Below are 72,089 nucleotides of genomic sequence, written 5' to 3'. Positions count from 1 at the left end.
AATATTGTGCATTCATAATGAAATTTACTCAACTCAACTCAATGTATTCTGAAAAAAACAAGAAAATGTTATCTGGACTAGTTTTGCAGTCTTATGAATGCAAAAGAAAAATATATTCACCTTGCAGTAAAATTTGACAATGAAATTCAATATTGATAACAGCATCATTCAAAACTCAACGCCTTAATACATCGCCTAGGTTTTTTATTTTAAATTCAACATTTCCCTCAAAGTGTTTTCTTGCCATAAAAGTCTGCACGGTTTTCTATTTAAATTCTTGGGTCAAGATTATATTTATTTGACTCTCTAACTTTGTGGTTGTTGTCACCTCCTGACAACCGCTTAAAATAATATAGAAGTCATGAATGGAACTTGAGTTAGTTGAATAAAAATAAAAAGCAAACACTTTGAATGGCTTTCAGTTAGAGTCCTTTCTAGATAACCCACCTACTTCTCAGCCCCCCTTCCGCCACATGCCACCAACATCTTCTACTACTTCTCGATTCATTCATTCGTCTATCTTTTCAGCATCTTTTCAAAATTGAATCAACAGAAATTTTCCTTTTTTGCTCAGAGACGTCTGCATAATAACTACACAGAAGTAAATGACCAAAAGGAAGACTTTCTCAAAGTTTTTTGTGATGCGTGGTAGGTGGAGAGTGTAGGCGGTAGGAGGTGAGGCACTTGGGGGCACTTGACAAGCCACTTAATTACAAAATAATAAAGATTTTTGTGTGTTTTCAGACACCAGTCATCTGTCGACTGACGTCGTCGACACAATTTCGACCTGTGACCGCAAAAAAAAAAAAAATAAGAGAAACTTTTACTAATTTCGAAATCGTCCTCGTTCCCATACCCTCTGTCCATAATGACCTGGTTACTTTTGTTCCCAGGACATCAACCCCCATGCCCTCTTTCTCACAATGTTTCTTCCTTACTGCCACAATGTTAATTTCAATTTTGGAAAGTCGAGGGCTTGTGGGAGTTGGTTTTAGTTCGTGGCCTGTTTGCTGATTTGATTATTAATTGAAATTATGTTTGCCGCAGCAACGCGCATTGAATTTCTGACAGGCTTTTGTGTCAGGCTAACACTCCTTGATACCGCTCCCCATGCGATCCCCTTCCATTCAGCCAATTTACCGTGCCAATTAATTTCGACCTATCAAAGGGATACGCAACTACAAATAATGAAAGCCTGGCCAACTCAATTTTTTTTTTTTTGGGACTAATCCTAATGCAATGTATCACAAATATGTAACATTGCTTTTTTTTGGAGGTATAACTGAATGGCTTGGTAGTTATCAGTATTCCTAATGATCCATCCATTCAGGTTAGCCTTTTACAAATAATTCTATAACCTTTTAGAGCTAAATCTCCAAAGTATGATCTGGGTAATGTTTGTGGTATTTTAAAACCACTTGTTTCTGTTTGCAGTCCTGTATTATTGTTATTCCTGGTTATATCGATTGTACTAAGCTTGTAAGTTATCGAAAAAGAATACTCTGTAACTCTGAATATTGTCTTCCGTCCATTTCCGCCTTTGAAAGCGTATGGACACTAAACAAAGATAAAATTTCAATTTAACGCAATCTAATCTTTCTAACTAATAACTAATACCTTTGAAGGATGGTCTTCAAAAAAAAGTTAAGAAGAACTTTGCACTTTTTATTTTTAGATTGTTAAATAGTTTGTTTGCACTTTTAAACTAATTAAATTCACCAGAACTAGAAAATTAATCTTTATTAATAGAATTTTTTTGAAGTTAAAGATGAGCTTACTTAATGGCTTAGGATTTCTTCTTCTCTATATATGTATTCGAAAGTAACTCAGCTTACAAGATTTGGGTATCTGAATGCGAATAAGAACAGGTTTCATTCAATAAGAATAAGTTAAAGTCAGTTATCCAGTTTCAGGAAATGGCATTGAAATTGCAATGGACTTCTGTAAGTTATCGATAATTAAAACACAAGAACTTTGACAATTGGGCTAATACTTTTCGAATATTTTTTATTAGTTGACTTAGATTTCCAAGTGACTCTTAAATCTTACAACTATGTAGTTGAGTTTAGTATTATTATTTAAAGCCATTGCAAGCAACTCTTTAGCAATAAATTTTTAACAATTTTCTGGCATAAATAAAGACAATTTAAATTTAAATCTTTTACTCCTGTCTTTAATATTTCCAATGCTTAACAAAAACCTTTCTTTGTGTTACTTCCTTCACCCGTTCCACAAGGTCCCTTTCGATAATCGAAAGCTATTATGCCTACATTAGTCTGTCTCTGAAGAAGTCGAGATTCTTTTTTTGCTGTTGTTCGGTTGGTTTCTTGGTGGTTGTCGCCTTTTATGCAAATATTTACATATGCTCAAAAAAGAAGAATACGTTGACAGGGGAGCGTGAAAGTGGAACGGGATGGAAAGGACGAAGGATGGCTACAAGGGCAGCGACATTGGCGGCACACTTTTGCGTGTCCTTGCCCCAAAGGCTCACACATTTATTTTTCGATTGTTTGCAAAAGCTCCTGCCAGCTTCTGCCATATCCTGTCTGTCTGACTTTCTGCCTTGTCTCGTATTTTATTGTTATTTTTTGCTATTAAATTGCGTCGGCTTATCGCACGTTTAAAATAGCAACAATAACATCGAGCACATGCCACGCCTCTGCACCAACACCAAACGCCCCCTCATCTGTGTCCCATTTGAATTGTAACTTTTAACTCCATTTATTGTAAATTGTTGTCGCTCGTAGGCGTGGCATCTATCATTACAGATAAGGAAACAGAAATTGTGCGCGTGTTTTACGCTTGTCTTGAACAATATTTTCTTCTTTCCTTTCTATCTCCACCTCACCCTTCCTATTGCCCGTTCTTGAATGCGCAGAGGATTCCCCCGTATTCGATTTTCCATAAAAGAAAATTTGCTGGCGGCACGTTCTATATGCCTCTGACAAGCGTATGCGATTAATGTTGAATATGCTGGAATTTAAGAATTTCCGTTTAAAAATATTTAAATGTTCTCAAGTTAATTTTTTCTTTTGTCAAAACTTACAAATTTATCTTAAATGCATTTCAAATTACCATTTCTAGCATATTTTTGCGACAATTTTCCAAGCCAATTCCACAGGAAAAACAATTGCATACTTCTGGGCATTGCTAAAAAAAAACTATGTGAACGATATGAACAAAAATTCCCTTGTATGCTTGCCTAACAACAGAGTTATGCGTTTCGAGGAGTGGGTGGTAAGCGTGGCATCTGAAAGTTTTTGTGCCGAACATGCTTGCCATACTTTTTATCTGGCCAAGCATCCAACCAATTCTTTGGACCAAATGAAAAGAGTTTATTAAGAAGGAAGCAAAGTACAAAAGAACTTAGGGATATACACAGTTTCTAGGGAAGGGGTTAGGGGGTAAACACCCGTTCCATGCAAAAGTTATAAGTGCATTTCGCATAAATGGAAAATTGTTCAATTTATTGAAAGAACGTGGCTAGCTACAGCAGAACTTTATGAAATTGAAAAGATAAATATTTCTCAAAATATTGGTCAATTTGGTTAACCTTTCACTCCTTCTCCCTCGCCAGTTCTCCATACCCAAACATCCATTGTAATGGCCATAAATGAGGCGAATCAAATTTGATTTGAAAACCACAATCATAACAATAAGAACAATCCAAGGACAACATTTAAAGACGATAAAAATATCAACCAACCATCCAACAATAAAACATTCAGAGGCAGCCAAGTGAGCGCCACTCGAAGCATTGTCCAAATGACATCAATAAAATATTTAAAGGAACTCAAGAGGAGAAAGAAGGCGACAGTGAGAAGGAAGTTGAAGGAAGAGGGTGCTAGTCTCCCCCTTGACTGGCGTCGTGGCCAACATGCTTAACGGGATAAACCAGGACGCGTTCAGATGTTGAATGAGAACTCACTCGAGGTGGAAGATGAAGCTCCGCAATTCCGACTTCTCGTGCTTATACTCGTTCTCGTCTCGTTTTCATCTTGACTTTGAAGTGGAAATGCTGGAATTTGAATTCAATCGCAATTGCAATCGTTATCATCTTCCTCCATCCTCCTTTTCACTGCTAACCCAGCTATAACTGGCTTTTTACTGCGGCTTCGGCATTTCCTTGGCTATTCCGCCTCGACTTATTTGTTGTGGGAAGCGGCTTAGACTCTTGTTAGCAACGTCTTTCAGCTGTTTACGGGTCTTAGACTATAGGGAGAAGGCGTAAACAAACGAAATAGATAAAGGGGGCGTGGCGGACATAAGTTTGTTTTGCGATTGAGTTGATCCGCTCTAGAAATCGCGGACGGACAATCAGAGGAAAGGACACTTTTACTCCTAGATGGGTTGCTGATGATAGCACAACCAATTGAGATGGCCAAATTGGGGGCAATTGGAATGGGGAGGCACTGAAAGGGTATGCCGACTGTTGTTGTTGTTGTTGCCTTTGGGGTTTGGTCTATCACTTTTGATTTCTCATAATTTCTACTCTGCATTTCTCTCAATGAGTTTTTTTTCATCTTGTTCCGATGAGATTTACATATTTTAATCAGAGTTCGAAATCGACGATTTCCCCAAGGCAATCAATTTGCCGGGCTGATTCTTTCTTGCTCCTGGAGTAGTTGAAGCCAACAATTTTTTGGTCTTGTTTGATCTAATTTTTCGACGGGCTTTAAAAAAGAAAATTTCCATCTACAGCCTATGTCAACTCGCAGTTTAGTCTACAGTTTGTTATCGCCTGAGGAGGATTTTCCGCCTGCCAAGTCGACGCCATCGTCGAGACTGAGGCTTAGTCCTGGCCGCAGGACAATGATAAATGACCCTCTTGTGTCGTCATGTTGGTGTTTAATTTTCAAACATTTAATTTTAAAGTGCTTTTATTGCTGCCACCTGCAAACAGGGTCAATAAAATATCGAATTACATTTTAATATTGCTTAATGAGCTACTTCCTCTCCCATCGACTCAGTCGTTAAGTGTTTTACAGCAGTTTGCGGGTCATGAATTTTAATGTGAATTTAATATAATTAGTCGAACAATCTTTATGGATGCTGACTTTAAAGATGAGAAGAGACAAACACAAAAAGAAAACGCAACCAATAATCTGGCTCTGAAAAACTTTCTTGTTCTGTGCGTTGAATGGATAGAATGGAAAAGGGAGTGAGGAGAAGAAGGACCCAGAATGCAATTGGGACATAAATTTCCATTTTCGGTTTTATGCCCTCGAGAGTTTGTAGTAATTTAACGCTAAGTTTTTCGCTTCTCTTCTGGCTGAATTGTCGGTCGGTGGCGACTCGCGACGGAGGTGGCAGCAGCAGCAACAATAAAATAGTAAACATGAAGGAAAATAAGAGGAAAATAAGTCGGGCAAAAAATGAGAAAAGGAAATTTTACTAAGTGTCCCACAGTCTGGGGTCTACAGCGTGCTGACCGACGTAGAAAAACTTTTACCCCCTTTAAATACTCTAGCAGGGAGGGTATATTAATTTTGAATATAGAAGCGACAGTCTCTTTGGCTTTTCCTTATCTCTCACTTGAAATTTACAGATTTTACAGATTTACAAATTCATCTTTCAAATAACTTAAATGCGAAAGCTTCTATGCGTAGTTGTGTTTTTATTAAACATTAATAAGTAATTAAAAGAATCCCAAAAGCTAAAATCAATTCTCTATTTAGAGCATTTTCTGATTTTTCAGTAAAAGCTTTAGGAAAGCATAAAAAGTTGTAATTTTTTTGAGGCCAACTTATCTTAAACTCTGTAAGAGGATAGAAAATTCCACCAGACAAAAGTAGTCCGACACTTTGTGCCCATTTTTATGGGCTGTAGTGGGGGGGATCTTCAATTTACTCGACTCTGAGTGGTTTTTGTTTTTGTTATTTATCTTGGCCTGGTTACGGACCAGTTTTTCCTTCATTTTCCTTTTTGTTTAGTTTTTTGTTGAACTTTTTCTTCTTTTAACCGAGTATTTACTTGTGTTTTTTTTCGGCGGCAATTTAATGTCATCATAAATACAAATTCAACTTGCTGAAAGCCTTTCACACTGTCCGCTTGCTAGTTTGAGCTTGAACTTCATGCTGGTCTGGTTCATTGTGGTAGACAGAGTTACTTTAATTCCTTTTTCAATTCTATTAAGCCACAAGCAACCAACTCAATTGCCTATAAATTTTCGCTGTTATCAAGTCAACCAGTCAGCCAGTCGGTCTCCCCTCCCCCTCACCACAACCGTTCGGTCTACCAGGCATTCGGTCCACTTATTCATACAACACGTGCGAGAAGGATGCATCTGCTTGTTGCCATACACTCTGGCACATTATTTAGCCTTTTTTTGTTACCAACAGCAAAACTATTAACCAATTGGACTAAGCCGACATAGTAAGTCTCTTTCCAAAACTAAAATTTACTCTTAATATTTGCTTGGAAACATACATTTAAAATTTTGTTAAATTAAATGACTAAACAAAGGTTGCAAGAAAAGTTAGTTTTATTGTTGGACTAAAATGTATGCAATTAATTTACAGATAGATTGAGAATTAGAAAATGTTCAAATATGATTGTTTAATTTACTTGGAATCTTTGATTATAGTTTATGGATAGCAATTAAATTGTATTCTTCAAAAGACCTTTTTTCTTTTTAATCTAAATCGAATTGTAAGTCTACTTAGAGTTATATTTAATGATGAGGATTATTGATATGTATGGACAGTTTTTGTCAACGTGGTTACATTTTTGTTGATATTTGGTTTATATTAGACGGTATGAATTTAAGAGGTTTATTTCAATATTTAGTTGTATTTGGGATATTCTGTGATCATGTGGAGGGCTGGTATGGAGGGTATGAATGTTATAATACTAAAATAATTGAAAATAAAAAAAATATATAAACAAGGACTATAATTTTTATTGAAAGTTTGAAATGTATATTACACGTATTGTAAATTTTGATAACGATTAACACTTTTAATGATGTAAAGCATCAAGAAAACGATTTCGAACAAATACCTTCCTTTAGATCTTAAATTTATTGAATAGTTGCAAGTTTAATTAATAATGGGGAGAACTCGAGTAAAATGTGGGCAAAGCTAATTCGTCTCATTAAGTCGCATAATAATGCGGCTTTATTAGGATTATATCCCATTTAATCTTTTATTTGAAATCAAAAAGAAACTTGGACTATAAAAGAAAAGGAGTATAACAATTCGCTAAATAAAACTCATATTTGAAATCAGTGCTTAAATTTTTTCTAAACCTCAACCGTTTTTCTTTTAAATTTTACAATGATTTTTCTTATTTACTTATAGACAAACTCTCTGTAGGGTATCTTTGACAAAGGAGAGTCGCGTTTTCCTGTGCATCATGTCCTTGCACTTGAGCAACACGGGCAAACAAATATATATATATATTATATAGAAAAATCCTCTACACACACACACTCGCTTAAATTCTATGAGAATAACAAAAAAGAAACCACCGGGACCGGGACATGTTTTCCAGCGGGAAACCATCCAACACTCCAGCCCTCTGAGAACTAGAAGAATGAGAGGAGCCACAAGTGCCGACTTTGCTCGGCATTTGTTTTACCGTTGACTGCAAATTATTTATGCCACATAAGGGTGAGTAGGGGGCGGGGCAACTCCCTTGTGGGTTCCTCACCTGGCAATGCAATCAAACCAAAGCGTCGAGAGGCAAACAACACAGAAGCCACATTGCCATTTTCCACTTTCACTTGAGTGCAATTTTGCTGTTGCTGCAGTATACCAACTTTCTTCTTCCTCCTCCTCCAACGCCTACCGGAAGTTGAAGTCTTTTGTTTTCATTTCCGTTATTTAATGCAAGTGCCATTGTTGTTGCAGTTGCTCTAGGTGCCAGCTGCCTTGACTAACATAATATATGGGATGGCCCCCTCAAACAAAAAAAAAAAAAAGAAAATAAAAAAATAACCAAACCCAAAGAGAAGGTAAACTTTCAACGCTGCTAACTTGTTGGCACCTAACTATACTCCACTCCATTTTGGTCCTGGTTCTTCTTGCTTTCCGGCTTGCTCTCTCAACACTTGGCAATATTTTTTTTTTCTTCTCGAAAGCAGCGAAATTTGCATTCGCGTGTGTTTATTTGTTGGCTTTTTGACTACAATTTGAAAAATGTTTGCATTTTACCTGCAAGTTTCTCCGTCTAAACGAAGTTAACCAGATTTTCATGTGCAGATAATGATTTTCGCTTTATTTGCATGGCGATTTTTATTCCCTCCACTTTTTACTTTTACAATTTTTGTGTGTGCTATTTCTAGTTGGTTTTGGCTTAGTTGGTAGTTGCCGACAGAGTTACTGGAGGGGGAAGCAAGTTTTGTTTAGTTACCGTCTGAAATTTATGAGTACATTTTCTGGGTACTGCGTAAGTAGATTGCGAGATTTCTTTTCGCAAAAGTTCGACGTGCACACGTATGTGTGTATATATATAGGTATACATATATATATTTCGGTGACTATAGTCAGCTATAGCTAAGACCGATTATTCCCGTTTGGAGACTGTTGAGCTTGTGGCCCTTGCCTGTTTGCTGCTGGCTGACCGCCTTGCCGTGCTTCACCTTCTCCTTCAGCTTCAGATGCTCCAGAGTTATTCATGGCCATTTGAATACTTCGGGCTCGCATAGCTTGAAGTCGTGAATAAAGCCGAAGTCTATCAGCAATACTATATGTTCGTCGAATGGCCGGTGGAATATGATAAGTCGGCCGAGCTGGGTAGAGACTCTCAACAGGAACAAATTGCAAGAGTATTTTGATAGAGCGGGGATGAACAATCGTTCGTACAAACATTATGCCGCCACGCCTACGTGAAGGTCCATTAGCAAGATTTTGTCCCATTTGAGAAGATCCAGGAATGTGAGTCGTATTTGCAGTCGAATTGGTCTCCAAGTTAACTGCCTGATCTTGTGGCGTGGCCTCAGATTCTTCAGTCTCGACACGAAGCGAATTCACAGGGTTTTGTGAGCTTGCCATTTCGTTTGGTTACTTGCTTTATAGATTCCTTAAAAATTAGCAACAAAATATATTACTAACTTAATTTCTAATATATTAATTTAATTCCTTACCTTACAACAAGGTATGTAGCGTTAGGAAAATCTCTCGGAATACAATGATTTTAGTTGTTTTCTTCTAAAGCCTTACAATTTTCAATTGACAGTTGCTAAGCAATGACGACTAGATTTCGCAAAAAGTTTCTTTGACCCAGAAAGAGTTGTTAATTTTTTCTATCGAAAATAAATTTTATGTTTATCGAAATGTTGTCACATTTTTGTTTTGTCTGGCAACTCGCATGCATTACAGCATTCGATTCCGATTGATTTTGTCAAATCGGCTTTGAATTTTAAAGAGAAATATTTGTAGTTAGTGAGATTCGTGTAACTTTGATGAAGAAACATCTGCCATGTCTGCCTTGATATACCTTAATTTAAAAACTATTGGAATGCAACTTGGTATTTCATTATTTGTTTATGTTCCCATGTTGGCCCAAACGGACCACTACTTTTGGAATATATATTCTTATAGCTGCTATAAAAAGAGTCGTTCGAAACGGTAGCTTTCAAGAGGAAAACTTTTTTTTTATAAAAGATGGACCTTAAACACAAGTTAGGCAGATAATCTACATACATAGGTACATAATTGTCATTTAGATTTATATAGATCAATTCAGATATTATTAATCATATTCCAAGCTTAAATTAGCTCTCATAAAAATATTAATTATACACTTGTCAATAATTGCAGGGCATTAGGGTTTTTGAAAATTTTAAGCATCCGAATATGTATATTTTGTTTCTTCACGATCTCCATGTACATGCCATACCAATATTATATTATTCTAAGTGTGTCCAAAATAAGAAAAAGGGTCTTTCATATCTTAGCTAAGCTCAGGAGTTGTTTGATATTACTTTCGTCCTTATCCCCAAAAAAGTTACGTTATAAATAAGTAAATTTATCTGAGCTTTCTGCAGGACTTTCCGTAGTCTGATAATATTAGTCGATGTTAATCAAAAGGGACTAGAATTTGGTTAAAGAACAACCAGAACATAGAAGTATCCTGTTCTGTGTGATACATATTTAGATATAAATGTATGCATGTAAATACATTAAAATACGTATGTATTTGTAACGATTAAACTTCTTAAAGTTAATAGAATTTGTTTTAATCTCTTAAACTTTTCTCCACAATAGTTAAGCCTATTCAACGCAACATTTTGGAATTAATGATGTATTCATAAATAACTATTAACTGGAAAAAAATTATCGGGGTGCTCAATTGAAGTTTAATAGAGATTATTAACGGCTTAGGTGATATTTGTAAAACCAAGTTAGTGAGTATCCTCAACGAACGGTTTAGACTTTATTGTTTTGCTATTCCTTTTTGAAAAATTTTGGCCTAAGGCTCAATAATGGACATTAACAAAGCCGAGCTGTTGACTTAGCCCTTTTTTAGACCATCATCCTATCAAATCAAAGTTTTGCCAACTTTTTGGCTCAACTGCATTTGCGTTTACGCTCCATCTGCCTGGCACATACATATACACACATACACATACACACCAATCTACACCCACAAGCACAGATTGTACTCAACTGACGGCCACAAATTGCTTTTTAATAACTCAACTAAGCCAACTAAAACAAGAACAACAACAAAAGCCAACAAGAAACAACAAAAATTTGACCAACTAGAAGTTAAATGAAGGCATCAACATTCCCAACAACAAACTAAGCTAATCGACAAAACCATCCGGCTTCCCCCCAAACCCATTGCCCTTCGCTTATCTCCTCATTCCGCCTATATATACGAGGCAAATCTCTGTTTTTGAATAGTTACTTCTTCTGTTACCCTTTGATCCTTTCCAAGCCATTTCTCCAATCTGCACACTGCCAAAAACTTGAAAACTTCAACAATTTGTGAATTTAGTGGCAAAAGTTTGCTTAAAATTTTTGTTCTTCCCCCACTTTTTCATTATCGTTTCGAGTTGTTGTCATTTCTCATTCAGTGTGGTGCTTATTGAGATACTTTTGCGGAAGTTGAAAACCAAAATGATATACTGCATACAATTAGAAAAATATTTGCCATCATTTGTCCGAGCATTGCATTTCATTATGATGATGTTTTGTTTTTCTAAAAGTTGATCGAATTGTACTTGTTAAACTCATAAAAGTATTAGAAGACAAGGCAATGAATTACATGGTTAATTTAACAGCAGTGTGAAACAAGTGCACAATGTAAGTGTATTATATAGTTCCCGATGTTGCAATTAGTGAGTTGGCGTTATGTCATAATACACTTAACTGTTAAGTATATTATTCAAACTGGTATTATATAGTTCAGTATATGTAGAATGTCAAAGGATAAAATGTTTCTTCTTTTTAACATACACAATTTTCTAAATTTAAAGCCAATATCATTCATAAAAATATAAAGTTTTTCAGTAAGAATGTAAACAATTTTTTAATTTCAATTTCGTATATGTATGTATATTCAATTTTCTGGCTGCACTAAAACCATAGAAAAACGGGATCTAAATATTTTTAACTGACACATCTTCGTTGAGTGATCGTCGCAAACGAATGGGGATATTACTTAAGTCCATGTTTTAGTTTAATTTTTAACATAACTGCTATCTTTTACTAACAATACAAACCATTTATTGTTAGTGGACAATACTTTTGTCCATGGCTGTAAATCTAAATGCTATATGGATTTTGGATATTAAGCTTCGGTATTTAAAGGGATTCCAATGAAAAGGTTTAAATAAATGGAACTTTATTAAGTGTTCTTCAAAAAACGAAACCCTTGGGTTTATTATTATTATTGTTATTTATTATCATTTAATTGTAAGAAAGTATTAATTCCAAGTTACAATGAGTTGTGAGGGTAGAGAGACAAAGGCTTCAGGCTTCTTAGGGTTTATATTAAAAAACTTTAGCGCTGTAGGAATTATTATTTCTAAAAATGTTGACTCTCAAGAAACTTAAGAACTGATCTAGAGGAAGACTAGGGAATTTCCCCGAAATATCGACTTATCTCAATTAAGTCTTCGAAATGGTGATGTATTTTGTATCGTGTTTATGTCGTAGATGATTGGCGCACATTCTGCTATTGGTTTATGCTTCGTTTTTTATCTATACATTTTCTATTTAGCTACTTTCCAACATTTTTTATAAATATTTAACATTTTTAATATATATTTGCACCCCTTGCATTACCCCCTGCAGAGGGTGTTATAAAATTGGTCAGATGTTTGTAACGCACAGAAGGAGACGTTTCCCCATAAAGTATATATATTCTTGATCAGCATGAGAAGCTGAGTTGATATAGCCATGTCCGTCTGTCCGTCTGTCCGTCCGTCTATCCGTCCGTCCGTTCGTCTGTGCGAATGCGTTTTACTCAGCCGTCTTAAGAGCTATCGGGCTGAAATTTTTTTTCGGGGTTTTTTATTACTTATTATAGCTCTAGAAGAACTAGAAGAAACATTTTCATAAAAATTCATAAATTACAATTACATACATCAAACACATTTCAGTGAACAAATGTTGAAACTTTGCAATGGCAATACGATTATGTATACCGAATTTATTGATTGGCATTTAAGTCCCCATTTATTCATATTATTTGTGCACGAATACAAAAGAATAATAAATCGTTAATTAGTTATTTCATGTTTTCTGTTTTTTTAAATTTGGACTTTACTATCCGATGAAATTTTAGGGTATGAACGATAATCTTTCTTTTAATCGATACTTTTGTTATCGATGTTAGACAAACTTACTCACCTCCAAAAAAAAGTAGCATTATCGTCTCCAACAGGGCATAGCAGGCTCTGCTTTTTACGGGTATAAAAGCAGGCCGACTCGACGATTTTCTTATTCATTTGTTGAGCTCTCTCAAGGCAACAACTGTTTCCTTTTTTTTTTTTTTTGATTTCAAATCGCTTTAAAACGTTTCCAAACTAAAGCGGCGAGACCCACTTTAAATCCTTTAATGGGTTATATTTTCCTTTATATTATAATTCAAACTTAAAGTGATGAAAACTCAATAGGCAAGCTCGGTCGTGATGAATTGTTTTCATACTTCAATATTTTCCTTAATACTAGCATCCAAAATTAAAGTATTAACTCAATAGACATGCTCCATCAGGACACATAATTTAAATTTCTTGATATATTCCTTAATACCAAAATCCAAAATTAAAGTATTAACTCAATATGCAAGTTCCATGCATTTGTCCTTAATCCCATTAACTGACGCATTATGAACGTCGTCTTTGTATTCATACAGGTTAGGCTTTTTTTGAACACACAATATAAATAAACTTATAAAATTTTTTTTTATAAAAAACTTAGAATTTTCCTTTAAATTTATATCTTTTTATACCCTTGCAGAGGGTATTATAAAATTGGTCAGATGTTTGTAACGCACAGAAGGAGACGTTTCCGACCCCATAAAGTAGAAGCTGAGTTAATATAGCCATGTCCGTCTATCCGTCTGTCTGTGCGTAATGGTTCTCTCAACTAGATAAACAATTATGGCTAATAGTTTCCACATTTGCAAATTACCATGTCCTTGACAGTAACACTCACAGAGCCACGCGAATATGCAACTTTCCCTGAAATTGCATACATGTTATCGACATCTCTTCCTGTGGCATTTTGTTTTCCCTGAACACATGGCAACATAAACCAACATTTAAATAGTTATGACTGCTAAAAGAGAACACATACAAACATAAAATTAAACTGTCTAGAATGCAGACAATATAAAAGAAACTATCAAGAGAAAGAGTAGACAGAGACAGAGAATGAGAGAGCGAGAAAGAAATAACTGAAGAGACAATGTTAGAAAGGGACAGAGAGAGAAATGTTCCATATGCTAGGCAAAACATTTTCTGGTTTATTTTTCTCCTGTTTCTGTAATAAAAACTAATTAAATCTCCACGAGAAAGCATGAGTGTTGAAAGAAGTGAGACTAAGAGGGAGAGGGAAGAGAATTCTCTTCTTCGTGTTTGTTGTGGCATAACATGTTTCAACACTTTGCGTCTAGCCAAAACATAGGCTGAATGGGGGCAAGGCAAGTGAAGTGGTGTGGGAGAAGAATGGAGGAGTTTGGCAGAGAGCAATTCAAATCCACATTGAAAATTTAATAACCAAAAGTTTTTTCCCCTAGTTGCCAAATTGCAAAAGTGCGCTGACTATCTTTATCCTTCTATCCCGCTCTCATTCTGCCGCTCTCTCTTTCACTCTCTTTTGCTAATTGTTGTTGTTATTCATTTATGTTTTATGCGGCATTTCCCGCTGACGTTGAACATTTTTTTGTTTGGTTTTTTCTCTTGGCACCGGAAAAGTTTTCGCTGGCAGACGGAGAGGAGTTGCAGTTAGTGTCGAGCTGTGATTGTTGTTGGTTTTGTAATTATTATTGTTTGGCACTTTCAGAAGCTGCTAGTCGCACTCCTTTCTCCGCTTGCTTCTTGTACTGCTCTTCATCCAGATTTCGGGAGTGCCTAAGTAAAAAGCAACCGCAGCAGCCAGAAGTGTCGACAAAACGAAAACGTAATAAAATTGTTGGCAAACTTCCCAGCAGCCGAGACGAGGCACATGCCACACCTACAGTCACACACACACACACCTACACATCTAATGGCATTGTAAAGCTCGTAAGCAGGTGTAATTGAATAGCCCAGTCTACACCTTCTCCTACTTCTGGCTCCTCTGCATAGAGCCAACTTATTCACCTGTCTTCTTTCGCTGTTGGCACCAGAGAATTTCAAGTGAGCAATGCCGAGACAAACCCCAAAAGTTATGCTATATTTGAGTGTCTCGCTCTGTGGATGTGTATGTGTTGGATTTCCACCGAGTGAAGAGGAAAATTTCATATGCATTGTGTAGGGATATTAAATGTGATAATTGCATTAATTGCCCGACAGTTTGCCACAAAAGCATAACAGCATAAAGAGGCAGATAAATCTGAGAGAACACAACTATGAAGAGCCAATGAAATTTAATAGTTTTGTAATTGTATTCTTCACAGTCCTCCCAAAAATAGACTATATAATTTGGAAGAGAATTCACTTCATACCTTCTAATAAAGAAAAGGCAGTAATTAATTAAAATTTGATGGTCTGTTACATGAATGGCTAAATGTTTTATTACTTTCATTGCCACTACAGATTGTAGCCGTAGGGTAACTCAAATTACTCTTCCGTCACTTCAAAGGGACACTAGATACACGCCCATTAAGGGCGTTAAGTCATTATTCGAGTGGCCCATGGCCATACAGACGATAATTTGATATTTTATTGAAATGACTTTTGGCTATAAATACCAGCAGACACTTTAAAATTAAATGCAAATTTGTCATTCGGCAATAAAAGCAACAGGAATCATTTATCATTTTCCCCGAGATTTAACTAAGCCTCAGTCTCGTCATCAAAGACTGCTAAGCGGGGCCTTTAAATGTAAATTTATTTTTTAAAGCTCCCCAAAAACACTACTAAAAAACCGTTAGATAGAATAGTCTAGAAGAGAAATAAAAAATCAGCTCAGCAAATTGATTGCCTTGGGGAAATCGTCGATTTCGAATTCTGATTAAAATATGTAAATCTCATCGGAACAGGATGAAAAAAACTCATCGAGAAATTGAGAAATGCAGAGTAGAAATTATGAGAAATCAAAAGTGATAGACCAAACCCCAAAGGCAACAACAACAACAACAGTCGGCATACCCTTTAAGTGCCTCTCCCCATTCCAATTGCCCCCAATTTGGCCATCTCAATTGGTTGTGCTATCATCAGCAACCCATCTAGGAGTAAAAGTGTCCTTTCCTCTGATTGTCCGCCCGCGATTTCTAGAGCGGATCAACTCAATGGCAAAACAAACTTATGTCCGTCACGCCCCCTTTATCTATTTCGTTTGTGTACGCCTTCTCCCTATAGTCTAAGACCCGTAAACAGCTGAAAGACGTTGCTAACAAGAGTCTAAGCCGCTTCCCACAACAAATAGCCAAGGAGATGCCGAAGCCTCAGTAAAAAGCCAGTTATAGCTGGGTTAGCAGTGAAAAGGAGGATGGAGGAAGATGATAACGATTGCAATTGCGATTGAATTCAAATTCCAGCATTTCCACTTCAAAGTCAAGATGAAAACGAGACGAGAACGAGTATAAGCACGAGAAGTCGGAATTGCGGAGCTTCATCTTCCACCTCGAGTGAGTTCTCATTCAACATCTGAACGCGTCCTGGTTTATCCCGTTAAGCATGTTGGCCACGACGCCAGTCAAGGGAGAGACGAACACACTCTTCCTTCAACTTCCTTCTCACTGTCGCCTTCTTTCTCCTCTTGAGTTCTTTTAAATATTTTATTGATGTCATTTGGACAATGCTTCGAGTGGCGCTCACTTGGCTGCCTCTGAATGTTTTATTGTTGGATGGTTGGTTGATATTTTTATCGTCTTTAAATGTTGTCCTTGGATTGTTCTTATTGTTATGATTGTGGTTTTCAAATCAAATTTGATTCGCCTCATTTATGGCCATTACAATGGAAGTGTGGGGATGGAGAACTGGGGAGGGAGAAGGAGTAAAAGGTTAACCAAATTGACCAATATTTTGAGAAATATTTATCTTTTCGATTTCAATAAAGTTATTCCTTAGCTAGCCACGTTCTTTCAATAAATTGAACAATTTTCCATTTATGCGAAATGCACTTATAACTTTTTCATGGAACGGGTGTTTACCCCCTAACCCCTTCCCTAGAAACTGTGTATATCCCTAAGTTCTTTTGTACTTTGCTTCCTTCTTAATAAACTCTTTCCCTCTGGCCCAAAGAATTGGTTGGATGCTTGGCCAGATAAAAAGTATGGCAAGCATGTTCGGCACAAAAACTTTTCTATACCCACACGCCCACACACATTCCATTTTTTATGTACCCTTTCCATTATTGGAGATGCCCCCTTGCCAGTCCACAAGTAAACGCATAACTCTGTTGTTAGGCATGCACAAAAAGAAATTTGCTCATTTTTTAGCCTAAAAGTATGCAATGCATTTCGGGGAAACTTTTTAACAATGGCGCTAGATAAGAAGGAAAAATATTTGGAGGACCTCGCGGCTTTAATGGGTTAATCAAAGAGATGTGTTTTTTCTATGCAATTTCCAAAACATTTTTTACGTTATTTTTTTTTACGTTATTTTTTCTGGCCACTTCATTTGGGTTTGTTTGTTAACTTTGACAAATTTCTTATTCATCTTTTGCATTACTTCTCTACGGAAATTGTTTCGAGTAGTTTTCCATATAGTTTTTTCGTTTTCCTTTTTTTCTATCTGCGACTCCAAACTTTGTCCAAGCAGATGCAATTGCCATTTAGGGGGGCTAAAAAATGCAAAAAAGAAAAATGAAATAAAATATAATTTCCCTTTTATGCAGATGAGTCCTTTTTCTGCGTCCCTTGGTCGTAATGAAATTGACATCTTGTGTCGCTATTTCAACCTGATTCCATTTTTCCTATTTTTTTTGTCCTTAACTTGTTTCCTCATCAGGCATCTGCAGTCGTCTTTTTCGTTTTGTTACTCTTTGGTGTCTTTCAATTCAATTTCCGCATTTTGTTTGGCTTCTGTTTCTCCTTCCTGCTTCTTGTCCACTTTTTTTTTTTAATCCGACCCAACAAAAAAATTCACTTTCATAAGTCAGTTATTAAATGAGTTTTTCTTTACAGCAATTTTTGACAATTTGAAAACTGAGAAGCGGAAATAGAATCAAAATCATCAAACATGAAACTATTACAACTACTCAATTGTTTTTATTTATTATGTGTTACGATATTTGTTTTAAGCATTTGTTTACAATACTAAAAACTAAGAAGATGTCGATAATATCGGAAACAATTATTTATTTTACATTTTTAGATTAGGATATGTTTTAAACTTGAGATTAAAATATCTCATTGGTCGTAAGATTCTCCATCAGAAAAATATTTTGTTGTATTGTGGGTCTGATTTACTGATTACCTGTCTCAGTTATATAATTATTAAAAGCTTTGATATTTTAGAATTTTATTCTCAAAAGAGCTCAGGCATTAAATGTTTAAGCCAAGCCATGGCAAAATTCAAGAGAAAAAGCATAATGCAATACGGTCTTGATGTTGGGGTTAAGAAAACTATGCAAATTTCATTATAAAATGTAAAATATTTCCATTTTGTTATTTACTGAAACTCTTTTTCTTGCACTTTAAATAACTTATTGTATATGTATGTGTGCACTTACCTTTAATACAAAATTGTAGTAAAATTATCAATAAGCTTTCGAGTTCAACCAACCACTTTTCAGTCTACTCATCAATTGGTCTCCTCCTCCCCCCTTTCACCCAATTATCATCATTAACCATGGCAACATCGTTTGCAATGTGCAATGTTGCACTTAAATTGTTGATTAAAAATCGTAATGAAATATGCATGACAAAAGTTTGTTTCAATGTGTCATTGAAATGCAACTGCCACGCCCCTTTCCATACGCAAACTAACGCATATAGCATCATTTAATTGAATATGCGAATTGTGTGTGGTATGCAAAGTGATGTCTGTGTGTGTGTGTTTTTGTATGAGTGTTTGAATTACTTGAAAAGTTGCAAATGGCATACAAAAAAAAATTAATATAATAAAATTGCAAAGCGTATATAATGCGGTCGAAGGAAAGAGGACAAATGGATCTGCATCTGCAGGATCGAAAAACTATATATGCACGTAAAAAAAAATTAATAAAAAATAATAAAAAAAACACTGCATTCAGGTTAATTGTTTATTAATGTTATTGATGTTTGTTATTGTTTTCGGAGTAAGATGAGTGAGGGAAGAGTAAACTGATGATGAAATAGGGGGAAAGGGGAACTGGCGATGTTTAATTTGGTTGCTAATTAAGCATTTAACACATAATTTTTAATGTTTGTTGTTTTTATTTCAATTTGCTCACTTTGCATTTCTCTGTTACTCATATACATATATAGATAGTTATATATGTAGTTATGTATGTATGTATATATTTGTGTATTCATATATATAATTTGGTTTCCTTTTTATTTAAATTTATGCCTCAGTTACAACTCATTTTATATGCTTAAATACATTTTACATAAGTATAGTGTATATATAATTTATTTTTTCATTTTACTTTAATATATTTTTTGTTTTGTTTTTTTATCTTATTTATATTACTCATTAGTAAGTATATTTAACATTTCTTTGTTTGCTTTGACATTTCAAAGCTACAGATAAACAATTTCCAATCTAAATGTTTAACATTTTTGCTTCAATTTTTACATCAATTTTAGGCTTAATTTAAATATTTCTTCTATTTTTGTTTTTAGCTTTAGTTGTTTGGGAAATGCGGATATGAAGTAGTTCGGAAAGCTTCCACGGTGAAGGGAAATGTTTTCTTTTTGAATTAAATATTTTGACTAAATAATTTTTATTTCAAACTCTTTCAGAACGAATATATTATGGAAATTGGGAAAGATTTTCGTTTCAAAGTTATGTTGGATTTTTTACTTACTCATTTATCATTAATTTACTGATCCAATAGCTATATATTTTTTTTAACAATCAAAACTAAAGTTCACACTAAAATGCTTCGGCTATAGAAATTTAAAATTGAATTTTTTTCACTTAAAAACATTTTTGTAATTTCTTTCCAACATTCCAGAGTTCAGAAAAATAAATTTATTTAGAACCAACCTTGGTGAGTGAGTCTGCTTTTTAAAATGTTTGTTTTTGGTAACTTAAATATATGTATTCTAATGAAATTTTTTTCAAAGAGTTATTTTGAAACTTTTATAGAACTTCAGACAATTTGAAAATATACATATATGGCACTTATTCGAATCAACATTTTATTAAAATGTTCAAATGTTAGAATGTAATTTTAGTTCGATAACCTTTAATTGTCAAAAATATAGAATACTTCATTTCGTAAACAAAATAAAGCTCAAAACAACAATCAAAAATTGCTTAATTTTTAAAAAAGAAATTGAATAGATTGCATATCAAATTAATGCTTTATTTGTATTAGACTTCTTTGAAAATTGGCTCATTAATTTTGTGGAAGTTTTTGGGATTTTGAAATGGTTTATACGTAACAATATATTATGTATGTATATATATTTCAGTTACCTGTGATTATACACTTATTTTTCTTTTTTTAGTAATAATACATACATATGAAAGCTTTCTCCCACTCGTTGGAAAATAAAACGTAAGCTTAAATTACTTTTCGCTTGTTAAACCAAATCAATTAATAACATAATTTTGGCTTTATCTACAAAATATCATTTATATCAACTATACATATTCGATATAACTACAAATGTATGTATGTATATGTATGCCTGTATTTAGTTTAAATGATTTTTATTCTCGATATGTGTGAGTGATTTTTATATGTTATAATTTGAATGTTGCATATCTTAAGGCGTCTATACTAAGCATACTTTTGCAATTGTTCTCCAAATGTCTCTGTGTGTGTGTGTTTATGTGTGTGTGTGTGTGTGTGTAGATGTGTGCCTGTCTTTCTATATATATAAATGCCTTTAGCGTTAAACGCAGAAATATATAATGTGATATTCTAATCATTATCAAATTGTTTAAACATTCACAATTATGATTTTCAAGCACAGCATTTAAAGCAAAATTATGTTTCATTTACCCTTTCCTCTTAATATGTGAGAAGCTTGTTTTGCTTGTTTTTTGATTTTTCCTATACAGATACATTTATACGTATGTGTCCAGCTAATTGTGATTATACCATAATACGTTTTGTTTGTTTTTAACTAAGCTCTCTGTAGGCCTAGATTTTTGTTTTTTTTTTTTTGTATATAAGGGGGCGGATCATATGTTTAGGGTCACTTTACTAAGGGCTATACGAGATTAGATATAACCATAGATATATATATATATTTTTATATATAAAGCCTTAATCTTAGCTAGATCTGTGTTAAATTAACATAATCTTAAGCCTAACAACAACATCTGCATGGTAAGGAGCCACGCTATGGCCACCGAACGAGTGGAACTTCCCTTGGACTCTCCATCAATTTCATTTGGATTATTGCCATTGACTCCTCCTAGGGAACTTTGTGTTTTATCTAAGAAGGATTTTTGTTCAGATAAACCGATTTCATTCAAATTCGATTGATATCGTGTATCTGTGTGATGCATTCAATGATAAAATTGATGGGGCATGAAATGAAATAAAAGTCGAGAAGGATAGATTTTCAAATATGTTTTTTAAAATATATGAATATAAGTAGGAGATAGATAGAAAGTGGGATCATGATATCATGAATCAATAGTGCCCCATGTTTATTTTCAATTGGTACTCACTTTTATCCTGTCCATAGATGGAACGAGTCGAGTCGCCCCCATTACCATTGACATAATTACTTTCACCCCAATGTGAATCGGTTGTATATATGCCCGATGAGGCTGTCGTCGGCGGATAGGAGACTGTAAACAAAAAGTTGACAATACTTTTTTAGAACTTACTAAAGGGGAAGCCACAGTTGTTATATATGTATACAAGCTTTACATTTTTATTGGTATATTCATAGTGTCTATATTATATTTATATGGTATATTCTATTATTTGGTTATTGTTCTTGCTGTTGTTCTTTTCATAAAATTTACATTTTTCAATTTGGCATTTTCATCACGTTTCATTTCATTTGGGTGTTTTTATTTATTTAACAAATTGTTTTTTCTTCCTTCATTCGGGCGGGTTTTTTTTATCCCACTGTTCTGTCATTTTTTTTTTTTTTTGTTTTCCCAGGCATGAGAGAAAAAAAAGTTCGCCTGTTGGCATTTCATACGCCTCAGTTGATTATGCAAAATGCTAATTATTTTGTATTTTCATAATAATGTGGCAATATGCACATTTTGTACTACCCACGACCATCACCATCATCATCCACTCCCTCCCATTCTCTCCCCTGAACACACAAACATGACACCCATCATTTGGATGTCATACTTATTATAATTAAAGTTCCCAATATTTTGAATTTGTTCAACAATTTTTCATTTCGGTTTACAGACTAATGGCAATTGCAATTTGTCATAGTATTTGGCAATTTTAAATATGCAAAATCGTTTGGTCATCATCTGATGGCAGTTGATTTTAAATGAAGTGTACAGATATTTGAAATTGTTTAATGGTTGTCCCAGCAAAACGTGTAAAATTAGTGACTCCTGAAATTAAAGGAGATTTATCTACACATCTCTCTGCTGTAGGAATTCCTTTTGGGTAAGGAATTCCCAAAAATATTTCTAATTTAGTATCAATTTGGTAATGGAAATACTTAAGATCAGATTGAGTTATACTATATAGACATGAAATAAAAACCAGATGATTTTTTATACCCTTGCAGAGGGTATTATAAAATTGGTCAGATTTTTGTAACGCACAGAAGGAGACGTTTCCGACCCCATAAAGTATATATATTCTTGATCAGCATGAGAAGCTGAGTTGATATATCCATGTCCGTCTGTCCGTCTGTCCGTCCGTCCGTCCGTCTGTGCGTATGCGTTTTACTCAGCCGTCTTAGGAGCTATCGGGCTGAAATTTTTTTTCGGGGTTTTATAAAGTATGAAAACCATCAGGATCGGACCACTATATCATATAGCTCTAGAAGTACTAGAAAAAAATTTTCATAAAAATTCATAAATTACAATTACATATGTACATACATCAAATACATTTCAGTGAACAAATGTTGAAACTTCGCAGTGGCAATACGATTATGTATACCGAATTTATTGATTGGCATTTAAAGCCCCATTTATTCATATTATTTGTGCACGAATACAAAAAAATAATATATCGTAAATTAGTTATACATTTAATGTTTTCTGTTTTTTTAAATTTGGACTTTACTATCCGATGAAATTTTAGGGTATGAACGATAATCTTTCATTTAATCGATACTTTTGTTATCGATGTTAGACAAAGTTACTCACCTCCAAAAAAAAGTAGCATTTTCGTCTCCAACAGGGCATAGCAGGCTCTGCTTTTTACGGGTATAAAAGCAGGCCCACTCGACGATTTTTTCATTCATTTGTTGAGCTCTCTCAAGGCAACAACTGTTTCCTTTTTTTTTTTTGATTTTAAAACGCTTTAAAACGTTTCCAAACTAAAGCGGCGAAACCCACTTTAAATACTTTAATGGGTTATATTTTCCTTTATATTATAATTCAAACTTAAAGTGATGAAAACTCAATAGGCAAGCTCGGTCGTGATGAATTGTTTTCATACTTCAATATTTTCCTTAATACTAACATCCAAAATTAAAGTATTAACTCAATAGACATTCTCCATCAGGACACATAATTTAAATTTCTTGATATATTCCTTAATACCAAAATCCAAAATTAAAGTATTAACTCAATATGCAAGTTCCATGCATTTGTCGTTAATCCCATTAACTGACGCATTATGAACGTCGTTTTTGTATTCATACAGGTTAGGCTTTTTTTGAACACACAATATAAATAAACTTATAAATTTTTTTTTTTAAAAACTTAGAATTTTTGGACTAGTATTCGAGAAACAGGAATAATCCTTTAAATTTATTTCTTTTTATACCCTCGCAGAGGGTATTATAAAATTGGTCAGATGTTTGTAACGCACAGAAGGAGATGTTTCCGACCCCATAAAGTATATATATTCTTAATCAGCATGAGAAGCTGAGTTCATATAGCCATGACCGTCTGTGCGTATGCGTTTTACTCAACCATCTTAAGAGCTATCTGGCTGAAATTTCGGGGATTTTTTTGAACCCGCGAAAAATAAAGTATGAAAACCATCAGGATCGGCTCTAGCTCTAGAAGAACTAGAAGAAACATTTTCATAAAAATATAATATTGGATATAAAACCCCAGATCCCAAAAAATTTGAATGTGATCGGATAAATATAACACAAGTTACAGTCAATATAATAATCGGCTCTGCCGGCAGCGCTGCTTGCTATCTACTACATCTTTAGTCATCAACAGGGGAGGCATACACACACAGACGCAACGCTACATAAAGTGTATGTGTATGCGTGCGTTACTTTGCTTTGGGAATAAGGGAAGAAGAACAAATTGTAAAATAGAGAGTAAAATTGTTTTGTTTGTATATTGATGAATTAAGTTGCCGAAAACAAATTTTGAACATGTAAAATTATTATTACCAAGGAATGCAAGGGTATATAAACTTCGTCATAGCCGATGTTAGCTTCTTTGATATTTTTATTTTGAAATTTGTTTATGGCAGAATCAATCTTTAAGTATACAAATCGAATTTTTTAAGCGTTTGTGGCCAAAATTTTGTTTCATTAATTTCTTTAAAATTTCTACAAATTCTAAGCTTTGCAACTCTGTGTCTTTATCTGTTTTCCTTCGATTTTTTAAATTGATGCTTTTGGCAATAGTTTGCACTCTGAGAGTTCTTTGAGAACTTTCCTTGAACATATTTCTTCTTTTAAAGTGTCTCGTTTCTTAAAGTACCTATATCTTTAATTGAATTTTTATTTTAATTCGTCTTTCCTATTTAGAGCTTTATAAACCAAAAGTTACTGCCAACTAAGTTATTGAAAGCTATCATCGTTTTATCATAAGTGTTATCATCATATTTTTTTAAAATGGTTTTTAGTTAGTCCTATTTAAAGGTTACAATTGTTATTAAACTTGAAAATGTTTTCATTTCAAAAGATAATTACTCTATTGAACTCACTTAAAGTGAAATATAGATTTGGTTCAAGTTTGAAAGAAATTATTTTCTTTAAGAATTTCGCTTTGCGCAAATCTATCACGTAATTAAACTAAAAACGTGATATTAACTTGCAACTTCAGGCATTTTCCTTTTGCCTCCTTTTTTTTTGACCAACCAAGAAGCAAGAGGAAATAAAAGTTTCACATTTTTCTTAGTTCGTTGAAATTTAAGTTTCGTCCGAGATTTTGAAGCTCATATGAGACAGAAATTTTATTTTTTGCTTGTCAGTCGAATCCTGCCCCAATCCCATTCGCAAGTCTCAGCTGTTGTCCCAGTCTGAGCCAACTCTACACCTTAACCAAAGGACGTGACTTGATTTCCTACTGGCTTGATTATGGGAGGTTTTCTTTTTCTTCTCTTTGCCCAACGAGCAAATGTCCTGCCACATTTCGTCCGAGCCGGCAAGGAGGCAATTAAGACTGTTCGGAGTATTAAATGCGGTTGAGATTTTTTTCCTTTTGTTTTTTGGCTTTCATTCACTGATTTTGCTTTCTTTGTATTCGCCTCTCGAATGTCTACCAAATGGCTAACATTTGTCAATTTGTGTTAAGGCCAATGCGGTAGTTCTTCATGGATTTCTTAATTAGTGGAGATTTTCGCTGTTAAAGTTTGATAAAGTTTACTCGATTTTCTTAGCTTTTGCATATATCTAAGAATAAGAATAAAGCAGTATTTTTTTGATATTAAAATGCTTTTTGTGGCTAACTTTTCGATGTTTTGCCACAACAATTAAAAATGCATTTGCCCTAATGGCATTTTGAGAGCTTTGCTATGTAATTGTCATTTTGTTCTAAGTATAGATGTATATGCAAATGGGTTTGAAGCTTACCATATAGTCTTATAATGCCATCCGTTTCGCCTCTTGGGTTTTTGGCCACACACTTGTAGATGCCATCATCGCCGCTCGAGACATTGATAATGGTCAGTTTCATATGAGTCTTATAAGCCGGTACACCGACGCTCGATTCAACTCTGAAATTGATTAATAATCATTAATTGGTTTTTATATAGGAGAACTCCTGTAGTCGACACGCTCTGGTTATAGGCATCCGTATACCATTTTCTTTTCTATTTATATATATTCAATATTGTTTAACTTATCTTGCAAATCGTATGAATACAATAACTACTTTATTACTACATAAGTAGATCAACTTTTATTCCTTTGCAATGTAAACTTGGAATTTTGTGATTGACTTTACGTTGCCCTTAGAAGTATGCTATACTATTTTAAAAGTATTGCAATTTGGATGTCCGAGTATAAAAACATTTAAACTGACCTAAGACTGATCTAAAACTACACAACTAATTTCTATATATAAATTAAAAGAGTGTTTACTGATGGTATAAGTTAATAAAGAAGGAATCACACAAAAAAAATTTGGCTAAGGAAAGTGAGATATGTAAATTATTTACTTCTTCCACCTACATCATGATAATAATATTCTATTATTTCAGCTTCATACCCTGAGTAAAAGTTACTTCTGACTAGTCAATAAGCATTGATGATTTGTAAACACAGTTACTTTAATCATGGGCTTAGATTGGAAGAACTAACTAGAATTTTCTGCACTTAAAATTCCATAAAATTGTCCATTTATAAGCACTAAGATTAATGCTTGCTTTTAATTTTTGAATTTGAATTTCGATTCATATTCTTTTTATGTAATTTTTACTTACTTGTACTTGTGAGAATCGTGAATGATTGGTCCCTCGCCGCGTGTCCAGTAATTTAAGGATGTGGGATGAGCCTCCGTGAAACATTCGATGGTAACATTGAAACCTTCTGGTGCACCAACCAATTGATGTGGTATGAGTAGCATGGGAGGAACTATTTGTAATAAAAAAAATGTAATAATTAGTTGCCATTTTTGGTGGAAACTCTTCCATCGTTTGGCTAATGTTTTGTTCATTTATACATCTATAGAGTGCACAAGTATCCGGTAATTAGTCCTGATATCATCAAGCATCGAAACTAACCCACTTAACACTTTGCTGCTTAACCCCTTGACAACTTAATTAAGCTGCTCATTTTATCACACTTAAGCCGTCGTCACACTTAAGCTTATTTTGATTAAAAAAGGTGGACAAGTAGGAGGCTCCATCAGCAGGGGTTGACGGCTTGATATCTACTTAACCGAAACTCTTCATAAACGTGATAAACAAAAAAATAAATTAAGCTCCGAGGCTAATTTGTGTCCAAGCTGATTAAAATTTCAATTGGTTGGGTGTTTTTTTTTCTTGTTCTTTTTTTTTTTTTTGTGAGTTCAGGGGTTTTGGGCAAACAAAAGAACAAATGACAAGGCAGAAAGGTTGGAGCAAAAAAATAAAAACAGCCAGAAGGTAAAAATGAGAAGCATGCGCTTCCATTGTATGCGATTCTCGCCTTAATGATGATGACACGCTGACAATAAACTATGTAAAAGAAAGCCCACCAAAAAAGGGTGTTCATTAGTTGACTCTCGTTCAGTGGAGAAAAATGTCATTTCCATTTAATATCTTAATTAAAAATGTGCGCTGAGTGCGCTCGAAGTGCTATGCTTTCTTTGGTTTTCATCCAAAAAACGAAATAAAAGACCAGAAATTTCTAAAGATGTTTTTCGCTTCTCACATAATTAGAAAGGTGAGTGCAGGCCAAGAAAAATACTGAATAATGCTATTCATAAGATTTTTCTTGAAAAGAAAAATAGTTTTTACCTCATCTAGCTATCTTTCTCTAACACTTACTGTCCGTCTCATTCTTTCTTGTTAGTAAAAGAACTAAGAACTTTCTCTTGGGCAAAATAAAAGACTTTGGCTTTCGTGGTGACTTGTCTTCTTGGCTCTCAATTTAAATGAAAATCAGTTGCATACGATACCAGGAAAAATGGCAAGAAAGAAAAAAAAAAAAACTATCTCAGGCTGCATTTGCATAAAACCAAAATCAGGAAAAAATATTTGTGAAATATATGCATGCATAAATTGGACTTGAAAAACTTCATCTTTGTTGGTTGTCAATATGGGCTAGAGACGAGAGGCAAGAGTCCTTGGAAAGTTACCAAATGAATTAAAGAGATTGAGTGGTCGAAAGAAGAAGGTCAGTCAGTTACAAGATTTTGGTTAAGGTGCAAAAGTTTTTGATTACAAGCTAAAAGAAAAAAAATAACAATAACTCATTTTTTTTTTTGGTATTTGGTATTCTTATACCTTTGCGAAGTGTCAGTCAGATGTTTGTATCTCTACCATATATGGACCAATAAAAAATATTCTTGAACAGCATGAGAAGCCGATTTTATATTAAATTAATCTCACTCCCTCAACATGAGAGTCACTGTGAACAAAGTTAGTAATAAATTCTTTTCATTACCATAGATAAAAAGTTTAGGGGAATTGCAGGATCAGATATAGCTGCTATAGACACGATCTGTATTAAAATTAAACACACCACTAGTGCTGCAAAATAATCGATATTTTCAAGTATCGATATTTTCGATATTTTAAGAGAACCACCATTCTAAGTGATACCACCAGTCGGATCCATCGATAGTCGACGAAAGTCTATTCAAACCCATCGATAGTGCATGATAATCCCGTCGAAAGTATACCACCTCAAGTCGTAACCTGCATCAGCTTCCAAACAATTATTTCTTATTTTTATTGCGAACAGCGTTTAATACACTGAGCTACTCGAAAGCTGAACAAAACATTGGCCAAATACATGAAATTAAATGTTTTTTAAATACTCCTTATATTACTTATTTTTATTTTTTTAAAGCAAACTATCGTAGCATTTAATATTTAAAGCTAAACTAACTTTGTACTATAGAATTTATTGCAGTCATGTTAGACATGTATTTTCAGCTTATCCCTCTCTTATCGCTTTCCCCATTAAAATAGTCAATGCTATCCAATCGGCAAGCAATCTTTAATGACCACATCTCTCAGTTTCATTGCCATTCGCACAACCAGGCAATCAGGCTCCAATAATCCTCCCCCTCATGCTCCATGAGAACTTACACTAATTCCACAAATATTGTCTCAACATTTCCCTCCAATCCTGCAATCCTGCAATCAATGCTCAACCAGTTAAACAATGCCATTCCGACTGTAATCCTTGCTACGTTCTCTCACTCCAACGTTTTCTATCCTTTTGTTCTGTTATGTATCTCCCGTAAGGACAACCGTAACGAGGCTTCATTAACGGCTAATTTTCAAGTTGTTTACACTCTCGGGCAGCACCTTTCAGAGTTTTTCCCTCCTTCTGCTTCCTTTTTGTAATGTCACTCACTGTCCAGGCAACTACTCAGGCGAAAATTCCAAACCCCGTGAAAGAGAAGAGTGGTCTATACTTGCAGAGCAACTACCCTTTTCCTTATAATTTTTCAGTCTAAATTATTGTTGACTCAAGTCCATGTTGGAGAAAAAAAGGAGACCTGACTTCGTTGGGCACTTAGCAGCTGCTCCCTGGGTTGGCTGCTGCCGTTCTACATTTTCCGCTTTCACAATATTGTCGCCACTCAATTGTAATTTAAATCAGTGCCGTAATAAGTAGGTGGGTGGAGACGACATTGCTCCTTCACTTCCTTGGACAAATGTTTGTCCGACAGCTATTGAAAGTGCCCAAGTACTTGAGGGACAGTAAAAAACTCTGATAGAGTCTCTGTCCTAGGGCTCTTGCTTTTTGCCTTTTCACTGCTTGGGAAGCAAATTCTTTGTTAAGGACTTGTGTGGGCGATTAAGAGGATCAACAGTAGTGAAAGGAATTTTCCTCTGTTGGAGATGTTAGGTATTTGTATACAGTCAGTAGAAAAAATTCATTATATAACTTAATGTCAGGATTATTTTATGTGGTATTTTGAAGCTACTGCTAGTGTTTTGTCCCTTGAATTTACACATTTTATATAACTTTTTAATTGATGTACAACTGTATAAGTTCCATCTGGATTTCTTTAACTATTTAAGTACTTAACAAGTACTTATTCAATTATTTTTACCAAAGATATCAAACCTGCAAAAGTAAAGGTTTGACATCAATTAAAAAGGTCGCCAAAACAACAAATTTACCATAGATATTAAATTCAACCTTTCTGATGTCGTTATAAATGACTTAACAAGAGTCATAATGGATATTCCCCTAATCTAATTTGTAATTGCTTTCTCTTAGCTAAGGCATGACAAAAATATGATATTATTTAATTAATTAAAAATTATCATGATTATATTAATACAAATTTTGTACAGCTTTTTGAAAAAAGGCTTATAATTCAGTGTTGCTATTCAGTATTCGATTTGGTTAATTCATGAAGCTTAGAAAAAAATATTTATAGAGAGAGAAGAACTCTGATAGAAATGAACTACTTAATAAAGAATAAATATGTTAGTTCATTCTATCAGAGTCTGAAAACTTAAGTGGAAGACAAAGGTTGTTAAATGGTTAATCATCAATACTTAATAAAAAATAAATATTTTGTTGATTCACATATTTAAGCATTTGCCAACCTTTGTCTTCTACTTAAGTTTTCAGACAAAATGATTAAATTTAAACAATTTTCATATCAAACACACAAATGATAAAAATTTTTGTAGTTAGATTTTCAGTAAATTCTTCACCGTCAGTCTTAAAGCCTTGAAAAAGTTCTTGTTTGAGTTAAAATCAGCAGAAATTATATCAATATATAAGATCTGCATTGCATACGAAATTAGCCTCAACGATTTCCTTACAAGTGGCTCAGGTTAAGGGTCGTTTGCAGCATATGTTGTCCTTTCGTATTTCTTGCTTTCTTTTTTTTCTGCTCCTTTTGGTTTCTTCTGTTGCACAAAGGCAACAAATCAGTATGCAGTCACAAAATGTAAGAAACAAACTCGTCTAGAGTTGCCCCTATATTCGTATCGTATTCTCCTCTCCTACCTTTCTCCCTCTCAGCGTCTCGGTCTATCTGCTCTTGCTGGTTAGAAAAATGAAACAGGAAACAGAAGCTGAATTTGTTGCTTCCTGTTTGTTAAGCAACGCACGCCACAAATAAACGTATATTTGTATGTATGTGCGAGTGTGTCCTGGCCAAAGGACATATGCAAGCTGTCACAGTTGTTTTAACAAATTGTTTGGGAGGTACGACCATGTGCTTTTGTATGGTTGTGTGTGTATGTGTGTCGAAATGGAAATTTGTTGCCTTGTGTGTGCGGCAGTTTTAAAAATCAGAAAGAGAATGTTATGTTTATGCTAAAGCAAAAATCGGCAGTCAAAATATTATTGAGATATTTCAGAGTTGCTAAACTAGAGACAGGGATTCAAGTTGAAGTTTTTTTTTTCTATTTTTCAGCATTTTGCTACATGTATGTATGTATATTTACACTAAGGGCAAGCTTAAAGCTTAGAAAATTGTTTACTAAAATCTTTTAAGTTTATTTTTCTTTTTATTTTCTTACTTTTTATACAGTATTTCACTTTAAATACTTCTACTACTATTTAGTTGTTTGCTTAGTCATCTCTGTTGTATGGCTTTAAATGTGTAGAGGATTAGAATGTATATTTGTAAACTTTAACCCTTGCTTTTAAACTGAATTAAGCTTAAGATATAGCTTAAATCATATGTTTCGAGTAGAATGTAAAAGTATATTGGTTGTTTCAATTCTTAAACTAAAGCTTTCTCCACCCAAATGCTGTCTCGCAAATTGAAATCATTATTAAAATTAATGAGATCACCACTTTTATTAGTATTCAATATTTTAATTGCCAAATAATATTATATTTCTACTTGGGAAAAAATTAAAAAATTCTTTTCTTGAAATTGACATATTGGAGTGTGATCAACCCATTCGTATAGGACACTCAGTGAAATACTGTTACCACTTTACCTCTCTAAAGCCAGCCAGTTAGTTCCGCAAAGTAAATTTTTGAAAAAATGTTAAAATAAGGGCATCTGAAGTTTATCTCTGCGGAACTTTTTTAATGAAACTAAGCTAACAATAAGATAGATTATTATTTTATAGGATCAAAAGTAGTTATAGGCAAGTTCAAAAATAAAATGGAACACTTATTGGTCTTATGAAAGGTGGCATAAATTTCAGTTGGCCTAGAGCCTTCACCTGTCAAAGTGCGGTCCTGTTTCGAGATTGCTCATTTTTTGTTTACTTTGTCAGCAATCAAGGTATTTCGAATTTGCGCTGTGCACACGTATAATTTGTATTGCACTTTTTGTCACCAACGGCCTCATAGGCTGAGGTTGTCTTTTGGGTGGTGGTCTGAACTGTTGTTAGTGGTTTGTTTCGGTTGCCAACAAAAATAGATTTATGCTTGCGGCATTTTTAAGTGACAGCAAACGAGCAAATTTCTGTGGTTACCACGCCCCTATACACAAATACAAACACACACACACAGTTTGGGAAAATAGGAGAAAAGCGTAGCTTTTTTGTTGAACTCCAGTATGACAAGCACATGACAACATGTGATGGGTGTCCTCTATATATATGTGTATGTGTGTCTATCTGTCTTCCTATCTGTCGCTTGTAATAAATCTTAAAAAACTGCACCACACACTGTGATTTGATTCCTTTTTATTTCAGTTGTCGCTGTTGTTTGAGGTTGAAAGCCCAGACAACTGCAGCCACAAGTGTGTGTTCAAATTGCGAAATAGCAGGTACATAGACAACCCACGGTGGGCATAGACCGGTTAAAGGTCAGTCTTTATAATCTGTTCTCCGTTGGAGCAGTAGATTTTCAGTTTATGTATTTCATGTACAATTGTCTTGGTTAAAAGAGGTGTAAGAATATCTATTCTATAGATTCAAGGTGAGGGTCGACAAGTACAACAATATTCTGATCATGTAAATGGATTTTCAATCATTTTTACTCAGCTTAAAATTAAATTAAAGAAATTTTACTTAAAGTCTAATTTTTTGAGGTCAAGTTTAAGTTGAAATAAAAATTTCCATTAGTCTTTATTCCGTCCTCTATAACCTATACTTTTGACTATATTCTCTTTAGAGTTGGCTTTCTAATAGAAGAATCCTTTTGTTTAGTATATTCACACATAAAATATATTGTAAACTACTTAAATACCAACAAGTCAAGATCTACATTTGTATTTGTTTACTTTTAAGCCAAGAAAAAATAACTTTACGAGTAAAAAAAAAAAAACAAAATTCATTCATAAAAACATGCAAACATTTTAAAGGTGCTACACTAGGGACTTGCAGAAGTTTCTGTAATAAAGATTTAGCTATAAACCACTGTAAGTCGACCCAATCCCACCCACAAACTATGCCATCAGGATCGACTTTAATCCTCCTGTGCCGCGAAATGGAAATATGAGTTGGCCGACGAACAAAGAGCGTAAAAAAATAGAAAAAAAAAACCAAAATGCCGACGAAAATACCTCGATTAAGGAGGTACCAATATCCTGCTCCTGGTCAACATGTAACAGTAAAATAAATTGAAAATCCTCGAGCAAACAAAACTAGAAAAGTGTTTGCTTTGGTTTTTGTAACATTTTTCGAATATATCGAGGTTGTGCTAACCAAAAACTGTTAACGTAGCATAGAGAAATATGACAAGAGTGTGCTAAAACTCCCCAAAGTCACTTTATCATTTTGCAGGTGACAACAGGGTAACCAGTCCGTAGGGCTACTTACAGTCAACACTGACTTTGATGCGCTTGGAAACCGTGGGTGGAACACCGTTCGATGCGATGCATAGATAGGCGCCCATATCCAGGCGAGAGATGCGAGTTATCTCCAGTGTGTCACCCTCCCATTCATTGACTATGAAGAGAACAAAAACGAAACAGCGAAGGGGACAAAGAAATATGGTTAAATGATCGATTCGATGACCCATCGAGTAGTTGGCTTTGCACTTACCAATGTGATTCTTATTGATGGCTATGCGAGAATTATCATCCCGTTTCCATTTGATAATGGGCCGGGGACTGCCGCTGGCCCGACATCTTAATGAAATGTTGGCACCCTCGCGTACAATGACATCACTCGAGCTCAGCGAGTCATCGATATTTGGTGGCACTGTTGAAACGAGTGTAAAGAAATATGGCATAATGTTAAATATGGTCAAGGCAAATCATCAATTGTGCACTAAATAAGGTTGCACCACCCCTCATATAATCCTCTTAAATAAATGTGCCCATTGAAATGAGCCAGAGCAAGGCATGACAATAAATTCGACCACATAAATTGTAGCATAATTTTAAGCGCCCAGTCAAAAGTGAGGTGAGAAATCTGTTTTATTTGTTTTTGGGCACAGGAAATTGCAATTGAATATTGTTGCATTAAACATGAAACAATATGTGAAATTTTGTTTCACTGTTTATGGAAGTGTGAACCAAAATGTATATACATAAACACAAGTACCTACATACATATGTACATATACATTTTTGATTATACGATTGAATGGGATAAATGCATTCATTTTAAACTAAGGCACAAAAATATGTTAGAACTGATTACATTCAAATTTCTCATATTGTTAAATGTTATTCTTAAAGACAATTTAATATAAATAGACAATTTAATACAAATACAATTTTGTTGATTTATAAAATACTATATAAATTACATATATGTGTATATATACATATATTTTTGGTGTATTTAGAGGGTGTAGCGGTATGAAAGTTATTTATACATTTGACAACTCCTCACTGAAGGCTATTAAAACCTTTTAAACTTAGTTATTTTCTTCAAATTATTAAAAAAATTGTCTAAGTTGAGTTTTTTTTTAACATTTTAAGCAATGTAGCACATCTATTGGCAAGATATTACGAAATTTCTAATGATTACCCGAGTTTAATTTGTTTAAAGTCCTTATAAACTTTTCAATCTCATCAAAGTCTTTAAAAAACTAAACACAAAATAAGTCCTTTATACTTTACTCTTCAAATATCGGGGTTTATTAAATGAATTTAATGCTTTACCATTTTATATTGAAATAAAACACCCTGTATAAAAATATTTTTCACGTCATAATTCAATTAATAGCTAGTCAATCGCATTTGATTGCACTGTTCATAATATTTTGCTATCAATTTCAATTTTGTTGAACCTATTATTAGGATGAAAAATATGAATTTCGTCTAAAATAAAAATGTATTATTTTTGTCTTTTTCGCCAAAAAAAAAAACATATTTTTTGGCAAAAATTTTTTCTTTATTTTTTAATGTTGTTTGCTTAAATTCGTTTATCGCCTGCATATAATTTCTTTTTTAATTAAAAGCGCACGCATTCCCTGTTTTCCCTGATTCTTCCTCTCTCTCTCTCTTTCTCTCTGTCTCTTTCTGGTTTTTTGGCTCAAAAATCGCATGCATTTTTAATAATTTGTTTGTTTGCCCATCCAGGGAAAATACGTAATTTCTCCTTGGCAAAAGATTCAGTGAACTGTGCGCTCGCTCTCTGGACCTTGCCTTTTTCTGACTTTCGCCTGAGTTTTCCTTTTTTTTTCGTTTGTTGGTTTTTTTGGTGCTTTAAGGCACATAAATTATTTTTTAATTCGACGCGTATTTACACAGGATTTTCGTGTGTTTTGCTTGTGAGCTTTTCCTTTTGCCAAACAGATTTTCACCTTCAACATTTTGTTGTTCTTTGGCGCAAAGTGCCTAAAGCCATTCGAATAGTCGTTGATTAGATTCTATATAATTTTTGTATTTAACTTACCAACAACATTTAAATAGCCAAATTGAGTTTTCGCAGTCACTGTATTGATTTGACACATATAGCGTCCTTTGTCCTCTTCGTGGACATTATTGATATGCAGATACCAGGTCCGATGACGATCGTGCTTGTCGTGCGTGACACTAATGCGTGGATTGCGCGTTATAACGTGATTGTGAACAGTTAGAATTGCCGATTGTTCAAAGTGCATCCAAGCGACCTGAAAAAGAAATGAAAATTTGTTAAAATACTACTAAAACAATGTTTTAATATATAAGTCTTAAAATTTATCCTGATTTTGCCTCTACATAAGTAGCCAAGTACAAAAAATTAAAAGATATTATGTTGTGTTTTTGGATTATTTGAATTATTAAAATTCTATTCCTTTTTTTCTGATCGAACAGCTGTAACTTGATTGGCAATTTTTTGTTTGAGTCTCTTAACACGTTTAGTATTCACTTGCTGCCTGCACTTTAAGACGAAATTGAGAAACTATTCAAAATATCTATGGGCATTTTTTAACCTTTTCATATGGAGAACCTAGTTCACATTTTCCATTTCTACACACACACACACACACAAATACATACACTCAGAAACACGTACATTGTGTACACCCAAGCAATTTCACAGCTCAACATCAAAAAAAAAAGAACGATAAAAATTGGGTAAAAAAGAAGCAGGAAGAAAAAAAATTGAAGGAAAATACCAAATAGCAAAAGCGGAAGCGAGAAAATTGCATCATAGTGTCGCATATAAAAATAAACGCAACCGGTTTCATGTTCCCTAGTATTTGCAGGGAGGCAAAGTCAGTCAGGATACGTCCTGTGTCCTGTGTGCTGTATGTGGTGGTGATAGCTATGAATTACATGCATCCAATACATGTAACTGAGCCGAGCCAAGCTTATGGGCGAGCGAGAGAGAGAAAGACGACGCTTCTCTAGTTACAGACACAGCTACTTAAACATGCCATCAGGCTAAACTGAGCTTCTCTTTTGCCATGCCTTTCCTTTCCTTTTCTCTTCTTTACTTTCCTTTACTTAGCTTGTTTCTTCCACTTTTATTTAGTTGCATGCCATGCACGTTTTACTTGTCGTCGCTTTGCCATTTTCTTGTTGCTCTCATTTACACCTCAATTTGATTCTATTTCCTGCGTGTTGGCAAGCCAAAAACCTACACACACACACACCTCCAGACACACCATTCTTTGGCCAAGGTAGCAAGTTGCCTCTAATAAGGTAAAGCTACTTGAGTCCAAGAGTCAGAGCTTCTTCAAGTGGTCCATAATGATGATGCCGGTGCGCTGCCTCAATTGAAGTAAGCTCTTTCCTGATATTCATTTTCATGGTAATGATGTGTTTAAATTCCACTTTAGCAGTTTGATCTCTGCCATCAAATGCAATGGCCAAAAAGGCAGCAGGTATAGTTACATTCCACTACATACACGATAATAGTTTGCTTTTCATGGGCCAATAAATAGGTATAATTATCATAAATATTTCACACTCATGCAAATTGCATTTACAAGTTTGATTTTAGTATTTTAAACTAATTTCAATGGCAAAAAAAAAAAAAATATTCGTATTTAGGCGATGGTTCTTTTCAACTTCTTTTTCTTGGGAGTTTATGTTAGAGCCAGTTTTCGTATGGAACAAACTTACAAAACAAAAAATACCAAACCTTAGAGAACACAATCGAAAAATGGAGTAGAAACGCGTTGGATGTTTATGTCAATACTTGGTATGTCATTTCTGGTATTGAATGCAACAGTAGGTATGAACAGGTAAGAAACGTGGAACTCAATATTTAATTCATTTAAAAATTCAATATAAATATATAGCTAAGGTTATCTTAACAATAAGCTTTATTACTTAGTCATATGTAAAGGTTCTGAGTATTATTATCATAAAGGGGAATATTTTTGAGCAAGGGTTACATAAGTGAAGTATAATCGATATGAAAGTAAAGCTATAGAATCGTGAGAGGTTTTGCGTCCTGTGCTTAGAATGTGTTTCAATGTTCCGAGAAACTTTGTGTAATAAATTAATCAAATGAACAAATTAAGCACAACTTAATCTTAATAAAAAAAACATTATAGCTTTTTGTTTGGGTCAAAAGAAGAGTTTTTGAGTGGCGTTTAATGTAGTCAAGGCATTGCGCGACATTCAGATTTCTTCAGTTAATAGACTTTATCAGGTAGTAATACATAACCATCGGAAATTTGTTTTTATAGCTTGCTTCGTAGAGTGGAATATGATGTGAGCTCGGAAATAATTGTGTCAATACAAATAATAAATATCAAAGAAGCTAACATCGGCTATTCCGAAGTTTATATACCCTTGCAGTCCTTGGTAATAATAATTTTACATGTTCAAAATTTGTTTTCTGCAACTCAATTCATTAATATACAAACGAAACAATTTTACTCTCTATTTTACAATTTCTTCTTCCCTCATTCCCAAAGCAAAGCAACGCACGCATACACATACAGTTTATGTAGCGTTGCGTCTGTGTGTGTATGCATGTACTCTGTTGATGACGAAAGACGTAGTAGACAGCATGCAGCGCTGCCGGCAGAGCTGGGAGCAGAGCCGATTATTATATTGACTGTAACTTGTGTTATACTTATCCGATCACATTAAAATTTTTTGGGATCTGGGGTTTTATATCCAATATAATCACATATGTAAATTTCATAGCATACTCCAATTTTTATAAAAATGTTTTTTCTAGTTCTTCTAGAACTATATGATATAATGGTCCGATACTGATAGTTTTCATACTTCATTTTTCCCGGGTAATAAAAAACACCGAAAAAAATTTCAGCCCGATAGCTCTTAAGACGGCTGAGTAAAACGCATATACACAGACGGATGGACAGACGGACATGGCTATGTTAACTCAGCTTCTCATGCTGATTAAGAATATATATACTTTATGGGGTCGGAAACGTCTCCTTCTGTGCGTTTATACCCTTCTTGCGTTGCAAGGGTATAAAAAGAAATAAATTTAAAGGATTATTCCTGTTTCTCGAATACTAGTCCAAAAATTCAAAGTTTTTAAAAAAAAAAATTTTATAAGTTTATTTATATTGTGTGTTCAAAAAAAGCCTAACCTGTATGAATACAAAAACGACGTTCATAATGCGTCAGTTAATGGGATTAACGACAAATGCATGGAACTTGCATATTGAGTTAATACTTTAATTTTGGATTTTGGTATTAAGGAATATATCAAGAAATTTAAATTATGTGTCCTGATGGAGCATGTCTATTGAGTTAATACTTTAATTTTGGATGTTAGTATTAAGGAAAATATTGAAGTATGAAAACAATTCATCACGACCGAGCTTGCCTATTGAGTTTTCATCACTTTAAGTTTGAATTATAATATAAAGGAAAATATAACCCATTAAAGGATTTAAAGTGGGTCTCGCCGCTTTAGTTTGGAAACGTTTTAAAGCGATTTGAAATCAAAAAAAAAAAAAAAGGAAACAGTTGTTGCCTTGAGAGAGCTCAACAAATGAATGAGAAAATCGTCGAGTGGGCCTGCTTTTATACCCGTAAAAAGCAGAGCCTGCTATGCCCTGTTGGAGACGAAAATGCTACTTTTTTTTGGAGGTGAGTGACTTTGTCTAACATCGATAACAAAAGTATCGATTAAAAGAAAGATTATCGTTCATACCCTAAAATTTCATCGGATAGTAAAGTCCAAATTTAAAAAAACAGAAAACATTAAATGTATAACTAATTAACGATTTATTTTTCTTTTGTATTCGTGCACAAATAATATGAATAAATGGGGCTTTAAATGCCAATCAATAAATTCGGTATACATAATCGTATTGCCATTGCGAAGTTTCAACATTTGTTCACTGAAATGTGTTTGATGTATGTAATTGTAATTTATGAATTTTTATGAAAATGTTTCTTCTAGTTCTTCTAGAGCTATATGATATAGTGGTCCGATCCTGATGGTTTTCATACTTTATTTTTCCCGGGTAATAAAAAACCCCGAAAAAAAATTTCAGCCCGATAGCTCTTAAGACGGCTGAGTAAAACGCATATGCACAGACGGACGGACGGACGGACGGACGGACGGACAGACGGACATGGCTATATCAGCTCAGCTTCTCATGCTGATCAAGAATATATATACTTTATGGGGTCGGAAACGTCTCCTTCTGTGCGTTACAAACATCTGAGCAATTTTATAATACCCTCTGCAAGGATATAAAAATAGTGTCTGATTTATTATTTATTTGGCATCCAAAATTTGTTTGTAACATAAGATAAAAAGAGTGGATTTATTAAAGTAAAATGATTCCTACAAATATAACTCTAGACTTATTTATTCAATAAATAAAAACTAACGTCATTTTAAGAATTTTTAAAACGCATAGAACCTAATTTGTGGACATAATGTAAGAGGATTGATTTGGATGACAAAGATTTCGATGTGTTAATGTAATCTGTTATCTCTTGCAAAATTACGTAACTTTCTACATTATTCACTTCTCTTGCTTTAATTTATAAACATTGTGTCTTTCATTTATGACAAGAATCATTTGCATTCAAACATAATCGTCCATTAGTTGCATAACTTGCGCTAAAATGAACCAGCCAATTAAAAGAATTTAATTAGTTGACTTTGATTACCATTCACTAATTTTCATTTAGCTCATTTTCTATGCATTTCTCGTCCCGGTTGCCACCCTCTTTGTCTTCTGCTTTGGTCTTATCTAATACCAGTTATTCAGTTTTCTTTATGCCAAGTAATCAAATCATTAGCACTCATTACACGCTGTTTTCTTGCAAAGCTGCTTAATTAATAAATCATTTCGACTTCCCTAGTTTTTTCCATTGCCATCATCCACCACAGAAAAAGCGTAAAGAAACTGCTAATGATGCATAAAAAGCAGTTTGAGAGATTAACACCGATCCCTTTTAGCGGTCATTACAGTTTTTTGATGCAAGATTTTTTCAATACTCTACACTAACACATTAGTCAAGAAAATGCAATTTTGGAGGATTTGGCCGGTATTGAAATCAAAACCGTTGAAACAATTGAATAATGGGTAAAAGTCGTCTAAATTTATTTGAACGATCAACCCAAAAGACTATTAGAATCCTACTCTAACCGCAATGCTATTGTCGATACTTTAGACATTACTTCCATCCCTGAATGTTCGGTTAATTTTTGTTTCTTTTATCCATTGCAAAAGTATTAAAGATATATCGTCAGAGTCGGACAGTTTTCAGGGTTGGACTTTGGCGAAATCTCTATGACCTTTCCGGTTTAGGAAAAATAAAGGAACGCTGATTTCTAAATGTGGGTGTGATATTTTGCGATAAGATTAAGCCAAATGTTGTCAAATGTGGACACTTTTTGTCGAAACATCAAATACTGTTCTATCCAAGTGCTCTATCTCTATATTCATATAAAATTTAGTAATAAAGTAATCGCAATCTCCGACCTACATACAGGAATCTTTAATTGGTAAAAATTGATCAAATTTGATGTGATGTGATGGCAATTAACAGCGGAGTATATTTTCATAAGTAAGAAATAACTGACACAGATATAGCCAATCACATCAAACCATGTTTTTTTTATGCAGCTTTTTAAATATGTCCTTGATTATAATAACTAAAGTTTGGTTAAATTTATTAAGCTCATATTGATGGTAACCGATTCGCTTTGCTTCAACCTAATGAACTATATCTATAAATAGTTTAACTGAAGCTATGGACAAGAGCCACAAATGTGCCATTTCCATATATGTTTAATATTAAGAATAGTTTTTCACAAAACAAGCGAAACATATGCGATAAGGCATCGAAACAAAGCAAGTGTGGCCATAATTGTATAAAGAATTTTGAATCCATGTTTTCGTTGGTTTTTATCGAAGCCCAAGTAGTAAGTAACTGGCATAAAAGTATTCAGATATGTGATTCACAAAGAACACTTCATAAACAAATAGAGCATACGATAAAAAGTAAAAGTTTTCAAGAACACACACAATGAGATGTGGAAATATAGAAAAATGTGGAATGCATTCGTTAATTTTCTGAAGTTGAAAGTTCATTTTAAGTATGTTGTCACTTGTTGCCTTCTGCCTACCTTATATGATCCCAGATTCTTGACTGAACAACCTAATTTGACATTGCGGCCAGCAGGTACGGTTACGTTTTCGATGTATTCAGTAAATTCGGGTTCTTCCACAACGGCTGTAAAACAAAAAAAATGTGAAAATTAGTATTTATATTCATTAGATTTTAGTTTATGCAAAATAGTGATATTTTGGGGGCTTGAAAAAAAAAAAAAACAAAAACTGACACCACGACAAAGAACCAACTCATTTTGCATAATCAAATAAAGCGGAAAAATCAATTATGCGCACAAAATGAATTGTAAAATGTTGGTGTGGCAATGGGCCACATGAAATAATTATACAGATTTTATTGATTTTTGGCCCTGGTTAATCATATTGATGTTGGGTGAAAAAAAAATGGCAACAAATATTCGAATATATACAATTAAACACATGTTCAACAGCACTAATGGAAAGAGACAGCTGCAAAAAAGTAAGAGAAAAAGAGTGAGAGAGAGAGAGGGGGAAGAGAGTGGAAAGTCTCTCATTTTCTTTTTCCAATATTTGCCTTTCAACATCAACAAGTTAAACATTTTTTTCACGCTTTCCCCCTTACCCAGTATATGCAACATATTTACTCCATTGGCCGCAGTTTTCCACCATTTTCCTTTTGCCCGGCACTCATGATGCATTCATTAAATTTTTAATGACCTTAAAATCTGTTTAAATGCATTAAATTCACTTTGGTCAGAGGAAATGGCAATGCCATCAGCAACTATGACTGTGAAAATTCTTGTCAAATTTTCGTATTCAATTAAAGATAATTTCATAAACTTGAAAGTTTTGGAATGCAATTCCATGCAGACACTCAGTTTATTTTATTCGAATTTAATTTATTTGTTTTTTGACTTTGAAGTGAATACTGAAATACTTTGGAAATTCAATTAACTTCTTAGTTTTAGCAGCATGCAATTATTTAATCACTTAGCCAACAAATACTCAAAAATTAAATTACAACTAAATTTGTGAACAAGATTTAATTGAGTACATTGAGCAGCAGAGATGAGTTTAATATCAAATTTTTTTATCTACTGTAAGGTCTTTACTATTTCAAAAGTCTGACAAGGGGAACTTCAGGTATGCGAATCACCGATTTGGATGAATTTTGGATATGTTGTAGAATACCCCGTCATTTGAAGCTGTGTGAAATATTTCGGCGCACTATTCTATATTTTCCTAATAAATCGGCTTTAAAGTTATAGCTTTGGTGACTTATAAGTAAAACTCCGAGTGGTCTACAAGCAGCTCGATGGTGTAAGGGGTAGAGGTCCTGCCTAAAATCGACGGAACTCTGGTTCAACCCCCGCCCGAAACTAGTTAGTTTTGGGTTTTCATTTTTTTTTTTTGCTTTTTCAATAATTATTTTTGTCTAATAGCGAAATAGTTTTTTTGATGATTTGTAATTGGAAACTTTTTTATGTATGTTGAAATTATTGTAGATGCAAATTATTATTATTAACTATTATTAACTTGTACGCTTAAGGTAATACCAGCTATACGCACGCCATTATGTACTGTATTTTTTAGGTAAGTTTAAAATATGATAAAGAGAATGCAAAACTCCTTAACGCTTATAGAAGAAAATCGAGAAATTTCATCAAAAGAAGACTGCACTAAAGTAATATTCCCGTCAAAGACGGGGCAATTCCACTTGTCATCTCTGATATTGAAGGGAATGCTCAAGTATGCATGGTCGCTTCAGATTAGAAAGTGGTTTTCCAAAATTTTTATTTCGTTTGTTTCCTTAAAATTGGTTTAATGTTGGTATGTTTTTGCACAAAAGCATTATTTAAACATGTTCATAGTCTTGAGAAAATATACATACGGGTATCATGTTTTTATGATTTATATCACAAAACCCAAAACTAACTAGTTTCGGGCGGGGGTTGAACCAGAGTTCCGTCGATTTTAGGCAGGACCTCTACCCCTTACACCATCGAGCTGCTTGTAGACCACTCGGAGTTTTACTTATAAGTCACCAAAGCTATAACTTTAAAGCCGATTTATTAGGAAAATATAGAATAGTGCGCCGAAAAATTTCACACAGCTTCAAATGACGGGGAATTCTACAACATATCCGAAATTCATCCAAATCGGTGATTCGCATACCTGAAGTTCCCCTTGTGAGTAGCAAAAAATATTTAATGATTGAGAATGTTAATAAATTCAAAAACTCATCACGAATTAGAATTAAATCTACTTAGTCGAATTTTGAAATATTCAGCTTTAAATTGGTGAACATTTTTACCCAAAGTCAAACAAATTGGTGAAAATTTTTACCCAAAGTCAAACAAGTTTTTGAAGGTTTAAATAGTCCTATATATCAAATTTTCTAAAATAAAAATTTCTATGATTTTTACAAAAGTGTATGTTGATTAGGCAAAACTAAAAAATGTTCGCTATAGTTTTTAATGGAATCACCTTAAATAAAAAACACAAAATCTTCATTAACATCGAGAACTTCAGATTCTTACTCACTTAAATATATTTTGGCGCTGTTTTGGATACGTCTTTAAATGAAGCCTTATAAAAATGTAATTACATCGAATTCAACGTGATATCCTGACCATTCAATTGGAACAGCAATTTGTTGCTAGAGAATTATTTCTGTTTGAAATTCACCTACTCTATAGTGAAGAGGTAGATTGGGGAATTTTCTCTAAAAGAGTCTTAACCATGGTATATATAAAAATTAAAAACTACCTATATTGAAAATAGATAATTTAATTATATACTCGATAATTTTTTTTGTACTCCTGCGAATATACCCTTACAATATAAAGTAAATATTCTTGATCAACACGACGAGGCGACTATATTCAATAATATCTGTTGGACTGTCTGTCTCTCCGTTGTTTGTATTCCTCCTTGACCTTTAAAACAACTGTCCATCTCGAACTCAGTCGGATTGGCGACAAAATTTTATAGCCCGCATAGGAAAGATCGCTTGAGAAAGTTAATAGCTTTGATATAAATATACGATAAATAAACTCCAGCTTTAGACTATAAGCCGTTCTGTGGAAAAAATTCTACATTTTAGACAAGTTACTGTGACAGAAAATATGCATCAGAATAAGAAGCTAGCCCGGACTTCTGCGTTTTTTCTTATCCGATATTTATATATAGTTTTTTAGGTTGTACCAAAATATAGTTATTTTCTAATAATAAAGGTTCTCATTATAATTTAATGTTGCAAACTATTGACGAAAAATTGTTGCATTAAATTAATTAGCCCATTTTCGTTAGTTGTTTAACTTTTTGAAAAACAGAAATAGACGTCTTTCGGAAAAGTTCAAATTTTTTTCAAATGTTTTTTACAGCAAAGTGACTATCTATAAATTAGGATTCTTTTCTTAAATTTTAGTAAGTAATGTTGTGTAAAAGTTATAATAGCTTTAGGCCGAAATACTTTAGAGTAATAACTTTTCACTGAATTTCTTCAAATTTGTTTTCTTCTGCATGTGGCAAAAAATGGGTTAATATTGAATATTAGCAGTGTAGTAATATCTAAGTATAAGTAGAAGTATCTGTAATAATAATCTACAATAACATCCACTGTGTGATACATAGATCTTAACTTAAAGATAAGCGTCCGCTCTCTCACATAGAGAGAGATAATCTTGAACCACGAGAAAAATCAATTAAAGAGACATTTTGTGAGTGAAAGTTGATGTTAACTTTAGGGAGGCGACTCCCTAAAGCAGTTTTGTTTTTGAAAAAAATTAACAATACCTTGTCAGAGCATCTAAAATTTTTTGTAGAAAAAAGGCTAAATTCCAAATAGAAACCAACAGATTATAATAAAATGGAAAATTGCCCACTGTGCATTGTGATGATATTTTCAATTTCCAAAATTTTGGCATTGGCTTAATTAGTCGTATGCTTTTGATGTTGTGTCCAGGTGATGTACTTGTATGTACATATCAACTATACATATACATAAATTTGTATTTGTATATGTATGTGCATGTTTTTATGTGTCTGAACATGGAATGTGTGTGTGTGTGTGTGTGTGTTTATTTATGTATAAACATAAATAGCCATATTGTAACGCATTTTGCACAAGTCAATAGAATTGGTTTTCATTCACTCTGGCTTAAAGGCATAAGGCATACAATGAGCACTCACACACACAGACATAAACACACGCACACACAGATCCATGCTAATGCAATATAATCGTAATCATCGTCTGCCTTTCGGCAATTGACATATTTGACTTGGTTGCCGCCACGCCGCGTCGGGCCACCCATTGAACTGGGCTCAGTCTAATTATGAAACAATAACACAAACAGAGCAAATGAAACTTGCATAAATTAGCCAAGGCAAGTCAAGGCAATTGCATTTCAGCTCCACCATTTGACTCTTACATGACTCTCTCTTTCAAAACCGTCCAAGATGCAGTCTCCGAAGGAAGGGTGGTCAGGGCATGTGTAAAAAAGACTGTAGTGGCAGAAAAAAAAACAAATGTTTGCCTCTTGCGGCAAGTCAAGCGTGCAACAGCAAATTCCCTCTGCATAATCATGGGATTTCATCCAGCTGCAATTTTCGCGCCAGAGCGCGTGTCTGCATATAAATTTTTATTCAAGCCTGGTGACGCCTCTCCCACTTCCAGACATAATCTCATGCCCTAGTCCAACACCAAACTGAGAATTGGAGAGAGTGAGAGAGAAAATTGAGAAATTACATTTCAATGACTAGTAAATGTTCTCACTAAGATTAAACTATTGATCATTTTGCTCCAATATAAATCAAAGCGTTGACTATTATTTTTTGACAATTAATCAAATGACTAAACTGACAATTATGAAACCGGAAATCATCTAGTCATATTTACTATATTGTCCATTTCATCATGTTCTTGATAAAATTTTAATCTGTTAAAGTTGAAAGTAATTTTTTTTTTCCAACCTATATCATCATGTCGATGAAGATACATCATTCTGTGGCATAACTTTTCGTAGTGATTCAGTTCTGATAATGTTCTAATCCAAACGTAAAAGTGGCTTAATAAACTTACTAAAGATCAATTGTATATAAAAACCTCAAACTATAATTAATTGTCTTTCTTTGCAAGGTACAAATTTGAATGTCTGTGTATTTAGTTGAGGTTTAAGCACAATAGGCTAAAATTGACTAATAGTTGTTTAGCTAGCCATAGACCACAACCATATTTATAACATTTGGACTTCAGTATAAGGCATTGATTCTTATGTGGTGAAATTTATTTGGAAGATATGGTCCTTCATGTTAAGGACAATTTCAAAAATTGGCAATGTTATTTAGTGTTATAAAATGACATCAAATTTATACATATAAGCAAGAAGGCTTTTATACAGTATTATTAGTTAAATGTTTCAAAAACTTTTGTTATCTTTTTCGAATACATAGTATAAATAAGCTCAAAACATTTGGCCAATTAATTTTAAATAAGTAAATAATACAATTTTCACAGTCAGTTTGAAATATGGTAGAATAGTTTAAAAAATTACAACTTTTATTTTACCACAGAAACTTATTTCTAAAAAAGCTTACAGCTTTTATAAGAAGGTCACTCTAAATTGTTACAAACCAAGTTATTCTAATATAATTTTTAAATACTATGTAGTAAGATCAACATTCGTTGGGTTTCTCTTAGCCATAACTGAGTCGTCTTAACTGGTCTTCATCTTTTATTACTTATTTTGTTTGTCGTAAGGTACAAGAATGTTTCCATATAAAGTAGGTTTTTTTCTATTTGGACAACTTAAAGAATTTTCTCCAAATATATGCATATATATAGGCTGCTACCAACGAGGATTTTGAATGTGAAACCAATGTTGATATACCCCTTTAATGAAAAAGTAATAACATGCATAAAAAGTTGACAATGAATGATATTGCCTCATTGGAGCAGGGCAGGGGGAACAAAAAAGGCCGCAAAAAAATCTGTTGAAGAGCTGGTGGGGCGTTGGGGAGTTATGTTGATGATGCGGTTGATGTCGCCTGTTGCGACATAAATTGCTCTGCCTGAATGAATTTTGTGCACATTTAAGCGATGCCATTGTTGCTGTTATTGTTGTTCTTGTTGTTGTTGTCTGTTGCTGCACCTGAGACCAATGACACCCGTCATTTGAGGGGGCGATGTCCCCAGACTCATACGTTATCCCATTGCCCCACAGGCAACGTACATTCTCTTTTTTCTGCTTGTGATATCTGTGCAGATGGCGCTTTCCATTTTTGGCATAAAGCCGTGTATCACTTATGGCCTCGGGACAACCAACTACTCTACTCTCTCTCTCTCTCTCTCTATCTATGCACTCTCTTTCCAAATGCCAATATGGCAGTCTCTCTGAATGTCAGTATGTAAATCCAAGTGCCCTAAGGTCAGCCGCCTACAAGATTCCGCTTGCTATTGATAGGCATCCCAAGCTTTAGTTAAGAAGCCAAAAAATAAAGATTCAGTGGCTATGAGTTACAATGAAATTGAGTCTTTAAATATTGGAATGGTATTGCAATTGGCTTTCGATTTGAAAACTTTACATATTCGTATGGTTTATTGATCTCAAGTTCCCTAATTTTGATTATTTAGAATTTTAATCCAAAAATGCTTCCTTCTCAAATAAAAACTTTGACTCTGTAATTATCTGGATCCGTCTATGTCTGAAATAAATAATAACAGTTATGGCAAATGATATTGATACCGAAATCTCCTGATTTCCGTGTATCACTTAGAATAAGAAAAATAATTCTTTATTCTTCAAATGATGAAAATGGAGAATTATGGTCTTTTGAAAGTGGACAGACAACTTAAATCACTCGACCCCTTTTTGATCAATTGAATTTGTTACTAGAAATGCAAAATGATTGCTATCGACATGCTATGACCATGTAAAAAGAATTATCAGTTGTGCCAAGGGATCATTTAAAAAACTTTGAAATCCTAGACACTTTTTAAATGAACTATTTTGATTACCATCTTAGTTTGAATATATTTTTGTTTAACTTTATGCTGAACATATGTATTTTATCAAATATTTGGGTTTAATATCTTGGATACTTACTATTTAAATTCGAGGTTGGTACATTGGCGACACCGCCAGCTACAATTACGCCATTGCTACCGACGACAGTGTTACCAAGGCCACTTCCAGCGGTCGCTCCTCCTCCAGTTATCACTCCTGTGGCTTGGTTTGCTGTTGTTGTCTTAGTGCCACTTGGATGCTTGCCTCCGGCGTTATTTCCACCGCCGACACTGCCATTGAGTATCTGTGGCAAGATGATCTTATTGGTGGAGTCCCCCGCAGTTGCCGTTAGCACTAGGAGGGCTCCAATTAGATGCCAAGATGGCAGCAACATCAACTTGCCGTACTAGTGCTTGATATTAACACGGAGGAGCTGACTTCGTAGATGATGAGGTTGTTGGAGCTGCAGCTGCAGGATACACAAGCCAGGAGGAGCCCCAACAATGGACTCGTCGCCTGGCCAAATTGCATCCTCCCTATCCAGGCTCTCTGTGTTATTTTTTTCTTTCTTTTTGTTTTTGGTTTTGTTTTGTTTTCTTGTTGTAGAGAGTTTCTATTAAGCAAAAATGGCCTTTGGCGTTGAATTGTGGTGAATTTTGTTTTTTTTTTTTTGTTCGTGTATTGTTTTTGTTTTTTAATCTTTTGTTTCAAGCGGGCATTTTCACACGCAACAAATTTTCATATTTCGTTTAACTTTTTCGCCAACATATTTTGCATAATATTTTTTGCCAAGGTTTTTGTTTTCATATCACTTAAAAGGCACACAACAAAATTTGTTTATCAAAAGTCACACTAATTAGCCCCCATTAAAATTTCATTCGCGCTTTGCTCTAACAAATTTTATTAATTTAATTACAAACACTTTGCCAAAACGGTTGAGGGTGGAGAAAAACGATGATTAGTTTTTCTTTTTTGGGTAGAAAAACTCATAAAAAAGTGCATAAAATTTGTTCTCAGATTTCTTTTTTTTTTGTGTATGTGGTCTATGAGGAAAATTGCTTAATTTCATAAGCGACACATAAGGGAAAAAGTTTTCTCTGTGGTTTGCTGTCTCTGGTGACTTTTTTTTTGGGTGGAGGACAGTCACGCTTAAAAGTCATAAAAAAATATATATAGAAGAGAAAGTTTCAAATATATACGGATACACATACATACATATATTTGTATATAAAAAACATATAAAATTATAAAAAAAAAATTCCACAAGTATGAAACTTAAGGCAAAGCAAAATGTTCAGAATTAATTGCCATATGGAAAATGCTTCCAGCTGTTGCTCTCATTACAAAAGTTTCTCAAAAGATTTGTTGACAAAATATATGTATGCATGAATATCTTACGGTAAATGGACTTTCTTTTTCATTTTTGTTTTGCTGTAACTCGCTTTTTTGTTTTTTCCATCTAGATAATCCTAGACCATATATCAATTGGCCGCCAGAGGCTGCTGCCTACTTGCATTTGGAAAATCTTTATGACTTTTTGGTTAGAGCAAAAAACTTTCCCATGTCACGTGGCACTACAAGAACGGGAACGCAACTCTATGGCATAATATTTTGCCAAACTTTATTGAATTCCCAGGCGAAAATGGTAACTGCATGGCATACATGGAGAAGGCCAAGAGAAAAGGTTTTAAGGGAAAGTTACTATGTAGACAGCAAACAATTGCCACAGGCGGAATACTGACAAGAAAGGGGTAAATAGAAAAAGAGATGGCAGGCGGGGTGAAAATGCTGGGGAAAAACCAGTGCATTGCTGGCAAATTTATGGATGCCAAAGTCATATGGAAAAACTCAAGAATTAAACCTTTTATTGCCGCTGCATACTTTTGGGCTCTTTGCATGTAGGGTAAAAGGTGTAAAAGTTGAAACCAAATTTACAATGGCATGGGAAATCCGTTACTCTAACTCTATAAAACAAAATGCATTTATATGTGCTTTAAGGAACATTTGAATTTCTTTTGGCAAAAATCTGTTTTAAAATAAAGCAAAGAAAATTTAGGCATCAGCGGCTACTACAAAATTATTTATATTTATTATTTTTGTTTATACAAACTTGAATAACAAATAATGTTTACTTTAAATCAAATTTGCTTTATAATAATTATAACATAGTTAAAAGTTTTCCAAAAATTCGAATATTTTAGAACCGGCAGATAGGAAATTCCGATATATACATATATTTCTAAAGGTAAACACATTCTTAGACAGCCAATTTACTTCCCACATTAAAAGATGCCATCATTTTCTATTGAAAGTAGCAACTGTTTTCCTCTAGGGAGAAAATGACTAAATTTTTCCTTCCTAAACGCAAGGCCGATTTCCCCTCTTGAATGACGAATTTTACTACACTATCAAATCTACATCTCGCTCAGCCATTCAGCTGATAATTTTATTTAATTCCTTATAATAAAATTTTTTCAATTATCACATATATTTTTTTGAGAAATATTTTATTTAAATTTTTTTAATGAAAAAACTTTAGATATCATCCAGTTGCCATTGCCAACTGGCTTTAGTCTTGAAGTAGTAACATCGCCGCAAAATTCTACAGTTGTTAAAAAAGTCTGTTGGAAAGGATCATAATTATCTTTAAATTTGTATCCTTCTTTTTTTCATCATATTTTCTTTATTTTTCTAAAATTTTCCTAACACTAATTTGGTAATTGTTTACGAACCTCGAAAATATCGATGTAAATTTCAATAAGCATAGTAAAAGTAATACAGTAATTAATATTTGCACTTCCTAAAAAATTACTAGGTCACTTTTCGTTGGCCTAACAAATTTATAAAACTGAAATTTCATTCTATTTAGGTATCATAATGAATCTTATTAAATTGAGCATAAAATGTTATTTTTTTTATTTTGTATGTTCTAATTAAGACTCTGAATCAAATATTATCTTTTAATTGTTTTTCCGTTTAATTCTAAATCTATAAAAAAAAAATCAAAATAAGGTGCTAATGATTAACATATTTTATGTATTACCATACTATTTTGCTTTGCCAACTTGTGTGGCAAACTTGGTATCATAATAAGTCTACCCTTTTGGCACGTACTGCAGATGCTACCATTCAGTTAGTACTAATGTCAGAGACATGTGACCAATTAGCGTAGGAAATGTTAGTGAGCCAAAACGCAGTGAAATCGTTTGGGAGGGACTCCACAAAAGCAAACAAAAACCGAATGCCGCATTGTCATTTTTTTCGTTGGCTCTCTTACTCTTAATTTAGTCCTGCTGGTCACATCGAAGGATACACGTTTTAATTTCAAATTTTTTTCAAAGATCTAATTAAAAGGTTTTCAGTTCTTTTTTTTTCATTTTCTTGTTGTCCCTCTACTTGGAAGTAGCAAATGAAATTGAGAATTGTCATGGTTATAGGTTGAACTTTATTTAGATGGCTTCGCAGAGTACAAACAGAAATGCAAATACAAAATGTATACAAAAATTGTTTACGAAAAATATATTACAATAATAGGCCTGGGCAGCTGTTGTCCTATGGCTAAGTGACTCAAATGGCCACCGCTAAATTGTTGACAGCTTGGGAGGATTTCTGGGGTGGCCATGCGGCAAATTATTAGTCTTGACATGTTGTTGCTTTAAAAATCGTAGAAAATCGTTAAAAATCGTGAGGGTATTTTCTTTGTATTCTTAGATTTCTACACTTTAAATTTTGAATTTTGCATAAGCACTAATCTTTGCTTTAATATTTTGGTGGGTTTCCCATTTTTTAACTTATTATATTATTTAATTTTTAAGGATTTCGTCTTAATACTTATTTGTTGTTATTTACACTGCTACTCAAGTTAATATTCATTTAGTTACAAGAGCTTTACTTATAAAGTAATAACTAATTTTAAGATTTTTTTACTCTGTCGAATGGTGTATTTATTTCTTTCTTTGGAGGTTTATTATTACGTTTTAATAATATATTACTTTTCTGAATTATTTTAATGGACAATAACTAAATAGCGCATTTGGTTTCTAACAACAAACAACACTTGTTCCAGAATTTTTAAAGTTATTTTCCAAATAATTTGTGATTTTTTTAATTGTTTGATTTTATATTATTTTATTTTTACCATTAAATTCTTTTTTTTACTTAGAATGACCGAATGTTAATAAAAGAATAATTCTCTTTTATTCAGACACCTAAAGCCGCTTGTGAATAGTAGACGAAAATATTAGGTTTGAATAGTAAAAAAAATAACAATTAAACAAAAAGGGATAATAAAAATTAATCTGTAAATACAATAAAAAGCAAAACAAGCAAATCACAACAAAAGTGTTTTTAATTCAAATGAAAGTTGCCAAGATTTGTTTACTTAAAACAAATTGGTTATTGATATCTTTATTTAGAGAATATTGTAAAGAGATGAAACGAGAAATGTATAATGGGACTCAAGTTTAATTGAGGGGAGTGATAGGAAGGGGTAAATTAGTGGTACATCAATATCATAAATTTAACTTTAAGTGCTATTCGTCCTTTTTTGTGTTTTAGTAGGTTCTCAGAATGTTTTTTTATGTTCATCTTAACATTCTAATATTCAATAGTAAATGTCAACTTCTGATGACAAGCCATTTTCTAAAAAAAAGTGGAGTCATTTTTTGTCACCGCTGTGCCATCCATTCACTAACTATCGTCATCATCATCATCATCATTGGGAACAGCATCATATTTTTGCAATTTTGTTTGCTTTGTTCTGGACAATTTGTAAATTTGTTGCCACAGAAAAACAAAAGATGAACAATAAGCCCTGCGTAACGAGTGATAAAAAGGGAAGTTAGCTGGCAACAGCTGACGGCTTGCTATTGATCTGCATTGATGCCAGGCCATATGCAAATACAGTGAAGCTTGCCTAAAAACCATTGCAAACGTGGACACACCATCAAATTCACATTTCTGTACGCATAATTTTGTTTTTTTTTTGGGAGTTTCAAATACTTTTGTTTCTCTAATGTGCTTGTCATTTGGGAGTCTTTACTGTAGTCCCATTACATATGCAATTTTCAAGCTGTTGCCCCAAGAGTTTGTTTGTGTGCCCCCCTGTTGTCCCATTCCCTGCCATGTTCCCCGTTCCCTGTCAGTTTGTAGTGGGTTAATGTATTTTTAAGCTAAATTCTTTGTTTATATTTGCCTTGCTGTTTTCTGGTTGTGTTTGCCTGCAGTTTGTTGCAGTTGCAATTCTTCCTCTCTGCTTCGTTCCATCTTGCCAATGGTTTTTATTTTTTGGGATAGGCTGATGTTAACTTTAGTTGATTCATTCAGTCGCTTATAAGTTCGTTTCAAGTTTTTTCCCATGGATTTGAAGCATGTCTTTGCCTCATGTGGCAGGAGTCAAGGGGTAAATCTCAACGTTTTGTTTGCATTTTGTGGCATGAAATGTGCATTAGCAAAGTTAACTGGTTAATTGTTTGCCTATGTCGAGTGGCAGACAATCCAGGAGACCAAACAGATTGAGAGAGCGGGAGAGAGAGTGAGAGGTACGACAAATATTGTGCGTATGTGTCTTTTGGAATTTAAAGCAAATTCAAAATTGTTTCAATTTAAGGAGTAAAATTTTGACGATTTGTTTTCACAATTTTATTGCTGTTTGAGTTTCTGAGAATAAAAACAAAGAACCAAAACCAACCATTTTATTTAAGCAAAATTTACTCCATTAATATTTTGAATAATTTTATTATCAAAAGTTTTAAACATAGTTTAATAAATGTTTTGAGAAGTTATTAAGTCGGACTGAGTTTTCAAAACAAAGGTAGCAAACCTATACGATAGTTATAAAGTATAATTATATACATCATATTATTAGGGCCAGCTTTTTTTTACAGAATTCACAGACAAATATACATATATCTCCTAATATTGCCTAAAATAGTTGAGATACGTTTGTTGCTAACTGCTTGCTTTTTAAATAAACTCTTTTCTTTAATATTATATTTTTCTCATCAGAATTCTAATCTCATAATTGGTTGCCCTTCCAAAATATAAATTAGTTAATAATGAATAGACTTTAACAGTCTTGTCTAATTTAATTGTTTTAATCTTTCTTATATAAAGTCTTAAGCAGCAACTAATCACACTTAAGGTACAACTTATAACCGATTTTTAAATTTTTACATTGCATTAATTTCCAAAATCCTCAGCAAAGACTCATTAATGAATTAATGAGAAATTTTACAAGCAAAAGATTTAATGCATGATGGGGACTAAGCCCATTTTTTCATAAACTATTAAGCCACGATTAGGTAGTAGCTGATGTTGAGAGTTTTAAACAAAATAGACAAATAGAATAAAAAATCTAAAAAATCTAATAAAAAAATTAAAAATAAATACAAAATTTGAAACTAAAAATTACGATCTCAATCAGTTTTTGAGTAATTACTTTACTAAATCGGGTATAAGGAAAAGTATAGAAATAAAGTGTTGACTCTGATTTTCCCTAGCTTAAGGAAAAGTGTTCTCAATAAATGTACAAGTTTTCAAAATTCATAGATTTTTATAAGATCTTTCAATGTATTAAGCAAGAAATTGAATTTCATTGTTAAAACACATTTTACTCAGAGCAATATACAAAAAACAAACTTAAATGAAATGTAATTTGAAAAATCCCAAATAATTCAAAACCCGTTTTGGCACTATTTTATCTACCAGATTCTCCATATTTTTTTTAAAATGATTGATTAAAGTCTTGGAATTGGCTAACTACCTAGTATACAAATATCAAATATCCTGTAAGACTCTTAATTCTAAAATAGCAAGATCCTTCGATTACAGCTTTTAGTTTCACTTTTTTGTCATCTTGTCCCCAATGTTCACCTCTCTGACAAAAAACACGTTCACTATATAAACAAATTTCATTGTATTCTTTCTATTTCATTTTCACAAGTACATTTTAGAAAAGTCACAGTATTACGTTAAATCGAGATCTTTTTCGTATTACTAAACAGTTGAAAACTAAATGCGTAGGTTTCCTTAGTATTTTTAGCGGTACAGCGCGTCCGCTTCGTGCAGAATCCGTAACGAAACTGATTCGTCAACGACAGTTGGCATATGCATGGAGCCGGGCTCTGAGTCCGGCTATGGTTACGGCTTCGACTCCGGCTTCCTGCAGCAACACAAACATCATCAGAAAAAGCGTGCCGACAAAGGAAAATTCAACGAATGAAAAATGTAGTTACGTATACGCCATGGTAAAACGAATGATAACAGGCCAACGTAAGAGCGAACGAACGACCGAACCCGAAGTCATCGTCGGTCGTGAGCCAACCAAAAAGGACGAGAACAGGATGCTGCCGGCCCGTCGTATGAATTGAGTTTCCCATTGTTGCCCCATGGAAGGGGCGGGGTGGTTGCCGTCTGGTGTGGGGCGTACATGCTTGTAGGTTGCGTGCAACCACAACCGCAACAACAGACCGCAAAACACGCGACAAAAATGTTAACAGAACTGACCTCCCTCATTCCAGTTCAGACCACAGCAAACCGAAGCGTTCGGAGTAGTCCCACCGGCAGTAAGTGACTTCCGTTGGAGCCAAACTCTGTTAACAATGTTGCTCGTTGTTCGAGTTGAGCTCCGACAAGTTGCGCTTACCCCACCAGTGTCAGGCTGTGGGCCAACACTGCGGTTTGGTTGGATGGATTTGGCTTTCTGGTTGGGTTAGTTCGGTTGGGCTTTGGGATCTAGTGCATTTTAATTATAATTGAATTAAAATGAATTTAAAACAAAAATCAAAACAAAAATTTCTCTTCTTTGCCATATGGCATATTAGATGCGCACATTTAATTAGACAAGTTAATTAAATTTATTGCAATTTTATTTGATTTTTTGGGGCACAGACAAAAAGATGTGGGTTTTTAGTTGGTGGTTTTGACTTGTTCTGCGAACAATGTTATTAGCTGGTTACTCAATTAAGAATTCATTTAAAAGGCTTATGCAAAATATTTAAAAGACTTAAACGTATATTAAAATAATTAACAGAAAAGTATGTAAGCATGACAGAGAGAGAGAGAGAGTCCTTCTTAAAGTTATACACTTCGACTTTATATTATCAACATGCAATGTAATCTATATATTTATAATATGATGTAACATAACAGGTACATACAAATTTCGAAAATATATAAAGACAACCTGCTCACCTTTTGTGCTGCTAATGATTTCAAATCTTATAAATTAGTAAGATTTATTGACCTCAAGCCGTTTGAACCCCAGTTTTCAATTCTAAAATATTTAATTATTATAAACATAAATTTATTTGTAAGTTTAAGGTATCTTAAATGGATTTAACTATAAAAAATATTGAAATATTTAAAAACTTATAGAACGAGAATCTTTAATTGCCAGAACTTGACTTGAAGCAACACAGAAAGTCCTGAATTTTAATTTGGAAAATCGAAAATATAGTGTGAAAATTTTATGTTTCGTTGAAATTTGGTGGTAAGAGTTCATTTCAGTCCTTTAGGTAAAAAATCTTAATGGTTTAGCCTTCTTTTAAAAATGATTCTTATGTCTATTCTGTATCTTATGATTAGCTGAAGCACACTGAAACACAACAAATACATGTTTAAATATTTGAAAAAAGATTTCTAAATTTTAATATATGTATGTATTTAAAGTTAACCTTAAACTTGAATGTTGCTTCGACATAGTTTCGATCCGTTTTTCCTCTTCTTACTTTTTCAGAATATAATTTATAAAAAACCTCTTTGCTTAGTTGAATTTTCTGTAAAAACGACACCTTCCCGTTTTTTATTTTTTTCTCCCCCATATCATCTTAAGAAACTTTAACATCCTTTGCATAAATCTATGTAAAAGAAAAAGAAGTGAAACTTTGTGAAAAAAAAATGCTTCAAACAATTGTATTCCCCAAACTATTTTACCTCATTTGCACTACCAGTTGCCAGACTAGACGCCGTCGCATACTTAAGAAGCAAGAAAACAAAATAAATATATAGAATAACAAAGAAATTCTCACAAAAGTCATGCTAGAACTAAGAGAAGCAACACCGAGGAAGAAACTTTCCATTTTCAATTTACTGCAGAGTTTCGGCTAAGTAGGGAATTTCTCAGCTGTTTTTTTCACTTGGCCCCAATTGTTGTTGATGTTGGTCCTGTGCGTGTGTGTTTGTGTGTGTGTGTGTGTGTGTGTGTGTATGGCTCTCTGTCTGTCTTTAAGAGACCAAAAACGGAACAACATTGAACCGGAAGAATAACATTGAACGCCAAACAATCAGCAGTCAAAAAATTTCATTGTTAAAGAAGTTGGAAAAAAATACACAAACACACACACACACCTCCATATACCCGCACACTTGTTAGAGGAAAAACTTTGGACAGGGCGTGAAAAATACAAAGGAAAAAATGGTGGCAAACTTTCAACCAGGGTGTGCAAAAAAAAAAAAAAAACTTTACAAAAGCAGCCAACAAAGTGTTGTAATGGTCGCCCTGGGGAAGAGGATGCTGATGGGGATCTGAAATAGGGGCGGGGAGAGGAGGTGGTATTCCCCGTTGCACCTCTTACTTGACTTGGCCGCCACTTGACTTTTGACAACAACAACAACAGCAACACTAACAACAACAAAATGTGTTGCAACGACCTTTTGTGGCCTCTCCTGTCCTGGACACATGCTGGCCAGAAGGCGCAACAGCTTTGAATCAGCCACGCCCACCTGGGAGCCAACCCACCGCTTTGGTGTTGTAATGAACTTGCCTTGGCATTTGCACGTATTTCCTGTGGCACGAAAGAATGAGACGCAGCTCGTCTCCCACCCCGTCTAGCCTTGTCAGTTTTAATGTTTTTGGCATTGAGCGATGTCGGTGGTGAAGTGATTTGAAAGAGTTCATTAAGCTTGTTTAGTATACGGTCAACTGGGAGTGAAATTTTCTCACATAGTTTTGAATGAACGAATGGTTTGGCAGTGCTTGTTTGTCTAGAGGGTGAAAGATTTCACCAACAGATTGTTGCTTTCGCGAATGTCGAAAAGCATATTATCGGGTTTTCAGATTTGAAAGGTTTAGCTAATTAGGTCAGATGCGTATAATAATGGAGCTTTACTTTTGAAAATGTTTCAAAAAATCTACAACAGATGTATATATGTACATATATAAATAGGTTCAATGTGTAGCTTTTAGTTCTTAAAACTGGCTAATTACTTTAAAAGGTGCTTCTCTTAGGTTAAATCCTTAAACAGATGGCGTACAGTAAAATATAATAGAACAGTGTTTCGTACTATAGATACTATGTCCTTTATTATGGGCGGATTAAGTTTTGTGAAATGTGGGAAAATTTGCAATGTGCTGTTAGTTGTAAAGTAAAATAATTTAAAAATTGTTAATCTAGTACTAAAGTATTAGCTACAAAAGGCCCTGCTAGGCACAGACTTCAAACAGTGTTCAAGAAGACTTTTTAATAAATAGTGAACATTCTTATACACTATTGTAGTAGGGAACATATAATAATAATAAATCTTACTCTGATATACATAAAGTAGCCTTAATGTATGTATAACCCTTATACAATCGATAGACAATAACTTGTATCGATATGAACTCTATGGTATCGATGACAAATAGGGAGGCAACTCTGATGTTCTGTTTCCTTCGGAAAGTTCGCAGACAGATAGACTAATGACGAACAACTTCCTTCTTAATTAAAATAAAATTAAAAACAATTTTTTTTTCAACTGAAATTGTACACAATCCTAACAAAATAGCTATTAAGCCCGTTTTGAATTCCTATTTTTTACACAAACTTTTTTAATGGAAACCTCCTTTTATGTGGGAGAAATTTCACACGTCATAGTCCACCCTTCAAGCATTTTTTTCCAACATTTTCACACTCAAGCTGGCATGCACTTTGCATTAGCAATCCTTTGGCTGCAGCTGCACTTACGCAGTGCAACACACATAAGTGCCTTGCGCGCTAGCACCTCAAAGTATGCAACTTTCGCTCAAATATTTCATGTTGAATTCCCATAAAATGACAGGAATATTTATTGAAAAAATAAAAAGCCAACTGGCGAAAGATGGCAAATCAGGCAAGTGGAAAATGGAGTGCGATGGGCTGGCACAACCATCTGGGTGATTAGACTAGAAAAATGTGATTGTCATTGCCCAACAAAATGAAAGAAAATTTGCATTCATCTTCACTGAATTAGGCCTGGTGACTAAGCACGCTTGATAAACATTTTTCGAGTCAAACTTCGGTTTCTTTTTTCTTATTTTTTTTTTAACGCTGACAAATTGACTTGCCACGACAAAGCTTAAAAGTATGCGCCTAATAACTCAATAAAGGAAGTGCGCCGTGCCGCTTTTACCCCGCCTTACCACAAAATGTTATGCTGTTTTCTTTGTGGCTCACCAGGATAAGCCGATTTCCGCTTGTTTGCCACACAATTACAATTTGTCAGTTCAGTCTCAGGTTTCACTCTCGTCCTGTCTCAGGCGTATATATCAAAAGCCTAATTAGGGATTATTGCGGTGAGAACAACACACAAACACACACTAAGTCGAAGTGTAAAGAAGCGATTGGTGAAACTGTTGTGGGTAGAGGTCAGGTTGCCTGACGTTTACTGTAACATTTGTCGAAAAGTAAAGAAAACAAATGACAAAACAAAAAGTTAAACGTCAGAAACAGATCTATTAAGGTAAGCTAAGAAAAGAGTTATAAAAACCTAGATGACTTTTGCGTGCATTTACCCAAATGCCACTTTACTAAAATTGCTAAGAGTTTACAGCAAATTGCTCTCAAAGCTAAAAACCTCTTAGGTGTTCCATAAAATATATTTTAAATTTACTACGCCTCTTCACTAACGGCTAACGGCCTAATGAGCACACGTAGAACATCCTGTCCTGCGGTCACCATAAATAACGCAACGAGCATTTGTCATCTGACCCGCCTCTCACCTAGAATTTTCCCTCTAGTCAAACTGCAGTCCTTGGCCTTTGTCGACGTGTTGGGCTGTAAATCAGCTCATTAGTTAAGTTGCCAACGTCTTTCCTTCCTTGTTTGTGTATGTGTGTGTGTAGCTTCTCCACCATTCTCTCATTCTCGCGCTAAGCTTCATTTAATCAAAACAAAAACTTGACTTGGCCAAAAGAAAAATTACCAATAGGCATCCCCCCTTCGAACACGAACAAACTAAGCGCCCAAAATGCCGCTTTGAATGCTAATAAATCTCATTTGGTGAGGGTTCGAGGAAAGAAGGTTTCGTCTCTATCAACGCTTTCAGGTTAACCTTTAGTACTAGGGAAATATAATTTAAGCCTGGCCAATGGATGAGAACTGGTTGAGAAGTTTTTGGAATTTCTCTTAGGTTTTAGTCGATAGCCAAAAGTTAAGCCCTTCAAGGATTGATGTATGTGAGTGTGTGTGTGCGTGAGTTAATGAAGCATGGCTTTTGGGGTGTTAAAAAGTTAGAAAAAAGAAATATGGCAAATAAGTTGTCGATAGAGTTTTATTGGCAAATGATTGTCGGGGTTATGATCTCTATTTGATACGCTTCAATTGTGTATTTTTTGTTAAGATTGAATCTAGAACAGTAAATGTTGCAGCTTAACTAACACACAATTTATTAAAAGTCTTAACTTTTAGTTTCTTGCACTATTTGGGAAACTATGCTCAATTCCTCCGACTGTACTCGTTGGATCACTCAGAATGTGAAGCATGTCTCTTAACAGGGGGAAACTTTTGTGTTTCCTTCTTCCAGAGAACAAGAACTTCACTTTAGAACAATAATAATTTAGAAAATAGCCCAAAGGACCAACAGGCGAATAGAAGCAGCAGCAGCAGGAGCAACAAAAGCAACACCAACAATAACAGGAACAACAAACTTAAGTAGCTACCATAACGAGGGGCTAAGTGTAAGTTCCGTCTTACCGTGCCATGCCTCGAAGGTAATGCTATGCCATAATGACGTCAAAGTTGTCAGAAGGAGGTCCTTTCATATTGTTACGGTTACCTTTTTGCTTTTGCTTTTTGCTGTGTTGTTGTCTTTTTTGGTTCTTTTTTTATTTTGGTGCTCACTATGATGATAATGCTGATAATGGACGGGAAGGAAAAAGCATTGCTGATGACTCGAAGCTACTTGAAGCGCGCTAATCTTAATTACTTTTGTTTAATTACTTTGACGTTTTGCCCGCGATGGCCTTCGCCATTGTTTTAGCGTCGAAGTGCCTGAAGGTATGCAACGGCTTTTCTACTTCTTTTTAAAATAAATAATGTTTACTTACATAAGTATATAGTATACATTTCTCTCGCTTTCTCTCTCCATCTCTCTCTTTTATTGTTGGTCGAAAGAAGTTTGCTCAGTTAACAAAAGCTTGGCGTACCTTTTCCTTTTTTTTTTTTTTGTTTTTTTTTTTTTGCCGGCCCTGTCCAGGTAGACAAATAAAGGCCATATGCTTTTAGGCGCTTTTCGCTGGCCCTGATTGCTATGTATATTCATATTTTCCTCGGCTTTTTTTTGCATTTTCGTAAACTAATTTGATGATTAAAATCTCCAATGCCCGAGGAGCGGCAATATTACCTTCCACCTACAACCTCCAACCAGCCAATTAACATAATAATGTTGATTCTTTATGGCTTGCCAAAAAGTTTTCTCATTGACTCTTTGGTCAATGTTTGTCCAAATGACAGGGCATTTCACAGAGTTTTGGGAGATAGGGGACGGTAAATGCGACTTATGAATTTGTCAGGCTTAAAAGTCTTTTGCCACAGAGGCCATGAAATTGTTTGATTGCACATTAAGTCTCGACAAAGTATGCACTAAAATTTTTGTGCAACAAATTATTTATGAGCCCAATGAAAATCAAAAGCATAAACTGTAGCAAACCGATAGTGAACGAGAAGGGAACAGCAATAGTGTGAGAGGCAAAAAGAGACGGAAAGAATATGTTGAACATACACCGAGTGCCCATGGTCTTAAATATAAATTCCTGAAATATCAAAAAGGATCGGACAATTAGTTGTACAACTATGATGTTTAAATACTCTGTAAAGACTTTAAAATGGAAAAATCATAGAATTTATTTATTAAGAAACTCTAAAAGATGAAATTTTTAATGGTGTTTATAAAAATCTTATTAAATTAAGTAAGGATTTAATTTCAATTTGAATGTAAAAAAATATAAATTTATGAAGTTTTTTTACTTACTAGTTTTACAACTGAATTCTATCCAGAAAATATTTAGAAAATGACAAAATAATTATATGTCGAAAATAATATGTATATATATATATAGTATACATTTTACACTATCATCACCTTTTGACAATCTCTTTAGTTATTCGTTATGTTCATTCGGTGTTCTCCTGCATCGTAACTATATTTTCCATGGCCCTCAAAAGTAGGCTATAAATGTTAAGGCCAGACACAACCACACACACCCATACACAGAGCGAATCAAGAAGATGGCTCTGGCTTATGACGTGTTTAAAAGCCAAGTGAGCATTCAAAATGCCAGCAGTAAAAATTCTGGCATATAAAAAGTAAAGAAAATAAAATGAAACAGGAAATCATTCCAGGTATTTAGTTTGCAGGATTGGCAGAAAAATTAAGTGAAGCATTAATGCAGTGGACATCTTGGTAGATATGTTTGTATAAATAAATATGTACATATAAATATAAGAATATTTCTTCATGTGCTTAAATCAAAATTGGTGTCGACATTTTTGGGGCGCCAATGGGAGGATGAGCTTAGCTCTAAAATTCAAATATTTCAGATGACACTTAAAATTACCATTTCAAATTTCTCTCATCGTATTTTCAGTTAACTTAAGCAATCTTTAAGTTGTAGTTTTAAGCCGAATACCGTTAATGGACTATGGCAGCAGTAAAAGTTAATACGGCCATTACAATTAAAAATCTATTCTAAATAGACGTACGACTTCCAAAGACCTTCTTCGTTTATATTAGCTATGTGAAAATTTATATAGAACGTTTTGATTCAATATGATCATTTGAAGTTTAAGAGGAACTTTGGCCGGTCCTTGAATCTAGAAAAAAAATAATATATTAAATTGTTTATTGTATACACAAATTTATGCCAACAGCTGTGACTGTTGTTTTTCTTTTCGATTTCTGCTTGCCGCTTTTGTTTCTTGGTCTCTGCTTTCCTCTTGGGTCGTTTTGTGTTTGCTTTTAATTTTTTGCTTCAATTGTTTGCAGCTCTTGTGGCTACCGTTCAGGGGGGAGCCCCATTTTAATTTACGCTTTTTCTGCCTTCGTCTCTTTGGGTTTTTGTTTTTGGCCTGTCGTTGTGCCATGTTAGCCGCAATTGATTTGCCGTAAATTGTATTTTTAATCTGTCCGATAGACATTCGACAAGCGATACTGTTTTTTTTCTTCTTTATTCCCCCTTCTGTGTGTGTGTGTGTGTGCGCGCGTGGGTAGGTGTTAATGAGTGTGTCAAGAGTTTTATTTATTTATTTATTAGGTAATGCGAAGCTCTTTCAAATTGGGTCGTTCTGTTAAATGGATGTAAATCGAATTTCTAGAGAATATCAATTATTTGAAATATCCCAGGAAAAAAGGTACTACTATTTATTTTCACATAGCAACTTATTCATTAGAGTATTATCAAAATAGCGTTTGATTACTGAAAATTGAAAGTCTGTTTGGCTGTTCCTAGCTATGTTTTTTGTCTTAATAAAATTTGTTGTTTTTGTTTTTTAAATATTTTAAACCATTTTAAACACATTATTTTTAATCTCTGTGCCTTAGGCATTGAAGGAAGCCATTTACCTAAAGTTTTTCTTTTTAATTCTGAATTTGTAATTTGTTTTGTTTGCCTATATTTGTATATTTTCTCCGTGCTTTATATGTTCTTTAAGTAATTTTTTTAATATTTTTAAAACCAAAACCTACTTATAGACATTTGCATCTATGTAGGTAATTAAAAGAAGTCAATTTCAATTTTAACATCAACAAAATTTATTCAACTTATAAGTTAAACAATAGTCGATCTTTTTATGGACAGTTAACAATTTTCTCTCATATATTTTTGATGAGTCTTTTGGTTTTTAAGCTTTCAGTTGAAATCACAATTCCGAACACCTTGTCAATAAAAACAAATTTATCTCAATTTATTTGTAAATTTTCTTTTTTGTTTTAGATGCAATCAATTAAATTGCAAATTAAGCATCTAGCATCAAAAAAAACATCAAAGACCGAATGACAAAAACACACAAATAACTAGATAGGATATCAAACAACTAGGAACGACTTCTGGATCCCCTGCAGCGTTTTATTATAATTAATTTATAGTCATTCTTGGAGTATTTATTTGAAACGTGTAATACTTTATTTTCCAGATTGTTAAAGCTTCAATGTACATACATATGTATAATAAAACACCTACAGCCGACCTTCCTATATACTTATTTATGTATTTGTACTGAAAAGACAACCTGTTCTAGGCCCTATTTTGTTCTTCATGTTCAAATTTCAAATCAAAACCTTAACACATCGTTAAGTATATAGTTTTGTTACACAACCTAGTACTAGAATCACATTTTTTAACAGAAAATTCAACTCAAGTCAAGTCAAAACCAATTAAATTTGTTAACTTAGGAGAAGAAGAAGCTTTCCAAAACCAACAAAATTCAATACATCATGATCGGATTGTAGTACCAATTCCGAAGATGTAGCATTATCTACTTAACTACTATTAAGTTTCCACGTATGTAGTTATATTGAATATACCCCGATTGCGGTATTTTTACAGGGCTTGCAAAGTGGAAAATAAAACTCCAATAGAAAAACAAGGCCTGAAAATTATTTGAGGGAATTCATTTTTTTTTATTCTGTTATTTTTGTGCTTTACTTTTTGCTCTAGTTGAGATGAAAATATGATTGACAGTTGCAGGAATCGCATTAATGTCACTCACTCACACACACACACACACATACGTTTTGGCCGCGTTGAGAAATTCAATTTGTGTTTGTGTTGATTCGATGTAACTCAAGGGAAGGTGGCAAAAGTCTCGGGCACTAGGAGTACATATATACCATACGGTATATTGAATATTTCACAGGACACATATATACACATTCTCTCACATTGCAGACAATGGAGTGATGGCATTCCTTCAGGATATATATGTGTGTGTGTGTGTATATATTTTTTTTGTCTTAGGACATTTATTTCATTGTTTGTATTTCGTTTGGGAATTTGATTAACTAGAAGTGTATGCTGTATCAGTGTGTATGTGTCTCTGTGTGAGTTTTGCTCCAAGTCTCGTCTACTTTATGTAAAATAATGTTAGATCTGAAATATATTGCATATCGCAAGTTATTTTTAGCAAACAGCAACGAACTGAAGTGTGTTTGTCTTTTCTCAGTTGTTTTACAAATAAAAACTAAAGTTTTATTTCAAGTGATGTGAGATGTGTGATGCCTGTGGAGCAGTGGGGGGTAGCTTGTTGGTTTGACGAGATGATGCGGCACAATTCCTCTTTTCGCATAATAATATAAAGTGAAAAGTGACTGCCAAAGTGGCTTATGGATGGTTCAAACATAAACAAAATTCCATAAACTTGCAAGTTTTTATTTAATTTCTATTGGTATTGATTACACGACGATGCTGAAAAATGATTGAAAGGCTTTTCAAAATGTTAAATTCTCTGACTAATAAATCTATCTTCAATAATATATTTGAAATTGTAAATATTTTATGTCTAAATTTTATTTCTATAAAGATATGTACAAATCTTTGAGGTCTATAAAATACCTAAAACTGGCTCAAAAGTTTTTCATGTTTATTAGTTGAAATCTTCCGAGTACAGTTTAAAACTTAGTTATTTATTAATTATCGAAAATTTTTAATGTTTCTTTACGTATTAATTACGACTAAGGTGATCTTAACACACTTCTTTTACTCTTGATATAAAAGAAAATTTTAAAAATGGGTTTTATTTTTTCTTATTATCATTAAAATCTGATACTATCAAAAGATATTAAAAATGAAGTAAGTAAGTCGTCTCGCCGACTTGGGTATACCATACACCAGGTGAAACAAATATTTAAAATTTCGAAAACCAAATGTATGTCTACTAAATTGTTTTAACATGCCTCATACCATTTGTAATCTCGCTCACTCTACAAACACACAAGCACTCTAGCGCCGCCACTAGCCAACGGCCAATTCTGCCCTTATGGATCGCGTAGCAAAATACGTTCATACGTATATTTTGTACGTTTCTAGTCCGATTTCAATCAAATTTGGTAGTTTGATAGAAATAGATAAGATTTATTAGTCTGCCAAATTTGATCGCGATGGTCAAAAAATTGCAAAAGCTAATCGGTTTTTTCTAAATTATGGAGGCGAAAGTGGGCGTGGCAACATATTAAAATATATGTATTCTGCGCGCATACTAAGCCAATATACATACTAAATTTGGTGACTTTAGCTTTGTTAGTTTTCGAGAAAATCAGTTTTGTTTAATTTTCGGGGGCGGAAATGGGCGTGGCATAATTTTTAAATAGTCAATATCTGCGCGTCTATTAAGCTAACTTACATACCAAATTTAATGTCGGTAGCTTACATAGTTTTTAAGAAAATCAGAGTTATGTAAATTCCGGGGGCGGAAGGGGGCGTGTCAAAAAGTTGGAACAATTATTTTCTGCGCGCTAACTAAACGAGTATATAAACCAAATTTGATGTTTCTATCTGCTATACTTTTTAAGAAAAACAGTTTTATGTAAATTCTGGGGGCGGAAGGGGGCGTGGCAAAAATTTGAAACAAACTCGATAAGCGTACATACTACACGAGACTGCATACCAAATTTGGTGGCTCTAGCTCTTATAGTCTCCGAGATCTAGGTGTTCATACGGACGGACGGGCGGACGGACGGACGGACGGACGGACGGACGGACGGACGGACGGACGGACGGACAGACGGACATGGCTAGATCGACTCAGTTTTTGATCCTGATCAAGAATATATATACTTTGTGGGGTCGGAGATGCTTCCTTCTGCCTGTTACATACATTTTGGCGACTTTAATATACCATTTCACCCTATGGGTGTATGGTATAAAAACGCTTTGGTTTTATTGTTGGTCTTTGCTTAAAATTCGTACGGTATACAAAAACGAATTAAAATTCTAGATAATTGTATTAGGACTTAGTAATAACTAATATTGGCTACCAATGCATAATTCATTTACTGTCCTTTAAATCTGTTCTTATGGCCAAATCAGAATTATACATAACTTACCAGATTACCAGCACGCAGCTTCTTAGCTCCATCGTTGCCTAAGATCCTTCTACCCCTTTGCCATACATTTGCCATTATCCAGACTTAACTGCCATCTGTTTGGGAGGATCCCTGTCAACGTGGAATGTGAACTTCTCTTTGCCAGCTTCAGCTCCATCCAACGATATGTTAGCACATTTTTAAATGTATTTGTGTCAGTCGTGAAATCGTGACTGCAGTAAATTCCAGCACACTCCCAAACAAAAGAGAAAAAAAACACTAAAAATAGGGGAGTCAAAAAAGAAAGAGCAAACTTGAGGGGGAGTCAAACTCTACGCGCAATGCATGTCTGCAATTTTTTAAGCAAACATTTTATTTGCCCAGCAAAAGGGAAGTGAAGAACTTGAGACAACTTCTACTTACCACTGCACTCCCTTCGAATCGTACTTTCGGCTCACTAGCACCACTGTGCATACCATTCCTTCTCATAGTACCCACATCAAAAGAGCAACTTCTGCAAGTTGTTGTTGACATACGTTTTCTGTTGACATTTTGATACAAATCTTCAATAAAATAAAAGCAACTCAAGTGGCCAGGGCATAAACAACAACTGGAAAAAGGCAATGGCAAAAAAACAACAAGTATAACAAGTGGCAAACAGAAAAGGCAATAAGAAAAACCATAGAGGCAGAGAAAGATAGAGTAAGAGACGGACAGAGAAGGCACAACCATAAGTGGCATTGTCCAAAAAGTCACTGGACTAACTTGACTCTTGTCTGGAATTTGACTTGATGAGCCAGCTCGGCCATTCTTGTGCTTACTTTTTGGCCACAAATGTAATTGTAGCAAAAATTTCGTAAAAGAGATGAGAAAAAACTGGATGATGGAGAAGTAAACAAGTAACCAACTCTCAAAATACTAACATATCCATGATCTTTCCCATTTTTACCATATCCATACGATATTTAAGCAAAAAATTTCCAATTTTTTATCTTCTGGCCACATCAAATCACTCTTAATAAATCTTACACCGTCGATCTTTTTGACAGTACTGAAATCGGCATCTCATTCAATTATATGATTTATGTAACTAAGAAGATATATTCTTAATGGTAGAATTTAAGTAGAAATCAAAAACTAGCATAAACACTTTAAGCCAAAGTAATGTTATTGATATGCCTGTTTGTGAGTACTTTTGTTATTGTCAAATTAGCCAATAATGAATTTTATGTTATTTACCAAAAAGAATCTTATTTATTAAAAAACAGTTCTATTTATTTAAACGAAACAAAGAAAAACGTTAAGAAACATCAAACAAAATAATTAAGAAAAATAATTTCTTAAACAATCAGTATCTTTATTCTGAAAATATTCTTTTGTTAGCTAATATCTATAATCAATTTATGGTAATTTTTTTAGCCGTGTGCATAAATTTCCATTACTCGTCTTTACATTTTGTTACTGATATAAAGAAGCTGCTAACATGGAACGTAGTCTCAATTTAATGCCACCAATAAATACCTCACCGTAATCTTAATTGAATGTTGAACGTTAGCCATTATTAATTTCTTTATTCTAGTTTCCCTACAGACTGCCATTATCAAGTTATTCGAAAACTACTACTTAACCATGTCAACATCTTGGTCGAAACCCTTTTTTTGTGAGTTTACCCCAACTCTGGTAGTTGTTAGACTTGTTGTGGTCAAACATATGGCACAACATGATGACCAACAATCAACAACAGCAACAACAATACTGACCAAAAACGAAAAAAAAGGGCAGCAACGAAAAGGAAGGGAAAGGAAAGGAAGCTTACAAAAAGTTGTTAGCCAATTTACTAAATGTCCAGTCTGTGCTTTGCCTTGTAATCCTGTTGTTGTTGTTGTTGTTGCTGTTGCTGTGATGAAGCTCGTTTACCGCTTTGTGTACTTTTTCGTGTTTCGTATTGAATAACAAATTATTTGTAGCATATGTTTAGGAGCGAAAAGGGAGATGAATACGTTTGATTCCATATACAAAACGAGAAGCGTTAAACGGCTTGTTAGCCACCACTACCCAAAAATTGGCATTGAGTCAAAGGCTTCTTCGATATAATATAAAAGTCAAATTCTCTATTTAACTTTTCAGAAACTTTAAGCTTCCATATATACTACTTTACTCTTTGGCCTTTGCCTGTCATGCTTGCGGGGATTAGTCCGAGAACGCTCAGACCATGCTACGTGAGTAATTTCTCAAACAGTTATGAGGCCACACATAGACATGGCAAAAAACAAAACCAAAAACAAGACGAATTTTTTAGCATTTTGTTGAGTACTTCCACACACAAAAAAAAATCTAGAATGAAAAGAAATAAAAACCCATAAACTTTAATACAATTTGTAGGCTTTTTCTCTCTCTCTCTCCCTGCCTCTCTACCTTCCTCTTCATTAGGATTGCTTTTGACCAGAATTTATTGCCGCAAGTTCAAACCATTTCGCTGGCTGGCATTTTTTGTTCACTCGGCCTCGATACGCTTGCTGCATTTTCAATTGCATTCCAATAAATTCGTAGTCTCTCTTCCCATATCTTAGCCCGGAGTACTTCTCGTTCTAGTTGGCCTTCTCCTAGTTGGCAATTTACTTCGCATAGTATTTAATTTTCACATGACTTTCCAGTGAACTGCAACCAAAAAATGCAGTCAGTTAGTTAAGGTTGAGGGTCGTTTCCTCTATATTCTGACTGGGAGTTCTCTGGGGTTAATTAGGCATTGTGTTAATTAGGTTGTAATTACTATTTTCACATTTTTTTGTGAGGAGCTTAAAAGTTAAAAACGTAATGGACCGGTAAATCATGCTTGCCAACTTTTTTCAGGCTAAAAGTGAATTAAATAATGGTCGAAGTTTCAGGTATGTCATTTGGCCACCTAAATTTTTAAAATGTACGTGAGGTGTTAAGGTTAATAGGAACTTTAAATGTAAAAAAAAAAATTACAAATTTAAAAAAAAAATAGCAAAGACTCAGACTACTTATGTAAATTTAAGAATAGATTTGTAATATTATTTTTAGATATTATACATATATTCTGTTGCCCTTGTAAACCTATTTTCGTATCCCCCTTTTCCCATTAAACACAATCTTTGAAGTTTTTCTTTGCATTTAAAAAGGGGAAAAATATAATAGCAATAGTTTATTTTTTTGTTTTATCTTCAAAGCTTAATGTATGGAGTTAAAAACCTACATAAATCTTTCTGTTTTTTTTTTATTTCATTCATTTAGTCTCAAGTGTTTCTTTTGTTTCTTTAAAGCTAACAGAAAAGAACAAATTAATGTATGGTAGTTGTCTATTTTAAAATTCATAGGGTAAAGCAGTAGATGTCATATAGAAATGAAGCTGAATAAATAATGTGGGACTGGGGTATTGATTGATGATTGATTGATGTATCAATTTTTAGATAATACTAGATTTAAATGAATAAATGTTTAATATCTTTCGTAGTTTTTTGTAACTCTTTTTGTCGTCTTCGCTTCTGTCCGGCCGGCTTCCCAGATTGTCTTTCTTATTGTTGAATCAGCTGACTAGGGCTGGTTAAATGGGATTGCCAGACCATTATCACAAGAACACCATTACATACAATTGCAGAAATTATCAAGGAAGATATTTTGTTAAATTAAGAATTGATTGAAGTTGCCTGAACAATTAGAAGATTTACTAGTCGGGGATATAAAAAGATGAAAAAAAGTTAAAAGTTATCTCAATTATTATTGATACTTTTGGAGATATTTAGACCTTCCACAATCCTCCTTTCGAACCATAATTATTTTAGTATATAAAGTTGATTCGAAACATCTCAACGTTTATTAGGTTTAAGTAAAGTTTTTTTTTATTTGAACTTCACTCAAAACTTAAGTATGTATGACTGCAATTAGTAAGAAATAATCGGTTTTGAGAAAATATTTTTCAATGATATTTGGTTTTCTTCTTCTTTTTGCAATAAACAAACGTTGAACACTTTTGAAGTACCTATATCATTAGGATCAGCATCAAAACAGTGCTTCAGCTTTTAACTTCTGTTGAGAATCAATTAAAGAACCTACATTAATTAAGAATTTTTCTCAGGTAAACCTCTCCATAATAAAAATGCTAAGAAATGATTTCTGTGTTTATTTTCAGGTAAATATACAAATTTTAGATGATCCATAACAAAAGTTTATTTGAATTGCCCTTAGCTATATGGATCCAATAGTAACATCCTGTCTCTGAGTGAATACAAACTGAAACTAAACTTTTATTGGGCGTTGCTTTGACTT

At 33.9% G+C, this 72,089-nt stretch overlaps 1 protein-coding gene across 2 annotated transcripts; it reads right to left on the bottom strand.

Moving 5' to 3' along the window:
• Nucleotides 1–20,541: 20,541 nt before the first annotated feature.
• LOC6641692 (lachesin) lies at nt 20,542–49,137 on the bottom strand. 2 transcript variants are annotated; one of them, XM_047011049.1, is made up of 9 exons: nt 48,648–49,137; nt 41,574–41,680; nt 35,454–35,670; nt 33,648–33,806; nt 33,423–33,551; nt 26,493–26,643; nt 25,642–25,784; nt 21,386–21,508; nt 20,542–21,207 (listed from the first exon to the last, which is right to left on the bottom strand). In XM_047011049.1, exons 1-9 carry the CDS (start codon nt 48,940–48,942, stop codon nt 21,002–21,004), a joined length of 1,530 nt encoding a protein of 509 aa, XP_046867005.1. In that variant the 5' UTR covers nt 48,943–49,137; the 3' UTR covers nt 20,542–21,001. The 2 variants fall into 2 exon arrangements, with proteins under 2 accessions (XP_046867005.1, XP_002064685.2); XM_002064649.4 differs by having other exon boundaries at nt 20,542–21,147.
• Nucleotides 49,138–72,089: the final 22,952 nt, after the last annotated feature.

The sequence above is a fragment of the Drosophila willistoni genome (assembly GCF_018902025.1).
Source record: "Drosophila willistoni isolate 14030-0811.24 chromosome 2R unlocalized genomic scaffold, UCI_dwil_1.1 Seg200, whole genome shotgun sequence".
In the NCBI taxonomy this organism is placed as follows: Eukaryota; Metazoa; Arthropoda; class Insecta; order Diptera; family Drosophilidae; genus Drosophila; species Drosophila willistoni.
Note: the sequence above shows the minus strand (reverse complement) of the source record. Positions and strands in the feature narration are given on the sequence as shown.

Coding starts and splice junctions, on each gene's coding strand:
- LOC6641692 (XM_047011049.1), bottom strand. CDS start 48,942: ATGTTGCTGCCATCTTGGCATCTAATTGGAGCCCTCCTAGTGCTAACG. Junction 41,681..48,647: donor ACCAACCTCGAATTTAAATA/GTAAGTATCCAA, acceptor TTTGTTTTACAG/CCGTTGTGGAAGAACCCGAA. Junction 33,807..35,453: donor TGGCTATTTAAATGTTGTTG/GTAAGTTAAATA, acceptor TCGTTTCAACAG/TGCCACCAAATATCGATGAC.